This window comes from Camellia sinensis, chromosome 4 (assembly GCF_055761805.1).
Source record: "Camellia sinensis isolate YWXY chromosome 4, ASM5576180v1, whole genome shotgun sequence".
In the NCBI taxonomy this organism is placed as follows: domain Eukaryota; kingdom Viridiplantae; phylum Streptophyta; class Magnoliopsida; order Ericales; family Theaceae; genus Camellia; species Camellia sinensis.
The window spans coordinates 180,220,389-180,275,231 of NC_138964.1; the positions used below are offsets into that span (position 1 = coordinate 180,220,389).

The following is a 54,843-nucleotide window of genomic DNA, read 5'->3' on the forward strand; positions in this document are numbered from 1 at the left end:
ACATAGGACTCGACCTCCTGCTGAGCTAGGCCCACCTAAACTCTAACTTGCGTCGAGTCCATGACCTCTCTGCTCATATTATCATATGCCTGAATTACTTGGGCTGTAGGAACAAAGTTCGCTGGTTTAAGGCCGATTACATAGGTTGTGCGAGAATAACAGACATTGATGGCAGAACTGGCATCTACCAACACCATCGGTACCCATTTCTCCCTGCACTCCATCGATATGTACAAGGGTTTGTTGTGAGCTAAGCCCTCCGGTGGCAGTTTCTTATCAAAGAAGGTTAGGGTTAGCCTGGCACCACCTGGGAAGACCAATCCCATAAGCTGTTCGGGAGTAATGTTAATAGACAACTTAGCCTTGTCCTTTGCTGACAGTATTGCATGTTGATGTACCCGGGAGGCCATAAGAAGACCCCAAATTGAGATGTCAGCTTAGATTTTCTTAAGTTGTTTCAACACTACCTCTTCTTGTAGCTGTTTCTCGATCTCTCTGTCTTTTCCAAATGCCTCAGCTTGATCTAAGTACGGTGGCTTAAAATACTGCCCACTTCTTGTCATGTGATCTATTTTTTCCGCATACCACGTGTTGTCTGGAAGGTACTTACCCCAGTCTTTATCGATGTGGGCCAGACGCATATCGTTATCATTCTACTATACACCTTCAACAGCCGACAAACAGTTGTTCAGCTCCGTTTGGATTACTTTCATATCACAGGTATCCCCCATAGGGTGTTAGGCCATTACTGCTTTCTGGTTGTCTTCAACCCTCTCTAGTTCAAACTACTTCAGTGCAGCTTCCTGTTCTGTGTTTGCAATGCTCACAACGTCCAGTTCTTGAGCTGAATTTTCCATGCCGGCATTTTCTGGAAACTTTCCCTTCTCACCGACCCTTCCAGCCACTACAGCAATTCCTATTTGCTTTTCCTCCAGTTTCATTTTAGTTTCGTTCTCCTTATCCGTCTCATCACTCAGCCATCTAGAGTTGTTAGTTGATCAATTCAAATCGAACCAGCCAATCTGCACATCCCCTTGGTCTTATTCGTCAAAGAACTGCAGGTTATCTAAATCCTTCTCGAGTTTCGCCAAATCATCCAACCCCTAACTCGGGCCATCTTTCCTAACCACATTAACCTCCACTACAGTTGGCAACACCAATTTCGGCTTGATTTGACTAGTCGACACAATGCAGCAGGTTGGATCGTACACCCCATTAGGTGAGTCCTCAGAACTCTCCGACAACGGACTCATACCTTCCTCCAAGGTCGACCTTCCTTCTACTGTAACTATCACCACCACAAGCTTAGGTTAAAATGCGGACGTGTTCATTATGCATAGATTTGTGCTTTCGGGAATGAACAACATCGGTGTTGGTAGGTGGGAAGGGGTAATATATAAGCTGGGGTCGTAGAGGATGGGAAGTGTATGGATTAGGTTTAGATTTTGAGGTGGAGGTACTTGATTGTGGGCCAGGAGTGGGTTCGTGGTTACATTTGGTTTCTGGGGTGGTGCGATCACCTTGTTGTCAATGAGGTCTTGAATCTCGTGATGCAGTCAGAAACATTGGTTGATATCATGACCATGCTATTGGTGAAACGCATAGTATTTTGCTGGGTTGTGTTTGGGTGAAAGATGATAAGGCAGTGGGCGAGGCTCTAATGGTTTGAGGTGCCCTTTTTTGACTAGCTCCTTCATGGCTTGAGATAGGGTCATGTAGAGTTAAGTAACAGTCCTCTGGGATCGGGTAGGGTTGGCTGAAGTTTGTGGAGCTGTGTTGGCAAAGGGATTGGCAGTCTTGGTTATGGTGCTGACAACGCTCACATCTGACGGCCTCGCAGTTGTGCTACCACTGGTGGTAGCATTGGAATTGCGTACAAAATGCCTTTTTGTTGGCTCCTTCTCATCCGTAATCAACCCTTGTTTCATGGTATCTTCGATTTGCATCCCTATCTCATGGAGCTCGGTGAATGTGAACAAGGGTAGGATGATCATCTTCTGTAACAACTTCCCATGCAAGTTGCTGTAGACACCCCATTTTTAACCGTCCTCAAGAATTAGACATCATCACTCATGCACTTGATGATTGTGTGTTTGTGTTCGTTTTGAGTGCTCGAAGTCCTCAACGGAATGCCCTGTCTTTGAGTCTTTAAACCTTATTCTTTCTATGCCTTGTTTTGGACCAAAACTTGGTGTTTGGACCTCTTGGTGACCTATCAACCACCACCCAAGGCTGTCGGCCATGGGTGTGGCTGGTCGGCCACCAGTGGTGGTCGGTCGGCTATCATTGGTGGCCGACGGCCACCATTGCCTTTTTCCAGATATTTATTGACAGTTGTACCAGCTGTTGCATATTGAGTTGCATCTCCATACACGTGTATGGTGAGATGTTTCTAAGCTCAATGGGTGTTTTTCTATATATAAAGGGGTTCCTTCCCCATTTTGGAGGGTTATAAAAATGAGAGCAAAAATATCTCTCTCTAGCTTTCTCTTTCTCTCTTGATATTTTGTACACATTTGCTCACAAGTCCTTAGCTTTTGCATACCAACCCTTAACCAAATACTCTCACCTCTGGGCTAAGATTATTTGGAGTCTTGTTTGAGCTCTAGAAGGTGGTTTGAGCTTGGATTATTGGCTATTTTGTGTTTGGCTAAAAAGTTATAGTACTTACCTCATTTATACTTGTTTTGTATCTTTGTTTTGCCATCTATTTCAACTATTTTTGGGCTGATTTTGAACTGTCAAAAACTCTATTTTTGTGACTTAAAAATGGTGGTTTGAGGTCTCTTTGAGTTAGGGGGTGGTCCACCCTTCTTGCTCCTTTGTTTGTTAAGTTTTTGTACCATTTTTCATCACTTTCAAATCAACTTTTTGGGCCTTTTAACCACTAAATTTCAGAGGTTTTTCAGTGGTAAAAACCTTATTTTGAAATCCAAAATTGGAGGGGTTAGTCTCTTCTCCTTGTGTCTTGTTTGCATGCTTAGATAGCTTCACATGTTAGCATGTTTCTCTAGCTTAATTTAGCTTAAGTCCAGCATGTTTTTGTCTCTGAAATAACCTGTTTTGGCTTTGTTTTGGGCTGGTTAGTTCATTTGAAGCTTGTTTTGCATAGTTATAGTGCTAATTCTTTCACTAGTTTAGTGTTTTAAGGCTTTAACTATCATTGTTTTAAGTTAATAGCATGTTTTAGTGTTGTTTTGCACTTCATTTCAACACTTAAAATCTCTGCAATCTCCCTCTATTCTTCACTCTTTTGTTTGCTTTGAAAGTGGTTTCAACCCACTTGTTTGCCTAAGTGTGAAATGGGGGTGCTACTCCTAATGGTTTAATCCCTTAGGGGGTTCATTACCAACAGTGTAATGCCTCTTTCATGCTCAAAGCACCATGTGGTTTGAGCCATTTTTTCCATTAGAGGACACTCACTGATGGACAAATCCTTAAAGAATGGTTTTGGTAATTAAAATGAGTAAACAAAATTGGGCAAGTAAAAAAGGCAAGATAAACATCTTTTGTATTGCATTGCATGTGTTCAAATCGGACGTTAGTTTGAACACAAAGAAAATGAGATATTTCATACTCAAAAGTAATGAAATGTGCCATTTTCCTTGGTCACCATTGCCCTTGATCATGCATGATAGCGTGATGGTCCTTTGGTCTCATTTTGTATTTATTGAACTTGCACAATTGGTTTCACAAGCCATCATGCAACAAAATTGCTGATTGATGGTTTGTAAATCCAAATTCTGTCCCTCATTTGATTTCCCCATGAAAAAGAGAGGCAAAGTGTGCAAACAATCTGTGAGAATACACTGTTTTGCTCTGTCTGCTCTTTGTTGCAGCAAAAGAAGAGTTCATGTCATCAGTGGCCGACCGGCCACCACTAGAAGCCGACCGGCCACCACTAGAAGCCGACCGGCCACCATTGGTAGCCGACAAGCCCCCTGTCGGCGACCAATGAAATTTGCACAGTGTGTTCCTGAGGTGGAGCAAAGGTGTTCTGGAAGTGGACGAATTCTTTGGTGTTTAGATGTGCAAACAGAGGCTCACAGTAGCAAAACGATGGCTTTTCGGGTGGAGAAACCGAGCATGCATGCATCCCTCGTTTCCCGAGGTTGTTTAGTTAACTTGCCTAGTTAATTAGTTGTAGCTGATGAATGTTTAAGTAGATTAGTTGATTAATTTATGTCGTAATTAATTAATTTAATTGCTTTGTAATTAGTTAGTTCAGTGTTGTTATATTTAATTAGCTTAAAGTAGTTAGTTAAATATTGTGTTATAATAGTTAGCTTAGCTTAGTGTAGCTTAGGCTATTCATTCGGACCCTCCTTTACGAGGGCATAATGTTATAATAAGTGCGCGTGCGTGTGTGTATGTCTTCTAACCCCAACTCTTTCTCCCTTTTATTTAATCGCTTTTGATGGTTAGATTAGAGTCATGTTTTGGTTAGCATACCTCATGCTTATATCCATTCATTTGTCTTGCATGCACCAAGGCTCGGTGCATCATACAAATTGCATTGCAATTTCAATACTTCTTTGAACACGTGTTTAATCGCATGTTGTTCAAATTAATTCATATGCCATATTAGTAGCCGAGCCTATTAACTGCATATTGCATGTGTTGCTGTGACGACCCTCACCTCTGATTAGTGCTAATTTATGATTAAACATGATAAGTAACTGATTAGGATGAAATCCTAAATTGATTACATTTGTGCCATTGAAGTGGGCCACTTTGTTAAACCTTGTTTGGAGCTTATTGCCATACCATTTGCTCATCTTCTTGAGACCAAACCGTGAGCAAGAGAGGGAGAGTAGGAGAGCTTTGGTTCAACAAGAATTAGCATGGAAAATTAGAAGACTTGAAGGGGAATTGCATAATTAGGCTTCTACATTGGGAATTCAAGACTTAAGATAGGAAACTCACCCTCATAATTGTGAATTTAAGTTGTATCTTGCATGGTTCATGGAAATGTTGGAGATTAGAGTTAAGTTTTAGCTCAAGGTGTTGAATTATGAGGCATTGTGTGCATGCATGTACATGTTCTTGCATTTTGAGGTTGTTTTCATGAAAATTCTTACATGCATGTCCACATTTTAGGTGTGGTCCATGGATTCATTATGTTTTTGTAGGGATTGACTCATTTGATCATGTGTTAGAAGCTTTGAATTCAAATGAACACATGCATGATATATTTACATCATATTCTTGAAGTTTTAATTGAAATTGTGTTCAATTGTCTCACCTTTGGGCTTGATTTTAAAAAATTGATCTTCAAATATGTTGTAATATGAGTTTTCAAGTGTTTTCCAGAAAATGGGCCCAAAAGGTTGAGTTTTGATGTGTTGAATGCTTGGTTTGAGCTTTGAAGGAAAATCTGGAAAACCCAGAATTTGGCTTCCTCGCTCGAGCGAAGGATTCCACGCTCGAGCGACTGTCTTTTGTTCAGGGCTCTGCTCGAGCGAAGGAATTCTGGCTTGAGCGTAGATTGCAAGCTCTCAGGTTTTTGGTGCACGCAGACGCACGCTTGAGCGAAGAGCTGTGTTTCACGCTTGAGCGAGCATCGAGCGAAGATTTTCAACATCCAGCACTTTTTGCATTTTTATAGACCGCTCGAGCGAGGAAGTCCACACTCGAGCGACCCCTCTGTTTTGGCAAGCTTGCTCGAGCATAGAAAGCCATGCTCGAGCGAGACCCTTGTTTTCAGTAAATTTTGAAAAGTGTTTTTAAGTGCATCTTTGCATCCTCATTTCATCCTAGGCATTCTTAGGCCTATTTTAAGGCATCTTAAAGAGGATATTGTTGTAGAACCACACCGAGTCAAGATAGGGACTAAGTTATTGTTTCCCAAGCGTGTAACTTAGTGTGTGTTCATTCTGTAACTGTGTAGGGTTGGCACCCGAGGACGCTGACTAGCCTATCCGTAGCCCAGTACTCTGTGAGTAACAATGTCGTAAAGATATGTTCAATTACAACTAGTTCTGAACGACTGATTATACTGCTTTCTGAAATGACACTACTTACTGAATGAATGTTTGTCCTATTTGTAAACTGTAGTCATGGCATCCATAGTAATTTACTGTTACTGTACTGTTACTGCTACTGTCACAGAGATCTCTGTCAGTTCCCATGCTTGGAACTACCACTGTTTACTGTTATGATGGCCATCATTTGACTGTTCGGTCTGTTAAGACCTACTGCACTGTTTTGCTATTGGATGTACCACTTATGACTATTATGTTCTCTAAATGACTGTTACGGCATGAAATATGAGCCACTAATTGAATAACTGATTTACTGATATAATGGACTGTTTTGATTACTGAAAGGACATTAATTCTTAACCCCTTTACGCATATGTTATTCACTGGGTTTTAGCTCACTGTTTATATTTACATGTAGGTGTCCAGGCACCAAATCGATGCTAGGAGCGTTAAGTTAAGCTCCTGTTTTGTCAAGCCAACCTTTATGCCTCGCCTCGAGGTTCCAAGTCCGTTCAAGCCACGGCTGTTTTGGGGTGTCCTGATTCACCCTTTCATTTATGTCTTGTAATAAATGTTAAGACTTAACCGTACAGTTTTAGTTAGGGATTTGGTCCCTGACATGGATGTTTGTATATGATGCATGTACATATGTTTTGGTTATCAATGTGGCATATTTATAAAAAGTCTTTTTGCATCCAGATCGTCACAGCTTATTGGACATCTTTTATTTATTGTTTTGGCTTCCGCCAGCCCCTTTACTCTGTATTACTGTCATTACTGTTAAGCAGGCTTTCAGTAATCACGGATTACTAGTCGGTTGCGATGCTAAACCCGTAGGGGCGGGTTTGGGTCATGACAGTTGCATTAGACATCTTACATAGTTAGGATCATGCATCTTTGTAATAGCCCGATCCGTAATTAAGGATGTTAATTAAGTAGTTAAAATAAATTATGTGTTTATCATGTATTTTGTATGTTATTTGGCTTTCTATCTGTTACTCGTAGTAATATTTGTTGTGAATTCTGTATTGATCTAAAAATTGAAAGCCTTATCGTCATTCGAAACTGGAATTGATTACATGGATGTGTTATTTGGGATTTTTAGAATCATTTGGAAACTTTTATTAAAAATTAATTAAGTTTGGTAAATTAAGTTGTGTTTGGATGGATCAATGTCCTAATTATTGTATAATGGCATCACAACTATATTTATGAGCTCTTAAGCTCATTCTTGAGCTCAATTTGCTCCAAGTGAGTGGAAAAATCTGAGAATTTATTTTAGAGAGAGAGAGTGCAATTCTAGAGAGAGAAAAAAAGAGATTGAAGAAGAATTGAAGATCATGGCTAGGATCCATCAAAATTAAGCTAGAACAAGAGTGATTCAAGACTCTAGGTAAGCCTTTGACTATTAATTCATGAAGATTATGTATTGTAGAGATGAATTCATGGAGTTATTATGATCATTTGCATGTATTTCATATATGTTTGTTAAGAAGATGAAGAATTTGATTATAATTCTAACATGCATGTATATATAAGTGTTAAATCATCACTTTGATCATGAGTTTTATCATTTGTGTTGAGTTTGGAGTGTGAGATGTACATGCATGCATATGTCAACAAGTTTTGTAAGTAAATTTCCATGTTTGAGGAGTCTTAGGAAAGAATTAAGAAGAAAATTCTACATGCATGCCAAAACATGTTGGGTTTTGCTATATCAAGTTTGATTTTGATCATTCATGTAGAAATTTTGGATCATTGACACATGCATGTTTGAACCTTGGTTTCATGTTTTGGAAAATAATTCCTTACATGCATGGAGTTTATGAACTCAAATTTTGTTAACTTCATGAGTTTTGGAGAAAAGAGCTTGAAGGTTTACATACATGAAAGTTGAACTCAATTTTGGCTAAAATCATGAGTTTTGAGCTAAAGGGTTTATAAAGGATCATGTGTTCATGTTTTAGAAAAGTTTTCAAGCTTTAAAGACAAGCCTTGCACGAGTTTACCTTTGAAATTGCATTTGGAAGCTCAAAACTCTGTTTTTGAAAACCCATAATTCCGCAATCAATGCGAGCTCTCAGCACTTTTGCAAACATAATCACTCTGCTCGAGCGACCAAAGTTGCGCTCGAGCGAACCTTTTGTATCTTGTTGAACCGCTCAAGCGTGGGAGTTATGGCTCGAGCATAGATTGAGACCAACCAGTACTTTTTCAAACAAGCCGGTCCGCTCGAGCGACCAACGTTGCGCTTGAGCGACCAAGCCATTTTTAGTGCATTTTGACAAGTTGTTCTGCATTTCATTTCCATCCATTTCTGAGCATATGTAGACATGAATTATGAATTATTGAAGAGTCACGAGCTAAGAATCGATGTATGTAAAGTGAATTAGAAAATATGTGTCGAATCCAAGTATATGGGCAATATGAACAAGTTATGTGGCATGGAATGAATAAGAAGTTAAGTAAGAGAGCTAAGCCATAACGGCCACGTGAACACGTGTAATGATAAGATATGTTTGTGTTACGTACTTTTGTGTTTGTAGGTCAATGTTCGACAATCGATTGACTGTTTCTGGAAGCCCACTGTGAGTAACATTTCTGTAAATATATGTTGATATAAATTATGTTTTAATTGTTATCGATAAGCTATGGCTTCTTGAAATGCTATCATGATTATGTGAACGAATGTCCTATTTGTGAATCTATTATGGCATCTATAGATAGTCCCAAGTCATGGGGGACAACATATAAATGCGGGTCCATGACATATATATGATACGAGGTCTCGTTAGCCACTTCATTGTGGTGATATGTGTTTAATCGGTATCTGGAACTGATTACTTTAGTTAGAAGACGATGTATGATGTGTTCTATGGGATGTACCATTAGTATGTTCAGATATGAGAATGATTATGTTATGATTTGTCTTATGATTATGAAATGTTCGGAATTCGTTCACTAACTCCTTTACCTTAATGTTATTCACTAGGCTTTAACTCACTGTGTGTATATATATGTATAGGTGGGCATTCTGGAGATCGAGCCTGAAGGCTTTTGTCTGGATCTGTGTTCTGTTGTCAGCCAACCACCGTGCCTCACATGAAGGTTCCTGAAGTGTCACGTATTATGAGTTCGGGTTGTTTATGCATATAAGACTTTCTTTGTTTTTGTTGGCTGTACTTAAGATGCTATTATATGTGTGGGTATAATGCAAGACTGACTTTTGGATATGTATATAAAGTTTTAAATATTCTATTTTATATGAGTCTGCACAGCTCATTGGACAGCTATATTTATGTATTTGCTTCCACTAGCCCCTTAATTCTGTTAATCAGTTCAGAGGCCTTCGGTAATCCAAGGATTACTGGTCGGTTATGATGCTAAACCTATAGGGGTGGGTTTGACTCGTGACAATCTTTCTAACTAGTTTCTGTTTTGGCTTAGAGTACTCAGTGAGTTTTACGTTTTAGCATACTTGTATAAGTGTGATTGCCATGTTGCCATGTTGCCATGATTAACATGTTTGTTATGAGGCTATGTGCTTAAATGCTAAACTGCATGAATGCCTGTGGATGAAGGCTTGTTGTTTGGATTGGAACGATTCAACGAATGTATGTTTTAAGCCCACTTTGTTGAGTGGCAAATCATGTTTTAAGCCCACTATGTTTGGTGGCAAATCAACAATCTTTGAGCCCACTTGAGGTGGCAAATTCAAATCCTTTTCGCAAATAAACATGAGTTGAATTGTTCCAAGTCTTACAAACTAGTCTATACTTGCTTGTGCGCATCACATAGTAAAGCTAGTTTAATAATCAAAATAAGAACACATAATGTTTATAAAACTCATATCATGATTAGTAGAGGTCGATCTTTGATCGGGCGAGCGGGGGTGCTTAATTCATGACCTTCCCCCCACGTACCCAAGTTCCCAAGCCGAGGCAACTTTGGTGATAAAGAACACGTGGCCTTCGACACGAGTCAAGGTTTCTTAAATTTTCCAAAAATAAAATATTTAAGTGGCGACTCTGTATCTAGCAAAGCAGTTTAATTTTGGCATTATTTGATTTAAAATCGATTTTCCAAAAAGATTTGCCAGATTTGGACTATTTATCAGTTTCACATTACACTTGCGAGACTAGATTCAGAACCGCGAGAGTCCGAACTGTGAGGCCTTTCATTTCAAACCTTTCCGAAAGGAGGGGCGCGGAAAAAGGCGAGTCTACAATTGTGGACTACCATCCTTATCTAATCCTTCTTAGAAGGCCTTGTGGTCATCATTGAGGCCTTAGCTCTCTACCTCGTCACAGATTTTGAAAAGTCCTCCTTCGACTCTTGGCGCGTTGCCTCGAGATCACGAATTGTGACCTCGATTTGTGTATTGTACGAATATTGTGCGATGAAGGCCTCGGCCATCTCCTCCCAATTTTGCTTAACAAAATCCTCCAACTTCGCATACCAAATAATCACTATACCAGACATGGTACGACCAAATAGAGACAGCTTTTGTAATCTAGTCAGGCTCATCGGCTGCAAGATGCCTAAAAACAACCGTAGATGAACCATGGGATCTTTGAAGCCGTCGAACCGATCGATGTGCGACATTTTGAACCGATCTAGCGATGTCACTGCAGAGTCGGTATACCTATCTTCTATATCGGGAATTGAGTTAACACCCTGTGCTCTCTTGAATAGTTTCTCCAGTTTATTAACCTTAAACATAGTCGGGTCCACCTCAAACTCAAATTGAGCCTCAGTTTGATACATAGGTGCTTTGGAGGCTTGTGCTGGGATCGGCTCTGCTGGATTGCCCTGATTTTCTTGGACATTAGCAGTATGGGCAGTGGCTCTGGGTGCAGGGATACTCGTGGGAGGAGCATGGGATGTAGAGGCCGCTACCGGCTATGGTTGCTATTGTTGTAACCTGTTTATTACCTCAGCCTGACGGGCTATGACCTCAGCCTAACAGGCAACATCTTGATGTAGGGTTTCAACTGTTTGCTGAAGATGATGTATCAATTCCTCCATACTGGCTGGGGGATACTATGTCATCGGAATAGGCGAGTAATCTTATGTTGGACTAAAGGTAAAAGATTGTCCTTGAACCTGACTGGATACAGGTGAATTGAGGGGTGACTGTTGTAAAAACTGGACTGGTGAACTCTGCATGACTTTCCTTTGTCTTGTAACCAATGGGAGTGAAGTAAACACCGGTTGTCCCCGAACAAGATCTCCAGCTTTGCAAAGCCTTCTGACTCGGGTCCAGAGTACTCGGGGGATATCCTAACTTTTTGAAGCTATGGTGTTAAACTACCTAGTAAAAAGAAATAAAGCAAAAAAAATTAGTAATCAGAAATTGCACAGCACCTCAGCTAATGATGTTACCAACACAGATGTAATCAAAGTTGTAGAACTGCACTCAACACTGAATTCTGCCCCAAAAACAGATACCAAACTCGCAACTGATGTGCACATTTCTGTACAATTTCACTGTAAAGCACATACCAGTTAAGTGAGAACCAAAACACCCCTATGAGAGGGTAGGGTTACCCTATCCTAGTTTCGTCAGGAACTAGGGTTCACTATTCAAACAAAGCAGCTTCACGCAATTCTATATTCGGGTAAGCATCCTATCCTAGTTTGGAACAGTCTCTATGACTTTTCGATATGTAACTAGGCTGAATGGTCAAAGAGTACCTCAGCAAGACTACCTAATATACCTCTCACACCTAACATCGAGAAGTGAAAAGAGGATCAAACGGTACAGCGATAATCCAGATCCAAGGGTTGTGTTCCCATCATGGCAGAGCCCATGACTAGTCAGCCTTTTGGCAAGCTTTTAAGCAAGTCGCCGGCAAACCGTTCAGAAATAGCAGATGGCAAGTAAAGTGACTTAAGTGCACCAATGCAAATGCAATGCACAGAAACATATAAGTGTAGATAAAATTTCACATCATGAATTTCTAGTCAAGTTCTCTAATTTCCCAACAGAGTTGCCAGAAACTGTAACTCGACTTTTCGTGCCCCCTTTCGGAAGATGAATAAGCCCTATAGTATCGGACTCCCGCGGTTCTGAATCTGATCTCACAAGTGCAATGTGAAATAAATAAATACCAAAGAGTCTAAATCCGACAAATCTTTTAGAAAATCGATTTTGAATCAAATTGCCAAAAATTGACTGTTTTGCCAGATACAGAGTCGCCACCTAAATATTTTTAAGAAAGTTAGGAAACTCATGACTTGTGCCAAAGGCCACATGTCCGTCATCACCAAGATTGTCTCGGCTCGAGAACTTAGGTACAAGAGGGGAAGGTCATGAATTTAGCACCCCCGCTTGCATGATCAAAAGATCAGCCTCTACTAATCATGATGTGAATCTTATTTATATTATAAGCTCTTGTTCCGATTATTAGGCTAGCATTACTATGTGATACGCACACATACAAGTATAGACTAATTTACAAAAATTGAAACACTTGATTTCATGTTTGTTTTGAAATATGTACCACTTAAAAAAGTGATCGCATATGAACATTTACTGAAATTATTCTAATTCAAGCAATTAGCCTTTATCCACAGGTATTCAAACAGTTTATCACTTAAACAATTAACCTCATGGCAAGCATGATAGACATGGCAACTGTACGGGGAGCAAATATTCCGGCAAGCCCGTACTCCTTTCTTCCAAGCTCCGTTTCTGTCCGATCACTTGCGAGCACAATAGCGGTGAGCTACCCGGCGGTGTGTGGCCGGAAAACCCCTCCGACGATCAAGTTAGAACACACACAGGGGATAGATAGAGAGAAGGGAGAGTGTTTAGTGTTTAGTGTATGTCTCACCAAATGTTCATCTCCTGTATGGGAGGCGCAGACCCACTTATATACCTTCTGCGCCCCAGATCTACTCTCTTTAGTCTCTCGACACCTGGTGCTGCTATCCCATCTGTCAGCACAAATCTCGTTGAATACCACCTAACCCAACTGCCAGCCCACTCTACTGGGAGCTCGGCAGCCGGGCTGCAGCTTCTCGGCTGCCAACAGCCATACTGCACTTCAAGACCAAGTGCTTCCAATAACCGAGCTTCGTTTCAGCCGTGCTCGACCGCATTCCGGCGACGCTGAGCACGGGATTGGTCATTCCGGTCAACCAAAGGCCTTCCTGCCGAGCTTCAGGCACGAATTTTCATGCCGAGCTATGCGTGCGCGCCTTCCGACCGAGCAACGCACGAACCGTGAAGCCCTTCTAGGCCGCGGACGTCTCAGCCGAGCTCTCACTTGACCGGCCTTCATACCAAAGAGCCCAAGTAGCTCGGCTCCGCAGGCCCTTTGCCATTACTGAGCAAAACCACGGCACAATCTTGAAGCCAAATACCTCGGCCCAATCTTGTTTGGCCGAAACTAGATCATAAATCTCCCTCTCAATTGCCCCTTAATTCCGTCCGCGCTAGCGTGACTGGGATTACATTACAAGGCCGGGCTAGGCATTTTGCTCGGTGATCCACTTTCTTCGGCAAGAAACTCCAAGGAAGGTGAGCAAGGTCCGCTCGGCGACTTCCCTCTTGGCGAGCAAGATCAGCTCGGCCAAGGAACTCCAAAGAAGGGGAGCAAGGTCCGCTCCGCGACTTCCTTCTTGGCAGACAAGATCAGCTCGACCAAGGAACTCCAAAGAAGGCGAGCAAGATCTGCTCCGCGACTTCCTTATTGGCAGACAAGATCAGCTCGGCCAAGGAACTCCAAAGAAGGCGAGCAAGGTCCGCTCCGTCACTTCTTTCTTGGCGGACAAGATTAGCTCGGCCAAGGAACTCCAAAGAAGGCAAGCAAGGTCCGCTCCGCGACTTCCTTCTTGGCGGACAAGATCAGCTCAGCCAAGGAACTCCAAAGAAGGCGAGCAAGGTCCGCTCCGCCACTTCTTTCTTGGTGGACAAGATCAGCTCGGCCAAGGAACTCCAAAGAAGGCGAGCAAGGTCCGCTCCACCACTTCTTTTTTGGCGGACAAGATCTGCTCGGCCAAGGAACTCCAAAGAAGGCGAGCAAGGTCCGCTCCGCGACTTCCTTCTTGGCGGACAAGATCAGCTCGGCCAAGGAACTCCAAAGAAGGTGAGCAAGGTCCGCTCCGCGACTTCCTTCTTGGCGGACAAGATCAGTTCGACTGGACCCTCGGAGTTGAGCAAATCATCAACTCGCCGGCCGGAGTAAAACATCTCGGCTGGAACCTCGCAGTTGAGCAAATCATCAACTCTTCAGCCGGAGTAAAACATCTCGGCTGGAACCTTACAGTTGAACAAATCATCAACTCTTCAGCCGGAGTAAATCATCTCGGCTGGAACCTCGCAGTTGAGCAAATCATTAACCCGTCAGCCGGAGTAAATCATCTCGGCTTGAACCTCGGAGTTGAGCAAATCATCAACTCTTCAGCCGGAGTAAAACATCTCGGCTGGAACCTCGCAGTTGAGCAAATCATCAACTCTTCAGCCGGAGTAAAACATCTCGGCTGGACCCTCGGAGTTGAGCAAATCATCAACTCTTCAGCCGGAGTAGATCATCTCGGCTGGAACAGAAGAGTAGGCCCCTCATCCACTATTATTTCGGACACAACAAAGCTCTTCAGCAAAAGTAATTCACTTCTATTACATTGACAAGAAGAGTATTTGCATTCAGAAGTGTAGGGGAAACAAGTCCCTCAAAAAATTACATAAGGCCGCATTCCATGGCTGGGGTACGCCTTTGCCATCCAAATCTTCTAAGTGGTATGCCCCCTTGCCCGGTTATCTTGTAAGGCTCTTCCTAGTTTGCCCCTAGCTTGCCTTCACTCGACACTAGTGCATTGCCCATGACCTTCCTTAAAACCTAGTCGCCCACTTGCCCGTTGCCATTGAGATTGTCTCTGCGGTGGACGTCGCTACATCATCCTCTACTCGGATGTGCTCATTGATGCGCTGCATTAGGTGCCACATGGATGTCTGCTGGTTCATTGTAAGCGAATCCCTCAGCCTATGTCCGAGCGGGAGACCGCGCTTATATTGCGTGATTGCAAGGTTGACCGGGCAATCCAAGATCTCGTTGAAGGTTTCCCAATACCTCGAGTTGTATGCCTTCAGTGTGTCGCTCGGTTCCATCTTGACACTAAGTAAATGATCGACTTCCTTTGGTGTCTTCGTGTTGGTTTTGAAGCGCGTAACAAACGCCTCGGCCAACTGATGCCACCTTTGTATGCTCCCTTCCGGCAACCTCTCGAACCATTTCAAGCCCAGCTCGCCTAAACTTGACGGGAAGATTAGGCACATAAGTCCGTCATTCCGCCTATGTCCGGCCATAACCTGTCGGAAGTGACTCACATGCATGTAAGGATCGGTCTTCCCGTCGTAAAGTGTGAACTTAGGCTGGTGGAAGCCTGCCGGAAGTGGTGTGGTTTCTATATCCAGGGAGAAGGGGGTGGCACTCAGCCTGGCCAAGTCCGTATCTTCAAAGTGTGGCACTGCTTGGCGGGGTGGAGGCATTCCGACCTCCTCGCTGGCATGAACCCCATAAGATAACCGTTGGAACGCCGGTATCCTCTGAGCTTCGCGCCGGCGAGCCCGCTCCTTTAGGACTGCCCGCAAATCCTCCGAATGAGCGGAGAAAGAGTACCTCGACGTCGTCTCCGGACGTGAGGGTTTGTAGGTGCTGTCCTGCGCGCTTGACTTCTCTGCACCTGCGTCGGAATCACCAACCTGGTAACTTCTGGTAATAGATATGGACTGAGTACGTCGCTGACTCTGTCCGCCTGAACGGCGGGAGGGGGTGCGCTCACTGTGGTCTCCCACTCCAGCTACACCTTTCCCTTTGACATGCCGCTTCAGATCCTCCATCTCCGCCGCCATTCGCCGGATGACAGCATCTTGGTCCCTCAACTTACTTTCCAGTCGCCTGGCGTGTGAATCTCTCCTCCGCCGGTGACCATCTGGACTCCGTGAATGACCATGACTTCTTCCGCGCTTGTCCCGCGCGTCTCCTGACTGTCCGCCAGTAGGCGTCCCCAATTCAGCCATTGGATAAACAGCAGGAGGGCCCTCTCTCCTTCGGGTATACTCCGGGGTGGCTCCGTCGATGGCGGACAACGGAAACTCGTCATTGTTCGCCATGGACGGCGATCAGACAAGCCTGGAAGACAAGGTTTTGTCTGTCAAGCTTCCCACAGACGGCGCCAATTGTACGGGGAGCAAATATTCTGGCAAGCCCGTACTCCTTTCTTCCAAGCTCCGTTTCTGTCCGATCACCTGCGAGCACAATAGCGGTGAGCTACCCGACGGTGTGTGGCCGGAAAACCCCTCTGACGATCAAGTTAGAACACACACAGGGGATAGATAGAGAGAAGGGAGAGTGTTTAGTGTTTAGTGTATGTCTCACCAAATGTTCATCTCCTGTATGGGAGGCGCAGACCCGCTTATATACCTTCTGCGCCCCAGATCTACTCTCTTTAGTCTCTCGACACCTGGTGCTGCTATCCCATCTGTCAGCACAAATCTCGCTGAATACCACCTAACCCAACTGCCAGCCCACTCTACTGGGAGCTCGGCAGCCGGGCTGCAGCTTCTCGGCTGCCAACAGCCATACTGCACTTCAAGACCAAGTGCTTCCAATAACCGAGCTTCGTTTCAGCCGTGCTCGACCGCATTCCGGCGACGCCGAGCACGGGATTGGTCATTCCGGTCAACCAAAGGCCTTCCTGCCGAGCTTCAGGCACAAATTTTCATGCCGAGCTATGGGTGCGCGCCTTCCGACCGAGCAACGCACGAACCGTGAAGCCCTTCTAGGCCGCGGACGTCTCAGCCGAGCTCTCACTTGACCGGCCTTCATACCAAAGAGCCCAAGTAGCTCGGCTCCGCAGGCCCTTTGCCATTACTGAGCAAAACCACGGCACAATCTTGAAGCCAAATACCTCGGCCCAATCTTGTTTGGCCGAAACTAGATCATAAATCTCCCTCTCAGCAACAATCACACTCATGCGATATGCTAAAGTACAAAAATACTCCCCTAGTACTCCGAGGCGAGCCAAAACAAGCAAAAGAGTTAGAAAATATGCATGATTCTAACTAATGCAACATGACTAATGCAGCACATGCGATATGCAATTACTAGGCTCAGCTTACTAATATAGCATATGAATCAATTTGATAGCATACGGTCTAAGCACGTATTCAAAGAAGTATTTAAACGACAATGCAAGTTAGAATGATGCGCCGAGCTCAATGCATGCAATACAAGCGGATGCAAACATGGATTATGCTAAACAAAGCATGATACTCTAATTTAATCATCGTAAATAGTTAAATAAAAGGGAGAAGGACGTAGGGTTGGAAGACATACACATTATCACAACATTTGTGCCTTTACACAGGAGGGTTCGAATGAACTAACTAGCTAACTAATTGAAGCTAAACTAATTAAGTAGTTATTACAAACCCAAATGAATAATTTAGCTAAACTACTTAATTAATTATTACAACAAATTAATTAACTATTCTAGCTAACTAACTATTACAACAAATCAAAATGAACAAATTATTTACATGAAAACAACATAAAAAGGGTGCTAAGCTAGTTATTCTAATTACTCCGCCTCGGGAAACGAGGAATCCTCATGCATGCACGAACTTTCCATCCAAAAAAGCCACTGTTTCTGCTGTCAAATGCCTCTGTTGCACAGTAGAACACTTGCACTATTTTCCACCTCAGAACCAACTATGTTATTCTTCAAAAGTACACTGCTAGATTTTGCACTAGTGGCCGGCATGCTAGTAGTGATGGCCTGCCGGCCACAGAAGATGGCCAGCAAGTGGCTTGCCAGCCATTGATGACTGGACTTTCCTGCTGCAACAGAGAGCAAATAGAGTAGGAACAGGGTATTCTCAAGGATTTGTTTGCATAACTCACCCCTCATTATCATCAAATAGCTCAAAAGAATAGTAAGTTTGAATCACAAACCACCAATAGATACAATTTCATTGCATGATGGCTTATGAACAAAGTGTGTAAGTTCAATGAATACAACAAAATAAGACTCTCAAAACCACCTTCCTATCATAAAAGATCAAGGGAAGTAGTTGACAATGAATCTTGAATCGTTTTCATCACTAATGAGTATAAAACGACTCAAGACTCAAGGGTTTAATTAATGTCCGATTGAACCCTAACCAAATTATTATCTTGCACCTTTTTATTCATCAATTTTATTACTCCATTTTAGTTACCTTTCAATTCTTTAATCAATTAAGTCCAAAAGTGAGTTTAAGTCCTCTAATGGAAAGAGGGCTCAAACCAAGTGTTGCTTTGGGCATGAAAGAGACATCATACCATTGGTAATGAACCTCCAAAGGGATTAAACCATTAAGCATGACACCTCAATCTCATGCTTTAAACAAGCAACTAGTTTAAACTAACTTTCAAAGCAAAGCAAAGCAAAAGCCAAGAAATGAGGGAGGTTGCAAAAGTGATTAGGGGTGAAACAAGTATGGAAAACCATAAACAAATGCTATTAACTCAAATAGGTTGGTGGCTAAAGCCTGAACCACCAAGCCTGTGAGGATAATCACACTATAAGCATGCAATACAAGGCTCAAATGCAATGAATCACTAAAAACAATCCTAAAATAGTACTAAATAGTCCTAAAACATGCTGGAATTAACTAGAATAATAAGCTAAAACATAGATCATGCTAGGCTAGTAAGCAAAACACAAGGAGGGGTGGCTAACCCCTCTAATTTTGAACTTCAAAACAACATTTTAACCACTGAAATAATTCTGAAAATTAGCGTTTAAAAGCTCAAAAAAAGATAGTGTAAAGATGGAAAACACAAGGGTAAAGGCCATGAGAGCAAGGTGTAAAGAAAGGTGAACCACCCCTCAACCCTTATTGGCCTTAAAACCCAAGTTTCAGCCCAAAAATACATAGTTTATACAGCCCAAAAACAGTAGGAAAAAGAGTGATTAAAGCAAGTGGAGAAGTAAGGCTTTATACATCTTGAAGAGAAGACCAATTCTAGGCAACAAATCAACGCAAACACACCCTCGAGAGCTCAAACAAGGCTCAAAGGTACCTCAGCTCAAAGATTGAGAGGTTTGATTAAGAGTGTATAGGCAAAAGCTTGCAAAAAGCTAAGAAATTGTAAGAGAGAGAGAGCGAGCGAGAGAGAGAGAGAGAGAGAGAGAGAGAGAGAGAGAGAGAGAGAGAGAGAATTTTTGCTCTAAAAATTCCAACCTTGAAAATAAAAGGGGAGGCCTCCTATTTATAGAAAATCATGCAACTCCCTCAGAAATATCAATACATACACGTGTAAGAAAGTACATACATCTGTGCCAACTACTGGCACAGTTGACAGAAAAATATCTACAAAAACACACTTGTGGCCGGCAACCAGAAGCAGTGGCCGGCAGGCCACAAGAGGTTGCAGGTTTGAAAATCTATGGTGTTGGTCCAAAAATAAGGCAACAGGTGTGTAGGGTTTAAAAGGCTCAAAACTGTGACATTCCGCTGAGGACTTCGAGCACTTAAACGAGCATATATACTCATCATTGGGTGTGCAAGCGCTGACGTCCAAGTCGCAAGGGCGGTCAAAAATTGGGTGTCTACAATTAGCAACTGCGTTTTGAAGTTCAAGAAGGAAAATAAATATGAGTCATAGGAGGTGCTTGGCATAGATTATTTTGGCCAACTTATAGATTTTAGCTTTAAAAAAATTATTTTGGACTGCTTGGATAAATTTATTTCAAATAATTTCTGATTTAGCTACTTATTTTAACTCAATAAATCTAACTCTAAGAAATTGGTCACCCCCTACTTTTGATTGTCAGTTTCTGTCGTGGACATGTTAATTTATAATTATACCTTTAGGGTTTTTTTTTTTTTAATATAAAAGATCCAAAATGGACCATAGATTATTATTTTTTTAAATGGGAAATGTGTAATATGAGTAAATAACAAAAAATAAAAATTAATTCAATTTATAACTAATAAATGTTAATTCAATTTATAATTAACAATGGGTAAAAATGCATTTACACATCAAAAAATTATTTTACAACTTATTTACCAAACACTATTTAACAATTTAAATCTATAATTAAGCAGCTTCACCAAATAGAACAATAACTTATGACTAAAGCTATAATTTTATAATCCGTTAAGTTATAATTTATAATTTGTTCTAACAGCTATACCAAATACCCCTATAATTTAATAAGATTTACTGTAATTTATCCTAAAATAAATTATAAGCAACTGATTTAAGTTACACCAAACAGCTTCCATGATAAGAGAATTTGGGACTTACATGGTAAATTCGGAGAAACATTTTAGGAGTCTTAATTTTTTATTTTTTATTTTTGTTATTTGGGTAATTAAAATTTGGAAAAGAAAAATCAACAAATTTTAAGCAACCTTAACAACTTAGGTCACGTTGGTTTGGTTTTATAAGATGGAAGAGATTAAAAATATGGTGGAATTAACTGAAAAAATTATTAGTAATATGGTGGTATTAGGTTAGAGATATAGGATAAAAAATGTTTATTTGTACACCACTAGATTAGTAATACTATATATAATATTAATATATAAAATTAATATTTTTTTAAGTTTTAGTATTTTTTCCCTCACTCAATTTATAGTCTCAAGGCTTCCATGGCTTTGTTAGTCGTACTACATGGGGGGTTATTAGTACAAGGGAATAGTTAATCATCTCACTCATGTTCTCAACAAAACACCCTTTAAGTGAATTTCACAGACTATTAATTCAATCATCTTTCTCAAATAGTCAAACAAACCTAACCTTAGGATAATTTCGTAATTGCACATTCCATTTCAATTTTTTTCAAGTGATTCTACTTATATCACTATTTTACCTCTTTATACCCTCCATATGAGATTTTCCCCCCCTCCAATTTTACCTATGTGTGAAATTACCTTTAAGGACAAAATACTAAAATTAAACATATTTTATTATCTCTTTACACCTCTTAGTCTTCAATGCCTACTCCTCTTCTTCCTTTCTTATTTTTTTTTCTCTCTTACACATCTATTTTCAAAAAGTGAGAATCATAGTGTTTTGATCATAAAAGAAAGTAATGAATGAAAAAATAGTGGTGAAGAACCATGAAAAAAGTGAAATATTGAGTTTTTTATTTATTATTTATTTGGTAGGTTTTTGTTTCATTTTTCTGGACTGTTCTTCGACTTTTGTTCGGTATTTCGAAATCGAACAAATTAAAATAGTCCAACATTACATTGCCGAACAAAAAATATATGTCTGGTAACCAATTGCCGAATAAAAGACACATTTCCGATAATCCAAGGCTGAATGTTTTTAATTTGTCCAGCTATTCATTACCATGTATCTCTAGTTTTATTTTTTATATTATTTATTTTTTTGATTGAAAGGATTATGATTATGCTTATACTCATTGTAATAATGTAAGTATTGTATTATTAGTGGACTCCAGTCATAAATTCATTACAGACAAGATTTGTTAAGCTTTTTTATGAATATGATTTTTTTTCTTATTTTTAATTTGTATTGAGTTTTATTAATAATTTGACATATAAATATATTTATTATTTTTAGATTTTTAGTAGTAGTCAAGTATTAATTAAATGGGTTTCTGACGTTGGGAATAATACTAGATTTGATATTGTTATAAAGACATCAAATGTCAAACAACTGGATTTGTTTTCATCACCCACATGCTAGTGGATGGGAGAAAACTTATACTACTTGTATTCATCAATTCCGTGCGCTTGTCGATCCTGATGTAGTAACTATCGAAACCATCGATATAGACGAATTGTGAGAACATGTTTGATTGATAGATGAAAACAATGACAGATTTTATGGATGTTTGTACACTTGATATTTTTATGAATATTTTTATAGATACTTTTTATATATGGTTTTATGGATGCGTATTTGATTTATGAATTTTTTTATATGCTTGAGGGAAAAAGTAAACATTTCAACATATAGCGATAAGTGGCTAAACAAATCTATTATAATTTGACAACATGACATTAGAGTAATCTAATTTATATAGCAACGTATCACCGAATAGACACTTCACAAGTGATCTCGAATTAATTTATTATTATCATCCAATCGAACGGCAACATATTGCTTGGAAAAAAAGTTTGTTTGGTAACATGACATTGGATTAATTCAAATTTGTTAGCATTGTATTAGCGAACAGGCCTGACACAAATTAAAAATCATTTTTTGGAGAAAAAAAAATGGCTCTGTAAATGTATAGCAATAAAACGTTGGAGAAATATATTTTTTCCGGCAACATAACACCTGAGGAATGTAAATTGTTTAGCACTGTGTGACTGAACAGGCACTTCGTTGTAGGCTCCACTTAGTATCTTCCCTGCATCTTTCTCTTTCCTTTTGTTGCGTCTTTCTCTGTTCTCTTATTTTCCCTTAAAAAACTATTAGTGTAAAGAGAAAAAAGAGTTTTGAAGAGTCTTACTTTAGGGTTAATTTTGGTAATATAATAAGACCTCATTTGGGAATAGGTTGTTTTAGTAACTTTTTATTTTTTTAGCTAAAATATGAGGTATAAAATTAGTATGTTCGGAATGAATTTTTGTAGAGAGAAAAAGGAATCATTAACTTTTTGATATATATTGTTGATTTTTTAATTTTTTAATTTTTTGAGTGACTTTTAAATTTTTAAATTAAAATATTAAGTTGTCAAACGAAATCTAAAGTGTAATAAAAATCATATTTTGCTTTCGCCAATCACAAAACAGCAACAGAAGTGTATGTAACGTACTTGTTGAATAATACTTCGTTGCTCGAAAACGGTGGCTCGAAATTGGCTTGAATATACAAAACAACATCGTTTTGTATTTTTATTTTTTTTTCTTTTCTTTTTCATGGTTTCAAATACAAACAGACAGAGGGAAGAGAAAAGAAGAGAAGAGGCGAGAGAGAGAGAGAGAAGAGAAGAAAAGAGGAAGAGAGAAGAGGCGATGACAGTGATGGCGGAGAAGAAAGAGAAGGAAGATCGACGGTGATGCTGGTGGGTATCGCCGATCGCCTCCTCTATTTTCTCTACTTTCTTTTTTCTTTTTCTTTTTCTTTTTCTTTTTTCCCCTTTCTAGTAGATCTGAATCTGGATCTTGATCTTATTGTTGATGATGATGATGTGTTGATGAAGATGTTGTTGTTGATGATGATGATAATGTTGATGAAGATGTTGATTCTCTCTCTCTGTATTGATGTTTGTTGAAGATGATGATGTGTTGATTATCTCTCTTTCTTGTCTCCTCTTCTTATTCTTATTCTTCTTCTATGTTGCTGCTTCTTTCTTCACCTTCATTTTCTTCATCTTCAGTAAAACGGGAAAGAAAAGTGAAAAAAATAAAAAATCACAACAATCAATGTGTTTGGTTTGAGTTTTTTGAATTAAGTTTTTTAAAAATTGAATTTTTTTGTTTTCGTATTTTTTTGTTTTTAGTGAATATTTTTAAAATTTTAAACATTTTTTTTACCTTTTTAGATGCACCTCACTTAGATGTATCAAAAAAGTAAAAAAATTGTGAATTTTTTAAAAAAAATTAATAAATACATAAAAATACAAAAAATGTACTGAATTCTCGTATTTATTTTTGTATTTTTGGTATTTAGTGAATTTTTAAAATGTTTTTTTTATTTTTTTTTACTTTTTAAGTATATTTATGTTAGGTATGTCTAAAAATTAAAAAAAAAATGCTCAAAATATTAAAAAAATTCAGTAAAAATAAAAAAACACAAAAAATAAAAAGTAAAATTTTCTGAAAAATATTTTTAAAAAGTAGTAACCAAGAATATGAATGTCATTTTGGACTTGGGGCATTGGAGCAACCCATTTTTCGAGGTACCAACCGGAGTTGGTACTGGCTGACCAATCAGAATCCAAGTGTGACTTCAACTTTTAACTCGGTGACGTAATCATCGGTCACCCACACAAATAGTACCCGGCGAGTATCTTTAATGTTTCCCCGCAAGTTACACTACACTGTAAGCGCAACTTAGAACAGTCCGGCGCACACAATCCCGCGAGCTCTAAACCGCCTTTTTTCTTCAGGTTTCGAAATCCATGCCCACCAAAATCGAACCTCTCATTCCTCTCTGTTTTGTCTTCGAAGATCGATCAAAACCCTAACCCTAGGCGAAAATTATCGTCGTCTTCAGGTTAGCAACTAGCTATTACGAATTTCAAATTTTCGTTTTGGGTCTGTAATTGCAGGTAGTTTTTGTTTGTGGGGTTTGCCTGTAAATGTATGAATTATGGGTTTTTTAGTTCAGATATGAAATGATTGAAGAATTATTATGATTTGGGGTCAGTATGAGGGACATCAAGCATTTGCCTGAGGCTGTTCGCAGCTCGGTTCGTTCTGGCATTGTCTTGTTCAACTTGACCAGAGTCGTGGAAGAGCTGATTTTCAACAGTCTTGATGCTCGTGCAACCAAGGTAAAATTTTGAAATGTATTTAGGCTTCGTTTGGGAAGCCATGGTTTGGGGTTTTGTAGCTATTTTAACCACAAAAAACAAAATAGGCTATTTTAGCCATAACAAACAAAACATCACATCCAACCCATAATCATTACATTCTTCTCTCACAAAAAAACTCAAAAAAGTCAAAAAGCCAAAAAATCCTTCCCAAACCAAGCTTTTAAACCCATGCTAAAAAAGTCAAAAAGCCAAAAAGCCAACCCACTTCCCATGCGGAGGCTTATATATATATATATATATTAGAAATCGTGGTGCATGCGCATATGATCGTTTTATTTCAGAAAAATAAGATTGTAAAATGTATGAATTTAAAATCTGAAAACTGAAATGAATTTGGAAAAATCAGAAGTTCCAAAAAAAAAAAAAAACTGAATTTAGGGTATAAATGGCCATGTAACTGCTGTAGGGATATTTTGGGAAAACCCAAAAAATGAGACATCAATACCAACACACGCCTTCCCTTTATGATAGTATAGATAGATGTAGGTAGATAGACATAGAAGATAGATAGATAGATAGATAGATAGATATAGATAGCAGAAGAAGATAGATTATATCTGTGTGCATATGTAAATCATGATTTAGCTACAATTTTGTTTGATAACTCAAACGTCTTGATCTTTTATCCCTTTTAGAGGAATAAGATTTCTGCGGCGGGCGTTTATTTTATTAATGGCAAAATATTCAACACCTACCTGGACAATTGGTAGACTCTTTGATGACAAAATATGCCTAGAATAAGCAGTTTATGTTAACCTGTGTAGTGATCAAGTTGGTTTTTACCCTGTGCTAGGATTGCCCATCCTTAGAGCTAATAGGTTGAATTCAGGAGAGTTATACTTATTAAGGAAAGATAGGAGTGGGGTACCTCTTTGGAACATGGATCAATGTGAAACCGAAATAATTTCCACTTCGTACTTTTTAGTACTTTTGATGCCATGTGTTGCTTTAATGTCTATTGAAGTATTCACTTTGAAACCCTTTCAATAGAATTTCTTTTTTCAAAGGGTCTGGTTTTATACTGTTATAAATAAGGACAACCGATGTAATCAAAGGATGTAGGCTATATAAAAGAATCATGTGACCTGTGAACCTAACCAACCCAATGTCTGGTTCCAACCATGGGGTTGTGTTGGGTTCATTTGATCATGGGAGAGGCTCGGCTTGGTTCTGGGTTCATTCCTTGAGTAACCTGAACAAAACCAAGATCCGCTCCTGTATGTATTTTGTTAAAAGACTTGTATGATGTACAAATGTACATGTGATATTTTCAAGTTATTAGTAAAAAATGTTATCATCGCATATAAGAGAATTATTGTAAAAATAGAATTTGCAAATTACAATGGACATCTATCAAGCCTTATAAAATATTTACTTATAGCTTGAATTGTGGGTTACCCCGAACGACACCAAGGTTTCTTGGTTTGGTTTAATTAAGTTCCATTTGTTTTTTGACATCCATTTGTTGTTTGGTTTAATTAAACAATTGTATAGATGAAAAAAGGGGTAATTACATTTCACTCTCATGTGGTTATGCCAAAAAACATAGCGCCCCTTGAAGTTTTAATTTGTGATATTAATTCCCCCTAGGTCAATATCAAAATGAAAAAAAATGACTATTTTCATCTAAATTAACAGTACCAAGGCGTGACATGTCAAATATTGTTTTAATTTTAAATTGAATTATTCAAATGTTGAAATGATATTTATGCCTTCTTTCCCCCAATTATTCCTTTGTTTAACCTTAAACATGCCATTCTTTAAGCTTCAATTCTGCCATTCTGAAGGGTTCAAAGCTGCATATTGGCTAGGGGTGAGGAGGGAGAACATGGTTGGGGGGAATAAGGCAATGATTGGCTTGGGGTGGGGGGGAGGGGAAGGGGTTAACGACTAGCTTAAGGTGTAGGAGGGAGTAAGGGGGCAATAATTGGTTTATGGTAGGATGAGGAAAGAAGGTGGTGGATAGAGATGAAGCATGCAATGGATTAGGTTGGCTTAGGGAGGAGGGTGGTAGGGGACATGGCTAGCTGATTGGCCCTAGTGCAGAAGGATGATGATGGTGGGGGAGAGGATAGTTGACTATGTTGTCATGGGAGGAAGGAGGACAATGGTGGAGGAATGGTAACTGACTAAGTTGGGGTGGGAGGAGGGAGGACAGTGGTGGGTGAGGGGGAAGACAACTGGTTGGGGTTGTAAGGAGGGAGAACAGGTGGAGAAGTTGGGAAAGGAGGCAATTGATTGGTTGGGAATATGAAGGGGGTAGATCAAAGGTTGGGGAAAAGGGAAAGGGGCAACCAACTTATTTTGGTGGGGAGCAGGGAGATTGGGGGTGGGTGGAAAGGGAAGAGGTCAAGCGATGTGGTGGTGGTGGTGGTGGTGATGGGTGTAAACTGCAAACTGAGTTGGCTAGGGTATAGAGCTGCTGTCAATGTTGTTAGTGGCAATGTCAAAGGTTCACTAGTAGATGACGATGGGACACCTTTGATGCTAGAATGATAGATGATGAAGTCGTTGTAAGAAGAATCAAAGGATAAGGTAAGGTGGAGGAGGGAGAATGGGGGTTAGGAGAATGGGGAAGGGGGAATGAGGTAGCCTATGTGGTTGTGGTGATTTTGGGTGGTGGTGATGAGTGGTGATAGTGGTTTTGGGTGGAGGCGATTGGTAGTGGTGGATGGTAATTGTGATTTTGGTGGTCGTGGAGGGTGTTAGTGATGCCAATGGATGGTGACGGTGGTGAGATGAGGCAAAGAAAGATAAAGAGAGGATATAAGCAAAAGAGAAGAAATAAGAGGGTTATTTTTGTCTTTTTAACTATTCTATCAACCATTCATTTTTTCAATATGGTATTGAACCTAGGAGGGTTGTGTCACAAATTAAACTTGGAGGGGGCACCCTGTTTTTTGACCATTATCCAAACATAAAATAAATTGATTTTGGTATATGTTATACAATAGTTCTTATATAAGGACGTGATTACATTGTCTAATTGTAAGCGATACAAGTACAAATCCCATCAACCATAAAAGTATTTAAAAATCATAATATATTATCCTTTGATATTCAAAAATGGACCTAAAAACCCTAAATAGCATAGAATGAGAAGAAAAAATAAGTTGAAACCTTTTATTTTAAAACCTAAAACATTTTAAAATTGTTTATACTTATTGTTAAAAGAAAGTTAAAAAAAAAAAAAAAAGTTGTGGAATCGTTGTGTCCAATTGGCTTGTCTCATACCATATTAAACCATGTTTATTTTACCACATTAGCAATAGATAATTCATGGGTGCAAGTTACTTTAGCCTTAATCATCTAGATGTATTTTGACATTTTTCATATTGGATCCTATTAAACCCTGTGATCACTAAAATAACAACAAATCATGATTAGATATTGATTATTTTTGTACTAAACACTTTGAGAAGTTGTATTATGACATATTTACAAACAAAAAAAAAAAAAAAAAGAAAAAAAAAAAAAGAAAAAGAAAAAAAAAGAGGAAAATGAGGTTGCCATTTGTTGGGCCTGATAGTTTCAAGAGTCACATGAATTGAATTGTGAATGGTCATATTTTGATAACAAAGGTTTTCGGTTTGGTTTTGGGTCCTAAAAATGATAATTGAATAGGTTGGTTCAGTTTTGGATTTGGCACTAACTCGGACCAAATCAACCCATGCACACCCCTAACAAGAATTGTGTATCCCTTTAGTTGAAATTAGACCGTTGCTAAACCACTACGTAAGTTTTACCATTATATAGTTGTTCTATGCATGATTTTTACATTTGGTTTTTTTTTTTTTTTTTTTTGAGGACTGATTTGTTCTTTCAGGTATCTGTTGCAGTTGGTGTTGGGACCCACTACATTAAAGTAGTGGACAATGGTTAGTTGTATTTTCCCCCTTCTCAATAGTTAACTCACATTGCACCCTGAGCTCTCTAGTTTATTTTTTTGCATTTTATGTCTGTTTACTTGCAGGATGTGGTATTACTTGGGATGGGTTGGTATTGTTGGGAGAAAGATACGGTAACTGAATATCTTTCTTCTTCTGAAAAACTTTTATTTTGGCTGCTGAGATTCTTGACACGATGCAAACAAGTAGATCCATACAAGCTTGTTGGATGCATGCCCAACTATACATGTCAGACCTTTGTTCCATACCCTTACCCATGTGTTGAGTGTCCGGCATTGGTATTTTGCACATTTAGAATAGTCAAATAATAGTGAGGGATAAGAATTTATACTTTGTTGATCATAGGACGTGTCATAAATCTTAGAGGGAACCAATCTCGCAATTTCAGATGTAAAAATTCTCAATATGAATTGGGATTTTTAGCAAAAACCTGTTTTAAGTCATCATGGAACACCTAATAGTGCTCATTCCAATAGGGACACTTACCTTAAATTTTGAGTTTCACATACTCTTTTGTTGTCCTTGTTTATTTATTTTTTCTAGATGGAATGCATGTGAAAATCAACTAATAAGCCAATGAGTGTGTTTTTTTTTGGTTGTGTGTGTGTGTGTGTGTGTGTGTGTTTGCTTGTTGGATGTGGACATGGAGGGGATACGGCAATTTTTTGTTTATTTATTTATTATATATATGAATATAAATTTAGAATGTATAGATACGAGAAGCATCGATATATATTTGGGTGTATTTTTATTTTTTATATTTTTATTTTCCATTATTTTACTTTGACCCCAAATCATCTTTCTAAAATTATAAAAAAATAAATAAATCTACAAAGGTGTCTTGAGACATGTCCAAACACAGGACACGTGTGTTCATGAAGAATCCCCACATGCCCTACAAAAAAAATAATAAAAAAAAAAATTTGACATGCCACGTGGTGCGTCGGACACAAGGACACACATCCCCGTCATGGCACATATGAACACAGCACCAATCTTGGAGTATCTGTGCTTCTTAGCTGCCTATATATGGCTGTCTCGTATATGAATGCCAGTTGGAATAAAATTCTCTCTTCTTTTAAGAAAACTGGTCAATCCCATGTGTTGGTGAAAAGAAAGAGTATATCTATTGCACGACCCATAGCATTTCTTCTGTTGAATATGCTATTATAGAACATTGAATAAGCACAGGGAAATCTTATACATTGGAAAGTGTGGCATTATTTTACTTTTGAAAGTATTGATGACTGATAGCCTACTTCTTAGTTTTTGGAATGTAGGTGCTTAGTTGGACTGTTTAACCATTGCTATCATGTGGGGATAACTACAAATACAATTTATTTATTGACCATGTTATCTAATGATTTGTGTGTTTACTATGAGACCAGCAACGTCAAAAGTTGATCAGCTAGCTAATACTAATGCTATTAGTGGAAGCTTTGGCTATTGAGGAGAAGCATTGAGCTCCATTTCTGATGTTTCATTGTTAGAAGTCATTACAAAAGCTCATGGGAGGCCAAATGGATATCGTAAAGTCATGAAGGCATGGATTGTTCTTCAATGTTTCGAATTTAATTTTTCATTTGTCAATTTTGAGCGTCTTTACTGCCATTTTTCCTAGTATCCTGGTGGTTGACTTCCCATCATTCTTTTCAGGGATGCAAATGTTTGTATCTTGGAATTGATGATGGTAGGCAAGATGTAGGCACAACAGGTAAAAATTGTTGTGTAGTCACTATTGGCAAGCAAGTCATTATTATTTCTCCCATTTGGAAGATCTGTTTGTGCTTTTTTTGCCTGTTGTTTTCTTCTCTTTCTCGACTCCGTTAAATGTTTGATAACAAGTTTAAATAAAACAAAAATTGGATTCGTAAGTAACAAGAACCTGCACAAGTATATTATGGTGGAGAGCATTATTCTGTTTGGTAGAAGGTAAGCAAATAGATTGGAGCTGGCCTTATGTGTGCACAAGTAAAGTTTGCTTCTTTAGCATTACAAGAACAGCACTGGAACTTCACCTGAAAACAAAATGATAAGCCGCTTTTAATCACCGTTCCTTTTCTTTGTTTTGAATTGTTTGGAACAGGGAGTTTCTGGCTTAATTAGCTCAGTGTTGAAAATGAACAAATTCAGGATTGGATCAGCCTTCCAGAAATTCCACTTAGAAGCCTCCTCTTAATAACATCTAATTAGCGTCTTTCTAGTGTCGCATGACTGCTTTTCATCACATTATTGTTTCCAAATTTTATATAAATAACTATTTTTGTTTTAATCTGCCATAACATTGTTCTCTTCACATTACATTGAGAAATTGTCCTTTATAAAAGGTTACTTTGGTAGATTGTCTAGTGAAAAGGAGAGATGGAATTTATAAACACACTTTGTGTCAATGCCTTACAAGTTTGTTTAAACTGATCATCAAAGCATCAATGTTTGCAGCGTGAATCCATTTTTGTAGCTTATTTTGAGGAAGTCAAACAACACAAAAATCAAATCAATGGGCAAGAGTTACCAAAGTACTGTTGGATTTGTCCATTAAAATTGTAAAGTTGGGTCACTTTGTGCTTCTTGTATGAACTACTCTGAGTATTTGTCCCAGTTTTCTTATATCTTTCTTTCAAATGATATTGGCTTTTAGGAATGCTAGAGTGTATGTGAATTGTAGGCTTGTAACTGCTTTATATGGTGAATAAATTTGCCTTTCCTTTTTCCTGTTGATTATGATGCAGATAAGCTTTGATTTGTTTTCTAAGAATAGTCTTGGGTCCTTGCAGTCATTGTTCGGGATTTATTTTACAACCAACCAGTTCGGAGGAAGCATATCCAATCTAGGTTCCTCTTACTTTGCACATATTTTGCTTTGGGTTTAAATTTATTAACGATAGCCAACTACCTTAGCTGATATGATCATTTTACTCGTGATGATGTGCACTAACTTGATTTGGTTGTGATTTGCATAATGAAATTGGAAGCCCGAAGAAGGTCTTGCACTCAGTCAAAAAATGTGTTCTTAGAATTGCCATTGTTCATCCAAAAGTATTCTTCGAAGTTGTTGATATTGAGAGGTGTTCCTGCTCTACATTTGTCAATATAGCACTTGGAGGGTCATATATGTGTTTGCTTACATTTTGTTTTACCTGCATGCAGTGAGGATGAGTTGTTCTGCACGACTCCTTCCTCATCTCCTTTGTCACTGTTGACGAGTGGTTTTGGAATTGAGATTTTCAGCTCTCTACGTGAATTAAATGTCTCTGATGGTGTATTAAAGCTTTCTGGATATATGTCTAGTCCTCGTGATACTTCATTTGTGAAGGTATACTTCATTTGATGATATAACTATTTAACTGTTTTGATATGCTTTACTGATTCCCCACTGTCAATAGTGCTAATTGAGGGTCCTTTTTCTTGCAGGCCTGTCAATTTGTCTGTATCTGTGAAGTTGATTTTCTTGTTAGTGTGCAAAGGTTATATTGCACTAGATAGATTAGCAATTAAGATACTGATAAAACAAAAAGATCGGCAATTGAGATAATTGAGAATTTTGATTTTCTTGACCTTCACTTATGTAGACATCAACTCTCTTTATATCTGCAAGGGCCCAATTCATAAACTGCTGAATGAGTTGGTCACTAGGTTCAACTCTTCGGATCTGCAGGAGGCTAACATGAAGTTGCAAAATGGGAAGCAAAGTAGGTCTCAAACATATGAAACATACATTTTGAATTTAAGTTGCCCAAGATCTTGGTATGATATAACTTTTGAACCATCAAAGACTTCTGTTGAATTCAAGGTAACATTTCTTCTTGTTTGATCATGAACTGTGATATATATAATTAGCTAATTGATTGAGAATTTTCCTGGCTTATGAAGTTTGTTTGCCCTTTGTCAATTAGATTGTTTTGAGTGGAAAAGTGATTTTTGTCATTTCTCAAAAAGTTGAAATATTGGAGACTTCAGTAAAATGTGCCTAGAAACGGAAAAGGGGTTGGGGGGGTGGTGAATTATGTTTATTGGCCCTATTTTAGCCTTCTAATCAAAATTTACCACAGTAAATAGCAATCACACGATAACACAGATTTTACGTGGAAAGCCCAAAAGGGAAAAACCATGGCCACAACACCCAACAAAAATCCACCAAACGATGATAGAATACAGGACACAGTCGAGAAAACTTACAACCGCATACCTAGGTTTATCTACAACTCTGATGACTTGTGGTTACTCCACGAGCATAGCTTGACTCAGTCAGCCTTTTTGATCTTCTGGACACTACGAAGCAACAGCCTCGATCTCTATTCTTGAACGGATCCAATTACCCAATCAACCCTGTGTGCAGAACACAACAATGCAAAGATATGTAAGGTTTTTGGAAAACTATCTCGAGAAAATTCTCTCACAATGATCAAAATATTTGCTCAGAATTTTTCTAGTGTTCACAGAATTTTGACTGTGAAAAAACAATGGTTGGGATATAGAAAACCAAGTTATAGAGGTGTTTATATTGAAACTCAGCTTCCAAAGCCAATTTACGAAGGATTTGTGAAAACTAGGGTGGCAATCGATCACAACTAATAAGGGATCGATCACTTTCAAAGTGAGGGATCGATTTCACATCGATCACTGTTGATCGCATGCTTCTGTTGAAACAGGGATTGTTTGGGGATTGATGCTTCTGTTGAAAAATTTTCATTTGTGCATTACACTTGATATAGCAGTATATATACATATATTTTCCTTCCTTCTGTCAATTTTGGATGATTGGTGTTGTTTCTTCCTCCTTGTGTGTGATTCATTTGCCTAAATGCTGTAGATGGCTTGTCTACCTCATTCTTCTCACTTACAGTGTGCTAGTATTTCCTTCAGGGCTTTAGTCTTACTAATTTAATTTGTTTGGTTATCACTCTGTTGTGAAGTAATTTAGGAATCCAATTGTTCCCTTGATCCTCTCTCTCTCTCTCTCTCTCTCTCTCTCTCAGGATTGGTCTCCCATTATTAATTTTATTGGAGGATGCACATTTCAATGTGGATGCCAGCATAAGTAATGGATTTAATTGGAGTGCATTATCTCCTGATTGTTTTGAAATAGGTGATGATGTGGACAAGATCAGCAAGGATCTAAAGCCCTTTCTGCATAATTGCTCCTGTAGGAGAAGCCTTCCAGTTGATGGCGCATCACCTGCAAGCTCTGAAGGATTTGACTTTCGGATTAATGGTTTTGGAGCCAAAAGAAAGAGTCTTGAACCTAATGATTGGGTTTGTGTTGGAGAAATTGATGACAATAACCAGAGGTTTGATTTCCTTCCAGGGACTCTATGGTAGGATGAGGCAGCAAGTGCTTGGTCTTCCCCCGGACCCATGTCTAAGTGTGACGTGCTTACAGGTCTGGATTTTTTGTCAAGGGATTCAATAGAGTCTTCTGCAATAGGTGGAGAGTGTTTAGCTGGAGAGAATGACCTTCCACCAGACTCAATTGCACGTGTTGGAGAATTTTTCTCAAGTCGTCAGTCTCTTAAATCTGAATGGTCTTCTGTAATGTCAGATCCATTAGTTAGGACCAAATCTCAGAATGTGGATAATTTCTTTGATGAGAATGCACTTGAGAGGCGTATCAAATATGACAATAGTTCTAGATATGACTATTTAGCAGAAAGGGTTGTTAAGGACCGTGGTTTTTATTTTGATGATTCTTTGCGAAAAAGCTCAAGTCAAGAAGACTTCTCAACAAGTTTTGCTGTGCTCAGGTTTTGAAAGTTGTGTTCATTCCAAGGAAGATAATTGTAGATTTATGCAACAACATAATCTAGATGATGTTCTCTTTTCAAAATGTCCCGATATATTTATTGATGAAACAGAGTGGTTATGTTTAGACTCGCATGGTAAATATAATGCCAACTGTTCTGCAGTAACATCACACCATATTTCTTCAGCAATTTATGATGTTGTGGATGAAGGCCTAAAGGATCCGATTATATATCAACAAGAAGGATATGTTTGTAAGAGAAGGCCAAAAAGAAGCCATTCAACTCCACCTTTTTACAGAGTCAAGAAAAAATTCTTCACCTTAAATACCCCTTTGGTCATGGAAGCAAAAAAACTCAAAGCGCAGGCCATCAATAATGCCTCTACTTCACAAGGTGTTGCTTTAATGCAAACTGTTTGTAGGACTTGGTGGTGGTGCACATAAGCTAGACCAGTTAAGATTTATGTGTATTGTGCAGAAACGAGTGGGTTGAAGCATCCTCAACAATCATGTGGTGAATGTCAACTATATTCTGAGCCAAATTCTGTGGAAGATCCATTGATCTACACCAGGTATAATTACTTTTAGTATTTCCATGTCAAGCTTAAAATGCTAGATCAAATCTGATAGTTGCTAACTTCACTGAGGTTTTACTTTCAGACCAGATAAGAAGAAAGCACATGACATGAAGGACATTAAAAAATGTGATACGCAAAAATCAGAGGATCTTAACATTTACAGTAAGGATTTGGTTGAAGGTAATGCTGTTGTTATGTGTTGGCAAAAGTTACGTTTCCCATTGATCTATGGGAGAAGCTACCATGTTTTTTAGGTAGGTGCCCATCTATTATGATTATGTTAGTATTATGTAGCATCGCAAGACATAACTGACGTTCAAAAATTTAAAATGCAAAAAGTCAGAGCGCCTCCACATTTACGGCATGGATTCAGTTGAAAATAATTCTGTTATGTGTAGGCAAAAGTTATGCTTCCCATTGATCTATGGGTGAGTACCAGATTTTTTTAGGTAGATTTCCATCTGTTAAGATTATGTAGCGTTATGTAGGATTGTAGATTGAACAGTTAATATTATTTTGCCTATTCTCCCACAATATGGAAGCATTTATGAATAATGTATTATAGAATGAAGGATTAGTTACCTTTTTAGTCCCCAAAGAATGTGATGTGTCATTGTGATCCCAAATTTTAAATCGTGTCAATTAAGGCCTAGTTTGGGAACAAGCTATTTTAGTAACTTTTTTGCTTTTTACGAAAAGATGTGCAGAAAAGTAGAGGGAGTAATATGACAACTTATAGTGACTTTTTGACCAAAATAGTTACTCCCCAAGTGAGGCCTAAGCCCTCAATGTATAAAAAGTGTTTCATTTTTGTCCCCCAACTTAACTTTGTCTGTAGACTTCATTAAATTTAGGGGTAAATGCAGAAACTCAATTAAAAAAAATACACTTTTAGCTCCCAAAGTAGTGATCCGTGTCATTTTGAACCCCCATGTTTAAATTGTGTTAATTTACTACCCAATTTATAAAAAGTATTTCAATTTGGTCCCCTAACATAATTTTGTCTCTCTCCATCTGAACTAGGGGTAAAGCGTTAAAATCATAATTACATATCAGCTAAAAACAAAAAAAAGAACCAACATTTTTAGAAGGAAATATTCCTGCCATCCAACATGTATATATATGTTGCTTCCGACATTTGCGAGCCCTATAGATGTGTGTATAGAGAAATTAGGTTTAGGTTTTTATCCAAAAGAGTAATTTGTTTGAGGGACAGAACTGTAATAAAAAAATTAGAAGATGGTGTGGGCACTGAGAAAATGAGGGGTGTGCAAATAGAATTAACTGGACTAAAAGTGTATTTTTATTAATTGAGTTTCCACATTTACCCTTGACTTTAACAACACTTCCAGATAGAGTTAGGTTGGGGGACTAAAGTCAAACACTTTTTTATACATTAGGGACAAATTTTAGACATTTGTGACCAACTGACAAATTGCATACTTCAGGGACTAAAAAAGTAAAAACCCCTAGAATAAATTTAACTTTGTTTTTTTTTTCTTCACCATTATTTGATTATCACTTTTGTTGCTTATCACTTTATACCTTCATCATACCCATATAAATGATATACTTCTGATTTTATGCTCTCTTAACCATCAGACTGCACATTGAAGGAATCTTATGATCCATTAGATTCTGGGCTAAAATGGCAGAAGAGCTGTCTATGGACTGCAGTTGAGTACCTTAGCGTTTTTTCTTTTCTTTTTGAAATCACATTCTATCATGATTACCAGTTTGTTAAAAGAACTTGGGGTTGTCAAGTTATGAAATTAGTGGTTACAAAGTGATTTTGTTTTCTATACCGAGGGGAGACAAATTACATAATCTTCACAATGAGAGTAATATACTTGATGTCTCTTCTGGGATCTTGCATCTGGCTGGTGATTCATTAGTTCCTGAATCTATCAATAAGAATTGTCTGGAGGATGCCAAAGTTCTCCAACAGGTGGATAAGAAGTTCATTCCAATTGTGGGTGGTGGAGTGCTTGCTATTATTGACCAGGTTTAAGCACTGCTCTTCTTTCTTTCTTTTTTTCTTCTTGAGATCCATCTATCTCATGTTTTTAAATTTTTGAAAGACCGTAGACCATGCTTCTTGCCAAATGACATATTTAGGTAGTGTTCTAATCACTGGAATGGAATGGAATGGAATAGAATTATCATTCCATCAAAATATCCATTCCCATGTTTGATTGACTAAAAAATATATTGCAAATGGAATCATCATTCATCATTGTAATGGACTGATCATTCCATTCCATTCCATCTTATTCTAGTGAGCCAAATAGAACAGTAGTTCACAAGTTAAAACATTAAGCTATGGACGTTGTAATTGTGGACTATTTAGTACCTCTATTACATGGACTCGATGGTTTAGGGCAGAGTACCCGTGTCGACACGATACGACATGGGTGCGGGTGTGAGATATGTGTCAGATTCGGCATGGGTTTCTTGGACATGGCTGATATGAGAGGAGAAAGAAGGGTTGTTGAGAGAAACTTACAGTGGAGCAGTGGTAGTAACAGGGTGAAGATCTATGTCGATTTGTGTCTCTGTGTCATCTTGTCTCTGTCTTCATCTATGTCGATCTCCTCTTCTCTCTCTGTCTTCTCTTCTTCATCATCTCCTCCTCGTCTTCTTCTTCTTCTTCTTCTTCTTCTTCTCTCTCTCTCTCCCTCTGTCGATTTGTGTTCTCTATCTCTCCCCCCTCCCGTTTTTAACATATAATAAATAATATAATTTGTTATATAATAATAAATCTAATTAAATCATATATAATAAAAAAAAAATCTATAAAAATCTATAAAATAAATCATCCAAATTTTATTTTTTATTTATTTTAACATATTTTGTTATTCTTTATTTGTTATTTTTTTTATTTATAATATGTATATCAATTAAAAATAAAAAAAAAAATTATATAAATAAATTAAAAATATTATCAATAAAAATAATACATAAGATAAAAATAATAAATATATTTAAAAATAACTATTTACCTCATCTTTATATAATAAATATATTTAAAAAATAACTATTTACCGTATTCCCGTACTCGTATCCAAATTTGGATCCATATTTATGTATTTTCAATTTTTAATTTTGAAGTATCCGACCCCTAGATGTACCTGCACCTGCGCCCGCACCCAATATCTACACCCAAGTCCGTGTAACATAGTTTAGTACTGCTTCTCATGATTCTCAGTCGAGGCCTATTTTATCTCGACAGAATGTTCAATGACACCAATTGTTGAGATGTACATAGCACAGGAAATCTTAGAAGTGGATTGAGGACATGGAATGGTTTAACAGTTTCTCATATGAGAATCTTGTAACTGGGAAATTGTGTTAGCATTAGCCAGTAGATGCCTGGTAGTATATATACATCTACATGCAAACATGTGTGGGCTTGATTCGTGTACATACCAACACACATAATCATATTTATTGGCTTAGGGTTTTGGAGTCTGCTTCCAGCATTTGGTTGCATTTCTTACTTTGCAAGTGATTGTCTTTTACAGCACGCTGCAGATGAAAGGATCCGCTTGGAAGAACTACGTCAGAAGGTAAAATGCTTTTGTAGTTCAAACTTTTTAAAATGACAAATCCAGTGTGGCTAATAGACTAGTGAAATTTGTAGGTGCTATCTGGAGAAATGAAGACAGTCACTTACCTAGATACTGAGCAAAAATTGGTATGTCCATTTCACAGTATATGTCGGGGTTCTATTACAGCCCTAGATGCAGTGCCAAGTTAAACATTTATCTGAAAATTTTTAGATCTTCACTATTGATTTTTATTGTTTTCAAAACTGTAAACAGGTCCTGCCTGAAATAGGGTATCAGTTGTTGCACAACTATGCTGATCAGATTCAAAATTGGGGTTGGCTCTGCAACATTCGTTCTCTGGGTTCAAGGTCTTTTAAAAAGTAATTTTTCTGTGTTCTGTGTCTAGAAAATCTTTAATTAGTACTGTTGATCTATGTGTCAATCATTGTGTGAATGACCTTCAAAGATATTAACCCCATGCCAATGTTGGTGAACAAGTTTGTCAGATTTTTGTTTGTGCTGATGACTTTGGAGAACCTTTTGGATCTTTTGCTTTATATCTTTCGTTAAGGATTTGCTGGGATGATTTTTTTTTTCCCCGCTAAATGGATGGTGTTAGAGAATGCATGATATATTGCATTTGTCTTGTTATACAATTCATCTTTTAAATTCTGAGATTTTTTTGGTGTACACCCTTTTGTGTTTTTACAGGACTCTGAATCTTCTACACAGGCAGCCAACTGTTGTCACACTTAATGCGGTGAAGAACATTCCTGCCCCTCTCTCTCTCTCTCTCTCTCTCAGCCATTGAACTTCTTTTACAAGCTTAAATTTTTTTTTTTTTTTTCTTGATTGTATTACTAGTTAGTCTATCAACTACGTACATACACATGCATATGTAGAGGAAAATATTATTGCAGAGAAGTTATTGTTATTACTTCCATAGACATACACATTGACCAACCAGGTGCTTTAAATGTTTAAGTGTCCTCAATGTTGTATATTTACTCAAGATGTATAACATTATTGACATAGTTCAGAGATCCGCAATCTCTATTTTGTCTCATTATTGAATATCACAATTACTTTAATGTGGAGGTGCCATGTATTGTAGGAGTCAATTTGACTGATGTAGATCTCTTGGAATTTCTTCAACAGGTAATACAGAGAAGTTTTTACAGTTCCATTTCCATGATTTTTCTGGAGTTTATTGATTCATCATTCATTATCTAAAATTTTCCCAAACTATATTTGATGATTTTCTCACTCCAGTTTGTATTTGTGATCAACAGCTTGCTGATACAGATGGATCATCAACTATACCGCCATCCGTTCATCGGGTCCTTAACTCCAAAGCATGTAGAGGTATAATAACCTCAATCTTTAGGAAAAATGCTAGTATGTGTAAAAGTTGCATTAGTTACCAATCATCCACAACTTAAGTTATTTAATGCTTTATGTGAGGTGATGCTTGTCCACAAAATATTCTCATATGGACTAGTGTCATTTGCCATTTGCCGTGGTTTTTCTTTCTTGCTTCTTGATACATCTCAAATTTCCAGCGTGTTACCAACTTTTTAGTTGCACCGAGTTGTATTTCCTGCTCTTAAAAGGGTGAAAGCTTCTTTCTTGGGGATTATGTTCTTAATTTTGCTTATTGGTTTTACTATTTAGGTGCAATAATGTTTGGGGACACATTGCTACCTTCAGAGTGTTCCCTAATTGTTGAAGAGCTGAAGCAAACATCATTGTGTTTCCAAGTGAGTTGACAGTACCCTAGTCTATTTGTCAATCAATACAAAAAATTGAGAGTTTGTTTTGCTTATCTGAGAGAGAGAGATTGCTTAGCTGCATTGTTGATAATTCTGGAGAGTTTGTTTTGCAGTGTGCTCACGGCCGACCAACAACTGTCCCTCTTGTCACCTTGGAGGCATTGCATAAGCAGATAGCTAAGCTTGGATTGTGGAATGGTGGTTCTAATGAATTGTGGCATGGGTTACATCAGCATGTACCCAGTTTAGAACGTGCAGCACAGCGTTTGAGCTCTGCCAGAGGTCTGTCTTGATGAGTAACCAGTTGGTTTTCCAGATTCAGTGGTGGCTGTGGTTCTCCACCAACGCGCCTTTTTTCCTTGCCACTGTGAACCCATTCTTTCAATTTGTTATGTATGGTTCTCATTCTGACCGCTGAAGTACCAATAATATGTTGTACCAGTGTAACAGAGTCGCTTGTAGTTTGTAACGACAGTTATTTGCACACAATAAAATCACACCTTATTTTTTCACCTCTTTTTTAAAATCATTTAAGGCAAAGCTACTTGGCAGATGTGTGATCAAAACAGCTAGATATAGTTGCTTCTTCTCTTGTCCCTTTTTTTTTTTCTTCTCTCTGTCCAGCAAATATACTAAAATTATGAGTGCTAAAATCATACATGGACTATGTCAAAATTTGAAGTAAATACCTCCAGATAACCCCATTACTGTGAATGAAGTTGGACAACAAAAAAAATAAAAATAAAAATTTCCAATGTATATCATCCAGAACACAATAGACGTTAAATCAACACAGCCCGGCAGTTGGACAGAAGATATAATTGAATGAAAAAATTTGACAACCATCTTTCTCAAAGAAGCAGCAATTCAATCATCCAACAACCAGGTGGCCTTAATCTACTGCATGCTAATGATGTCCATGCTGGTATTCCCTATGATTTACATATTTTGAAGTGCAGTGACCAGTAAAAGAATTAAAGCAGACACTATATTGATTCTTCTAATGAATAGATTGGTAAAATCAATTTCTTAAAATTTCCCATCTTCCGTTAACAGAATATGAAATGTATATCAATTCAATCATGTACAAAACACTCAGTTGAGGGAACAAAATTTAGCACAGTCGCCAATCTCATAATGATGTTATATTATATCAGGTACCATTGACTAGGAACTGTCCGAGAAAGTAGATTGTGGTGCATCATAGCTCTTTATTCGAAACAGTTCAACACCATTGATTATTTTATCTACTTGGAACTTGAGTGACCGGGTTGTCAGTGGCAGCACATAACGCCTTCCAGATTGGGATTAACATTTTCACTGGTGGGTGAAGTTCCTGGACAAGAATTCAAGCCCTATTTGAGTCAGTACAAAGAGGGAGAGTGGGGGCTGAATGGAAATAACAAGGGGCAACATCTTTGCAAAAAATAGTTCCTTATTTATTAAACAATAAATCACCCTATTCAACTGCTTTAGCAATCAGCTGTTCTTCACAGAATGGGACATAGGATGGGTCCCACATGTGGGGTGTGAAAATCCTCTATGCACTATAATGGGGGTGTTTGTTTCAGCTTTTCAGAGCCAACTTGTGGCTTTTAGCTTTGAAAAAGTTATTTTGAACTGTTTGGTTAAACTTATTTCAAACAGCTTCTGATTCTAACAGCTTATTTTAACTCAAAAAAGCTGATTCTAAGAAGCTGCTCACCCCTTGCTTCTGATTATCAGCTTCTGCTGTGGACATATTAATTTATGGAAATATTCTTAAATTTTTTTATTTTTTATTTTTTTAAAAATAGAAAAAAAAACTCAAATGGACTATAGATTATTATTATTTTTTTTTATGAGAAATGTAGACAAACAAAAAATAAAAATTAATTGAAAAAGCTATTTCACAGCTTATTTAACAAACACTACTCAGCAACTTAAATCTATAATCCAACAGCTACACCAAACAGATTAACAACTTCTGATTAAAGTCATAATCTATAATCTGTTAAGTTATAATCTATAAGCTGTTTTAACAGCTACACCAAACGGGACCAATATGCACTTCAAGGCTCACTTGTTCTTTGTGACTTTTTAAGTTATAATCATCATTGGGTTTTTCCGAAAAGCATAGAAAGTACAAATGAGAAAACATCATTTTACCTTGAAAACTAACACAAGTTCTTCTTCCTCACGTACAATCAGAGACAAGTTCCAATAACAAGTGACTGGGGTCACACATTCATTCAGGACAGGTTTCAAAATCTTTGCAATGGGAATGAAGCGGTGGATTATTCTCCCACTATGTGAAGGAAAAAAATAGTAGTATTAGTGAAGCCGATGATTAGAAATGACAAAAGGAGAAAAAATACAGAAAACAGGCAAAACAAAATATTATTCTTCGTGATTGTTTGAACTGGTGAATAGAAGGGAGATCCTTAGCATAAACTACTCTAGTGGTGCTATTGAGCAGCTAAAGGCAAGGTTGGCCATATTCTTTTTTAGGCTAGAAAAACTGGAGAATGTTTTGGGTTATGGAAAAAAAGGGAAGAAGAGATACTCCAACCAGTGCTCTTTTGTAACTATTGCTTCAGTTTGATAGATATGATTTTTAAGTTTAATATCACAAATATACTTATGAATGGATGAGTTCTATAGCTTTTGTTTTGTTTAAAAACAAGCATCCTAAGATATAGGCACTAGGGCTGCAAACGAGCCGAGCCGAGTCGAGCTTTGCTGAGCTCGAGCTCAGCTCATTTGATTACCGAGCTCGTTTATTGAGCTCTAGCTCGGCTTGATAAGTAACTGGACTCAAGCTCGGCTCGATAAATAACTGGGCTCGAGCTCAGCTCGATAAGATATTTTTTAGTATTATTTAAATTATTTAAATAAAAAAATACTATTTATATTATTGAATATATAAATATTTATTATATAATTTAAATAAAGATAAACGAGCCGAACTTATTCGAGCTCGGCTCGTTTATTAAACGAGCTGAGCCAAGCCTATTCATGAACAGCTTGGTTCATTTGCAGTCCCAATAGGCACCAATCAATATCCATATTTTTTTTTTGGACATTGCTATTCAAAGAACCAGCAGAGACATTCTAATAAACAGAGTGTACCATTGAACCAACTTTTCCTTTTTCCAGTTTGACACCTAACATATATTTGCAAATGGGAGTTAGATCCACTCTCTCAATAAATGAAAAATTCTCATACATAAAAAAAATAAGGAAGTACCTGCTGTAGTGAGTTTCAAGCTGGACTCCAAAAGCTGGCATGATTATGATGGACTCTGAAACATTAAGACATAAAACAAAGTGAACAGGTAATGAAAATACCTCCCCAAAATGAAACAAATAAACAACTAGCTTATCTTGCGGGGAAGTTAAAAAAAGGAAAAAATATAAGGGAAGCTAAGTAACAGCCGCAATCTTGCATCATAAAAAACCAGCTATCAACTGCACATAACATAATGAAGATTTAATTTAGGACAGCAAGCATTCTTATCCTCATACTACTTGTTTGGGAACTACTCTAATTTGTTTGTAGACTATCTTTTTTTTAGGGGGGAGAGAGAGAGAGAGTGGATAAATATCAGAGAATGTTATCCAACTTGTTCTCATAACCACTTTTTAATAGTCCACATATCAAAAACATAGATACAATTCAGAAAAAATGGCCGGTGTAATAGTCTAAATTTGTGGAAAAAAATATGTAATTACCAAATGGCTTGTGTTTTTCAAGAATTAGAGAACCTTATGCTGTGCAGACCGAGAGAGAGAGAGAGAGAGAGAGAGAGAGAACCTTATGCTGCAAGACAATATACATGTTCACAAATGCTCTTTCCCTTGTAGGCTTGTATGATATATGTATGCTTGTTTATGTTTGTGTTTTCTTTGTGTTGCTTAGAAGGACAATAGAGTTATCATTAGTCAATTTTAAAAATACCAGACAAATATTATAAATAATACACGTGCTGCTCAGCAATGTGTTTCAATATGTCCTCAACAATTAAATACTGAAGAATATAATTTCACAAAAGTTGTGAAATAGACAGGATAATACAAATGAACTTACACACAGTTTTGAAGCAAATAAAGAAAGACAAATGTGAGCGCCTAAATTGGTGATGGACAAGCCTGATTACATATGATCTGTCAATAAGTTTTAGACATGCCAATTCTTGGTAGGGAAACCATAACACAGAACTCTGCAGTTGTAACTTTTTCAACAAAGTGCAATATGTTAATTAAAGGGATTGGTCCAGCACTTCATGTTACATGTAAAAAAATTGTTAATGTTTTTTAAACAACTCAGCTGACTCTCATATCTTAATCACATGGTCCGAATAGTGCAATAACTTTGGCGAACTAAACCATTTTCACAAGAAAATGATGATAGACAAGGAGAATGCAGGATGAATAAACTTATGATAATGACAAAGAAATGCCCTCTGCTTTTGCAATGCCTCCAAACAAGGATAACAGTTTGTGTCGTCATCCAAAACTTGAAGCTATTACTAATAATATAAACCAAAAAAATTAAATCCTGCAAACAGAAGTTCAGAGCAAAGAAACCCTTTTTGCTAGCTTCTCACCTTTCTCAACAGGCTTCCAAATAAATTGTTTGACAAGGAATGCACTTAAAAATAAGCTCCAAAGAAGTACATGAATTGATCCATCCTGTTGTTTGTTGGATCATCATGTCAGAGTTTATCACGCATAACTCGGGTCTCATAACAAAAACATTTTGTGATATTCTTCAGATAGTACACACACATACACACTCCACAAGTAAAATCTTGTAAATCATCATTCCGGCATTAAGATAAATTGAATATCTTTAGCAGAGTTTCCAAGATTTACATGTATGTTGATGATACCCAGAAATTTAAACACCCTTTTTACTGTTATAATTTCCCAAGATTGTTGCATTGCATCAAATAGGTACACCCATGAACACAAAACAGTGGCTCAAACAAAGTAGCAACAAAAAAGTTTCTTTCACTAAACCCACAAGCAGAAAGTGAAAACTTTGCACTATTAGATGTGAAGAATAAAAAATCAGCAGAGAATATATATTATCAATATATTATGTATGTATACCTGTAGGAGAAAGAGAGAGAAGGCAGTTGTTGTGAGAAGAAGAGCAGAGAGGTATACAATGAATGCCTTTGCACTGCTTTTTCGAACAACAACATGGTGTGAATCGAGGGTTTCTAGTGATCCCTTATGATTGTCATGTATATATGTATATTTTGCATTCGCAACACAGGACTCAGCTGCCATTTTTAAAAATTGAAGCTCACAACTTTAGGATGCATTCGGATCAGACCATTGCTGCATATCTATACCTGCTTTCAAGGGTTCATCCCAATTGTTGAGAAATTGGATTTAGGGTTTATATTTTTGGGAAAATTATATTCTTTTGATATAACTTCTTATTGACTATCTCATCTATTTCTAATTTTTCCTATATACATATTTTTTTAATCTCAAATGGTTGTTAATTTATAATTACTTTAAATTACAATTGTTACACTATTGGATGATAATGTAATCACATCATTAAAATTATGATGACTTATACTAACCGTTCTTATAATTGAGAATTCGTATCATTTTAATTATTAATTTTTCAATTGTGATACATTTAAACTTAAATTTTAAATTTTGTTTCAAATAAAGACAATTGAATATAAGAAAAATTGGTTTAAGGTCCCTTCTCTACTTTTGATAGGAGGACAGGTCCAAAATAATATGTTTTGATCGCTAAGGTCCCTCAAGTTTATTTTAGGTTATAAAGTACCTAAAATGCCCTTCGTTTATAACATAGATTTGTTTGAATATTATATTGTTGACTTCACGGTGTAAATTTTGTCGGAGATTGCAGTGGAGTTGACGAGAAATTTGTTTGAATATTATATTGTTGATTTCACGGTGTAGATTTTGGAAACTGATTTCGCGGTGGAGATTTCGTCGGAGATTTCAGTGGAGTTGATGAAAAATATTGCTACGATCGTGTAGGTGTTACAGTGTATTGATCGCGTAGGTTTTTCAATGGAGTTCAATCATATATGTTTTCGATAGAGATTCCACATGGATTTTGATTTTGTTTTGAATTTTTGTTTAGAGAGAGGCCAGCTTGATAGAGTTGATTTTTGTTTTTGGAATTAATTTTTCATTCTCTGTTTTTTGATCAATTTCAAAGAGTGTTGACAGTGTAATTGATTTTGATATTTAGAGTTCATTTTTCGTACGTTGTTTTTCATCAACATGCTGATCAATGATAAGTTTTGTTCTATATTTTTTCAAACCAGATAAATTTCATTCTCTGTACTTTTGTTGGTATAGTCCAGAGAAAATTATAAGTTTGTTATTATAATCCAACGAAAATCACAGAGAAAATTATAAATTTGTATGGACATATTATTAGAAGTTTGTAATGCAGATAGAATCTGAGAAAGTGAATGTAAGTTCATAAATTTCTCTAGACTTTTATTTGTAGTTCAAAGAAAATTATAAGTTTGTTACTCATTTTCGGTTTGTAATTCAGAGAAAATTATATGCTTACAGAAAGTGAATATAAGTTTTTGTTTCTTTTTTTGTGTTTTTTTCTTTCAGTTTAGATGGACAATGCAGTGTTTTTTGTTATCTTGAAGGTGTATATAAGTTTGTAAATTTCTCTGGATTTTTGTATGAATGCAATATTGCAGAATAACTCATAGAAAATTGTTAGCTTGTAGTACAGTGAAAATCACAGAGAAGCCTATAATTTCATAACAGACATTCTGTGCGATTTTTTTCTATGATTGTGTTTAATAGTTAGTAGTAAATTTCTTTGTGATTCTCTCTGGATTCATTAAGTTTTTGTGATTTTTTTTTTGTTATCTTGAAGGTGAATATAAGTTTGTAAATGTTTCTGGACTTTTATTTGAGTCCAGAGAAAATTATAAGCTTGTTGTTATAATCCAGAGAAAATTATAATTTTTAGAAATTTCTCTGGACTTTTATGTTGTTCTTGTGAAGTGTTTTTATGTTGAACAAATTATTTTTCTTGTTTTTTCTTTCAGTTTCGATGGACAGTGCAATGTTGTTGCTGTGCAAATATAGGAATGATACTATTGTCATTAATGTTTCATGTGAATTGAATTTTGAGGAATTGGTTGGCATTTTATGTAAAATATGAGAGAATTTGAAACCTGAGACTCTGTGTATTTCATACTCTATTGTGGGTCATCTGAATTGTATGGCTCGAAATAATATTGATTTTCTGAATATGTTGAGGGTTGTTTGTGCACGTGGTGTTGATATAGTTGATGTTTCAGTTACTATGTGTAGTACTTCTGATGAAGAGGATGAAGTAGGGTCTAATTGGGTAGATGTTGTGGATGGTGAATGTGATAGGCTGGTGGATATTGAAAGGAATTCACTCTCTAAGTTTTGTTCTTGCCAAGAAAATGTGTTATTGTCAGCTGATTGGAGAAATAATATTACGAGTGTTGGACAAAAGTTTGAGGGTGGTGTGGTTGAGTTCCGTACTTTTTTATGCAAATATGCTATTGAGGTTGGTTTTCAGTTTACGTATGTTAAAAATGACAAGCTGAGGGTTATGGCAGAATGTGCATATAAGGAATCAAGGGGATGTATGTGACATGTACATGTTTCAATTGAAAAACAAATTGGTTCTTTTACATAAGAACTTTGAACAATGAACATACGTGTGGCGTGGCTGTTCGTACTAGTAAACATGCTAGGATGACTTCCAGCTTAGTTTCTTGGCTGATACTTGAAGAGGTAAGTGCAAAACCTTTAACTCGTCCAGTAGATGTTGTCAAAGAAATGAAAGACAAGTATGGGGTCTCAATCAGTTATAACTGTGGTTGGTTGGGGGTTAAAAAGCAAAATGTAGTACATATGGGGATTCTTGTTTGTCATTCGATCAATTACGATGGTATTTTGATGAGGCATTGAAGAACAATCCAGGTAGTCATTTTGAGTTAGATTTTGAAGATAACAAGAGTTTCAAAAGAGTGTTTGTGGCTTTTCATGCATGCATTGTTGGTTTCAAATATTGTCGGTCATTGTTTTTCTTGATGGAACATTTTTGAAAGGACGATACAAAGGAGTTATGCTTGCTACGATAGAGAAAGATAGAAATGAAGGTAATTGTAAATATATCTAATTTTATCTAAGTTTGTTAATTTTCTATACATGTAGGAATTGAGTGAATATGATTTTTCTTTGACACTTTGATTTTTCTCTAGTTTTGGCCATTGTGTGTATTTTCTCTGGTTGTGGCCACTGTGAGAATTTTCTCTGGATTTTTGTCAGTGTGTGAATTTTCTCTGAATGTTGTCATTGTGTGAATTTTATCTGTAGTTGGTCACTAAGTGAATTTTCTTTGGATATTGTCACTAAGTGAATTTTCTCTGGATGTTGTCAATGTGTGAATTTTATCTGTAGTTGGTCACTAAGTTAATTTTCTTTGGATATTCTAATTGTGTGAATTTTCTCTGTAGTTGGTCACTAAGTCAATTTTCTCTGGATGTTGCCAATGTGTGAATTTTCTCTGGAGTTGGGCACTAAGTTAATTTTGTCTGGAGGTTGTCATTGTGTTAATTTTCTCTGGATGTTGGCAGTGTCAAATTTCTCTGGTTGTTTATTGTTCTAATTTTCTTTGCATGTGTATATCTAATGTGTTTGTTCTTATTTGTTTTGTAGGTTTTTTTCCTATAGCTTTTGATGTTGTTGATGCTGAGAATAAAGACAATTGGTGTTGGTTCCTTGAACATTTATGTGAAGTATTGGGATCAGAGAGGGGGATAAGTTTCATATCAGATCGACATTGCGGTATTGTGGAAGAAATTGCTAGGTTTTTCCCAAACTACTTTCATGGATTTTGTCTTGAACATCTAAAGAAAAATTTGAGGGATAAGTTGTCATGTGGAAACACAAATTTGATTAGGGAGACGATTGTGTCCAAGTTTTCAGAATATGCATATGCACCAACAAAAGCATCATTTCACTTCAAGTTAAATGAATTAAAAAGTGAGGGATGAGACGTTGTGAGTGTTTTCTTGAGAAGTTTACCATATGAAAATTGGAGTAATGCATATTTTAAGGGGAAACGTTATGGTGAGATGTGTTCAAATGTTGCTGAGTCATTCAATTCATGGATACGAGAAGCTAGGCACTTGCCAATAACAAATTTGGTGGACATGATACGGTTGCAAATCATGAATATAAGGTCTGATAGGAGGCTGCTCTCTAGTAAATGGAATAAAGTTCTCTGTCCTTGTATGGATAGTGTATTAGAGAAGTCTTTCTTGGATGGGAGAACATGGAATGTGAGTTTATCATCTGATAATATCTTTGAAGTGCATTATTTTCCTTCGGTTATGGTTGATCTTGGGTTGAGAACTTGTTCATGTCAAAAATAGGAAATAAATGGGTATCTATGTCAATATGTTGTTGCTACAATTTTTAGGAGTGGAAAGAATTTGAATTCATTTGTTGAACTATTTTTTCATACTGATATGTATTGTCAAGCATACTCATTTTCGATTGGCCCAGTTCCAACTGTTGAAAAACCTGTGAGTAGCATTGATGATGCTATGATTTTACCTCCATTGAGTAAGAAACTAGCTGGGAGGCTAAAAAAGAACAAAATTGCTTCTGCTAGAGAGTTTAAAAGGGTGATTAAGTGTAGTCGTTGTGAGAGTATTGGTCGCCATAATAAGAGGACGTGCAAGGAACCTTTGTTAAATAGTTGAGGATAATACATTTTATTGATTGAATAATACATTTGATGATTACTTTTGTGTATTTTGTTTTGTGAAATGTATTTTTTAGACACTGTATATAATAATACCAATCAAATTCATCCAGAAAAATTTTTCAATAGCAGTGAAAGTGTGCATTGTGTTTGTTGATAAATAATATAGGCACTGGGTTTGTAATACCAGTCAAATTCATCTAGAGAAATTTGCCTATTGCAAAGAAAATTCTCTGTGCATTGTGTTTTGAAGCTTCAAATTCATCCAGAAAAATTTTCCAATAGTAGAGAAAAGTACTATGTGCATTGTGTTTTTTGAATTTGATAATTGTTTTGTACTAACACAGTGCATTACAGATTACATGATCATATAGGCACCCTCTTTGGCACGGTACGAGTTAAATTTCTCTGTGAATTTCTGGTAACTTCATACCAATCAAATTCATCCATAGAAGTTTGCCAATAGAAAAGAAATTTACTATGGGTATTGTGTTTGTTGAAATTTGCATTGTGTTTTGTGAGGTCCAATTCATCCAAAGAAATTTGCCAATAGTATTGAAAATTACAGTGTGCATTATGTTCATTGAAACATACTATGGGCAGTCTGTTTATAATACTAGTCAATTTCATCCAAAGAAATTTTCCACTAGCAGAGAAAATTATCTGAGCATTGTGTTTTGAAGCTTCAAATCCATCCAGTGAAATTTACCAATAGCAGAGAAAATTACTATAAGCTTTGTGTTTTTTGAATTTGATGATTGTTTTGTACCAACATAAAGCATTACAAATTATATGATCATATAGGCATCCCCTTGGGAAGATGCGAGTTAAATTTCTCTGTGAATTTCTGGTAACATCATACCAGAGAAATTTCTGCAGACAATTTTCTCTGTGTGGATTGTGCTGACAATCACAATAAAATATATATATATATATATATTTAACCATTGATAGGTATGAGATTTACATTAGTCAAAAAATGATATATACATATATGTCAAGCATCATCATTCCTTCAATGTATGAAAAAACAAATTGAATGGTTAATCCTAATTATATTGTGTATATTGTCTTTCTTGCACTAGTTTCACTATTACACTTTTGGTTCTTCTTCTGGAGGTATTTGAATTGGTTCTGCCCATGACCGGCCAACTTCGCTCACAAATCTCTCTATGATTTCTGCCCTCATCAACCTTATGTCTTGTATGGACAATTTCGAGCTGATAGGTTCATGCTTGTTATATTGTCTCTTTATATAGCATACAAAGAGGCCACAATCCAGACTGCATACAAATTATAGGTATAGTTAGTTTTAAGAAACATTCAAATCAGATTATTTTATTTATAAATATTGTATGAAACTTACGAATCACTGTCTTATTGTGGAGCATTGTTGACATACTCAAAGTCATAATTTGTGTTTTGTGAGTTTATCAATTTGAAAGAGGGTTGTGATTGTGCCTCTCTTTCAAGGCAAGCTTTCAAAAAATTCTCCACATAATCTTGCTACAAAAAAATAATTTTTAAGTAACAGATAAATTTACAGACAAATCAATGGGATTCTATGAAAAATATCATCACATAAACATTATGATGGATCAGAGAAATTTGCACTTGTTACCAATTATTTTGCATCTTTGATATATTTGTCTTCTGCATCATCCCTCATTGGCCTTAGTGAGTTGTAGAACCTCTGTAAATTGTCTTGTTTGGCGAGGACAAGCAAGGTCCAGTGATTTCCATGTGTTGACTTCTCATTACCCCCAGTATTTATTAGGAAATGGAGGAACCTGTAGTTCCTCCATGCTGTTTCAATATGCTTGTCAAATAATGAGACTCGGAAAGTTTGATTTTCTTTCATCTTGTTGAAATTCTGTGGTTAGAGAAAGTCAAAAAATGGTTATGTTATGAGAAAGTTGAAATGATAGCAATTTAAAAAATATACAGACGGAGAAATTTTAAATGCACACAACTAGCCAGAGAAAATTAGACTAGTGACACAACTGGCTTCAAGAAGTATCTTAACAAGAGAAAGTAGTAAGTAAATTCCAGAGAAAATCAAATAAAAGAGTAGTAACATACTAAGCTCATGGATGTGAAAAAAAATGAAGTTGGTTGTTGTCTTTCTCTCATTTGGTCAGCAAAAAGGATCTCACCATAGCCATCAATTACTTGAAAAATATAATTTATAATTGTAATATTGGTTTATAAAGGTTGATGGAACATTGCAGAAAATTTTTGATGAAAGACTTACATTGTTGGCAATTTTTTTTTGTTTTATTAGGTTTCTAATGTCTTCGAAGGTAATGAGATTCAACTCACTTGTCCAGATTAAAGCCCTACAAGATGACAAAGAAGTGATTTAATAGTTGTTAATGCAATATAAGTTAGTAAATTGTTGTTTATTATCTTCTATTTTATTTGTTGTACTTACTCAAATCCAGACACATTTGATATGTGCTGCAAGATGTCTTTTACATGATCTTTTATCAATCTTGAAATCGGTAGAGTTTGTGAAAAAACCCAAGATTTTCTGATGCTTGTTGGTTGAGGCAAGACGTACGCATCAGCATCAAGTAATTCTTTGTCTTTCGCGGTTTGCTCGGTTTGCTTTGTAGCTTGCTTCGAACCTCTAGTCACTTTCGCAACTTTAGGATATTAAAATTCTGGATCGTGCTGCTTTTCTTTCCTTTCTTTTGCCTTTAAATTTTTATCATTGATGTAGGATCTTTTTTTACTGTAGACAGTGAAAATATCAGTAAAAGTGAAATTTCTCTGAAGTAACAGATGATATTTCAATATGTAAATTTATTTGATTCAATATTTTTCAGTTACCATAGACTTTTGTCTTTTGTTTTGGTTGTTCTTTGTGTGCCATTTGTTCTTGTTGGGTTGTTGGTTGTTGTTCCACTTGCATTCCAACTATACACAGTGAAAATCAAACAAGCCCCAAAAATCGAATAAGAAAATAGACAGAGAAAATCAAATAAGCAGTAGAAATCAATAGAAATAAGCAGCAGAAACTAATGTGTTCAGAGAAATTTAACTTCTAGAGAAAATTACCATTGACAGAGAAAATTATAATAAATAGAAATTTCTCTGAGTTATGTTGACGCAAGGACATAACTTTTTGTGGCTCAAGATTTTCACTAACCTTGTGGTTGAACTTGTGTTGGTGTTCGGTATGGTTGTGTTGGTAGTTGGACGGATAGTTCTTAAACTTGTTTATGCAATTTAGCATTTTCATTTTCAAGCTCCAAAATTGAATACCTCCACTGTTGAATTGTTTTTGTATCATCTTCTTTTTGAACCTCCAACATCCTTAGTTTCATTTGGATTGTGCTATCTCTTTCTTGAAGTTCTGAGTTAAGTGATGTCAAGGTTCTTATTGCAATATCCTTTTCTGCAAGTAATTCATTCCAATTTCTCTCTTCTTCTATTTTAGATTTGGAAAGTGACTTTAGTCTTTGACGTAGATCAGCAATTTGGGCATCCTTTGATTCCTCAGATTCTTGAGGTTGATGCATTGTTGAGCCATAAATGCTATCATGATGTTGGTCCATTGACTCATTATGTTCTTCTTCATCACTTTCCACATTATTTTCTTATTGCTGTTTAGACTGCGTGCCTTCATCTTCTTCTTCACTCTCTTCTTCTTTCTGTTCATTTTTTTCTTTGTCTTCTACTTCTATTTCTTCACTTTCTTCTTTGGCTTCTGCTTCTCCACTGCTTGCTTGATCTTCTTGTTCATTGTTGGCTTCATGTTCTTTTATGTTGCCTTCTGCTTCTTCATTCCCTCATTCTTCAAATGAATCTTGTAGTGTCTCCTTGAATTTGACAATTGCCTTTTTTGATTCTTTCTTCGTCTTTTTACCAAGACAGAACTCCTTTGATGGATTTTTGACTAGTTCATTGTTATCTATCTGTAACAGGAGGCTCTTTTATTAGAGAAATGTTACAAAATTCACTGAGAGAAAAAATTCAAATAAGGAAAATATAATTCATCTAAATGATACTAATGGGCAACAAACTTCAGAGAAAATTGTATGGGCCAGAGAAAATTACAAACAATGAGTTAATTTTATGAGGCAGAGAAAATTATGAAACAAGCAACATAATTTAGATATCAGAGAAAATCAATCAAGGCATATAAGTTAATGTTTTACTATAATTTTGTCAGACAAATTTGGATTCCAGAGAAAATTCATTAGAATGGTAGAAATAAACAGTGTTAATCAAAGATGCAAGGTACATAAGTTATGGGCCAGAGAAAATTACACACAAGGAGAAACAATTTTATGGGCCAAAGAAAATTATGAAACAACCAACATAATTTAAATATTAGAGAAAATCAATCAGGGCATATAAGTTAATGTGTTACAATTGTGTTACAATTGTGGTCAGATAAATTTAGATTGCAGAGAAAATTGATTACAACGGCAGAAATAAACCAGTGGTAACCAAAGAAGAAACATAAATTGATAGTTCAGAGAAAATTGATCCCAATTTATCAAAGCACAAGGAAGGAAACAAACCAGTGATCAAAAAATTTTTGGAATTTCATTGAGATTTTAGTGGCGATAGAAATCTAACCTTTCGAGGTGCAAGAGAGTAGACTAGTGTCTTCTGCAGCTGTTTCGTTAAGGTTTGCAGGTTCCACTTGGCATATCTTGGGAAGTCAATTGTGTTACTGTCTTCCGAGTCAATGATATTTGCATGTTCACATAGCCAATACTGTGATGAAAATTAAAGTAATTAAATTTTGCTAAACAAACAAATTTGTAAGTATGATAATTGCAAATTTGAATGGATATTACACTTACCAACAATGCAATGACACACCCCGTAACTTTTTCTGGAGTTTTGTGCAATGCTATGATAGAATCAATCAATGTTAATGTGATTGTTTCTGGTCAATCATATTGTTTCATTGATTCAAGAGGTTCCACATACTTTATAAAAACTCACCCTATTGAATTCCCACTTGTTGCAAAAAATAGGGTGAGACACAAGTAC

At 36.9% G+C, this 54,843-nt stretch overlaps 1 protein-coding gene, 1 long non-coding RNA gene and 1 pseudogene across 4 annotated transcripts; 1 reads left to right on the top strand and 2 right to left on the bottom strand.

Moving 5' to 3' along the window:
* The first annotated feature begins 23,958 nt into the window (after positions 1 to 23,958).
* Positions 23,959 to 40,570, top strand: LOC114283296 (DNA mismatch repair protein MLH3-like; annotated as a pseudogene). The gene is made up of 26 exons (XR_014365948.1): positions 23,959 to 24,187; positions 24,297 to 24,467; positions 28,336 to 28,387; positions 28,483 to 28,530; positions 29,806 to 29,960; positions 30,074 to 30,131; positions 31,192 to 31,249; positions 31,390 to 31,482; positions 31,565 to 31,730; positions 31,829 to 31,844; positions 31,987 to 32,207; positions 32,311 to 32,380; positions 33,504 to 33,732; positions 33,817 to 33,946; positions 34,065 to 34,551; positions 34,636 to 34,729; positions 34,818 to 34,915; positions 36,338 to 36,411; positions 38,260 to 38,304; positions 38,379 to 38,432; positions 38,560 to 38,666; positions 38,998 to 39,046; positions 39,385 to 39,444; positions 39,579 to 39,651; positions 39,961 to 40,046; positions 40,172 to 40,570. The product of XR_014365948.1 is annotated as a DNA mismatch repair protein MLH3-like (transcript).
* Positions 36,759 to 37,906, bottom strand: LOC145789735 (uncharacterized). Its single transcript, XR_014328004.1, has 2 exons — positions 37,781 to 37,906; positions 36,759 to 37,737 (listed from the first exon to the last, which is right to left on the bottom strand). It is a non-coding gene; the product is annotated as an uncharacterized LOC145789735 (long non-coding RNA).
* Positions 40,571 to 41,049: 479 nt separating the features above from the next.
* Positions 41,050 to 45,546, bottom strand: LOC114266736 (uncharacterized). 2 transcript variants are annotated; one of them, XR_014327981.1, is made up of 6 exons: positions 45,156 to 45,532; positions 44,648 to 44,732; positions 43,288 to 43,342; positions 43,170 to 43,204; positions 42,207 to 42,345; positions 41,050 to 41,394 (listed from the first exon to the last, which is right to left on the bottom strand). XR_014327981.1 is itself a non-coding variant. In XM_082867058.1 (5 exons), the coding sequence occupies exons 1-5, from the start codon at positions 45,336 to 45,338 to the stop codon at positions 41,302 to 41,304; spliced, it is 555 nt and encodes a 184-aa protein (XP_082723184.1). In that variant the 5' UTR covers positions 45,339 to 45,546; the 3' UTR covers positions 41,050 to 41,301. The 2 variants fall into 2 exon arrangements, 1 of the variants encoding a protein (XP_082723184.1); XM_082867058.1 differs by lacking the exon at positions 43,170 to 43,204 and having other exon boundaries at positions 45,156 to 45,546.
* Between the last annotated feature and the right edge of the window lie 9,297 nt (positions 45,547 to 54,843).

What these genes read in the sequence shown, in the direction of transcription:
- LOC114266736 (XM_082867058.1), bottom strand. Translation starts at nt 45,338, where the DNA reads ATGGCAGCTGAGTCCTGTGTTGCGAATGCAAAATATACATATATACAT. An exon ending in CTTGAAACTCACTACAGCAG is followed by an intron (nt 42,346 to 43,287) that starts GTACTTCCTTAT and finishes TCCTTCACATAG; the next exon opens with TGGGAGAATAATCCACCGCT. An exon ending in AACTTGTGTTAGTTTTCAAG is followed by an intron (nt 41,395 to 42,206) that starts GTAAAATGATGT and finishes ATTCTTGTCCAG; the next exon opens with GAACTTCACCCACCAGTGAA.